At 36.4% G+C, this 66056-nt stretch overlaps 1 protein-coding gene across 1 annotated transcript; it reads right to left on the reverse strand.

Moving 5' to 3' along the window:
* Positions 1-8971: 8971 nt before the first annotated feature.
* Positions 8972-45254, reverse strand: LOC129763102 (homeotic protein proboscipedia). The gene is made up of 6 exons (XM_055761872.1): positions 44377-45254; positions 12991-13148; positions 12229-12322; positions 12065-12169; positions 11865-12001; positions 8972-11796 (listed from the first exon to the last, which is right to left on the reverse strand). Exons 1-6 carry the CDS (start codon positions 44816-44818, stop codon positions 10756-10758), a joined length of 1977 nt encoding a protein of 658 aa, XP_055617847.1. The 5' UTR covers positions 44819-45254; the 3' UTR covers positions 8972-10755.
* Between the last annotated feature and the right edge of the window lie 20802 nt (positions 45255-66056).

A 66056-nucleotide genomic window follows, 5' to 3' on the forward strand; every position in this document is an offset into this window, starting at 1 on the left:
TTTCTCATGATGATCCTAACGCAACTTAGATAGAAAGCGCTAAAAACAATTTTATAGAAGATCTTTATTCTCTAAACAAAAACTGTCATCGACAAAGTTATTGTGTATGATAAAGTGCTCATTCAAATGTTATCAAAATAGGGTGATAACATAAAAATTTTAATAGTTCGACAATGTTGTAGCCCCAGTTATTTAAATCAAATTTTTAGAAGATTCTTTTTTATCTTTTAATATAATCGATTTAACGTTTTTCTTCTAAGTTGCATTGAATTAACCATGAACGAACGGGTTTTTTTGCTCTAACTTTTATATTTCAAATACTACATCAAAATTGTTTTTGAACGACTTGTAGAGCTTATCAACTATTTTGCGATGCAGAACTTGTCAATATCTTAATCCTACTCAAAGTTATTGATGGTTTTTCATCCAATAACTCGTGATTAAAATTTTAGTTCACTCAAATCAAATCAAAAAATTAACATAAATTTTAAAATATCACATTATGTAGAGTAAAATATGCTCTTTCAAATGCCGTCAATAAACATTTAATATGTTCGCCCAAAAAGGACCACAAACAAATGAAGAGGTCGTATTTTTAGGGAGTAAATATTAAAAATTTTGAGTAGATTTCAGATATTGTCACATTATGCATCGAAAAATGTTTATCTTTGTAAGCTCTACAAGTTAAAAAGATTCTCACAAGTGTTGGAATTGCAAAACTATATTTAAAAAAAAGGTTAGTCAAGACAGTTATAGACAACATGTGACTTATAAAATTGGATTTAGTCAGATACAAATGCAAGATTTAATGTTAATATTTGCTGAAAGAGTGGCATTTATGTGCCTGGAAGGTTAAAGTATTTTGAAATTGAAATTTTTGAATTTGAATTGGAATGATGTGGTGAGAACAACATAGACACCGATTGTAGAAATTTACAAGAAACAAATATTACTCCACATGTATAGCAATGAAGAAATGAAATTGAAACTGAATGAATTATTAGATTGTTAAATTGAGTAATCCGACATTTACGTATACAATTGAATTGAACAAATTCTATGCAAAATTATAATAAATGACTGAATTTCACCTTACTCGAAAAAAATATTAGTTATGTTACAAATGTATAAAAATGTATTTATTCATTTGAAATACATACATAAAACGTATATTTGTAATAGAATTCATACGATAATGGAAACAGTCGATGCAACTAGTTTATACGTTATTTATTATATTTGTATATTTTTCTTAAAATAAATTCGAGAAAAATATAATTTTTAATATTTATCATTTCATCATTTAAATATAATTCACAGTTTGTGCGACTAATCGAAGACGGAATGAAAATAATAAATTATGTACAATAGTATGTTTAGGAAAAGAAATATAAAAAAAACAAATATTATTTAAGGCTCACTTTGTGAGTTCATTTCCATCATTGATAATTGACCATTGATTTCCGATCATTGAATTCAATCAAACCAAAAAATTTATCTCCCGGAAATCATATAAAAAATGTCGACCTTGAGGAAGCATTGCTTGCTGCTTATTGGGCATTGAATGTTTTGAAAAATTACATCGATGGTCAAAAATTTGTAAATTTTCCCACTAATCAAAGACAGTGTAAAAAAACTAAATAATGTTCAATAGTATGTTTAGAAAAAAATTAATGTAATTTTATTCATGGCTCAATTTATGAGTTCATTTCCATCACAGACCATTAAATTCAATCAAACCAAAAAATTTATCTCCAGGAAATCAAATAAAAAATGTCGTCCGTAAGGAAGAATTGCTTGCTGTGGACATTGTTGTTATGGTAAATCACATCGATATTGACTATATTTTAAAATTTTCTTTAAATAAATTCGAGAAATATAAAATTTTAATATTTATTAATTCATCATTTAAATATCATCTACAGTCTGTGCGACTAATCAAAGTTGTCAAAAAAAAAAATAATGTTCAATAGTATGTTTGGAAAAAATAAATATAATTTTATTAATGGTTCACTTCATGAGTTCATTTCCATCACTGATAGCTGACCTTTAAATTTCTACCATTAAATTCAATCAAACCAATAATTTTACCGCCCGGAAATCAAATAAAAAAAATGTCGATCCTGAGGAAGAATTGCATGCTGCTTATTGGGCATTGAATGTTATGCGTAATCACATCGATAGTCAAAAATTTGAAAATTTTTCTTTAAATAAATTTGAGAAAATAAAATTTTTAATATTTATCATTTTATCATTAAAATATCATTTACAGCCTGTGCAACTAATCGAGGACGGTGTTAAAATAATAAATAATGTTCAATAGTATGTTAAGAAAAAAAAATTTAAAAAACAGATAAAAACCCTCATTTTGTTGATGGTTCACTTTATGAGTTCATTTCCATCACCGATAATTGTCCATTAAATTCATTAATACATTAAAATTAAAAATTACATCGATAGTCAAAAATTTGTGAATTTTCTTCAAACATAAAAAATATTAAATATTTTTGCATTTAAATATAATAAAAAAATAAAATAAATAATGTTCAATAGTATGTTCTGGAAAAATAAATATAATTTTATTTATGGTTCACTTTATGAGTTCATTTCCATCACTGGTAATTAAATTTCCACCTTTAAATTCAATCAAACCAATAATTTTACCGCCCGAAAATCGGATAAAAAAATGTCGACCCTGATAATTGCTCATTGCTCATTGCACATGCTCATCATTTAAATATACAACAATAGGGCTTATGTTCTTCTGTTTTCTGCTTTATTCTGCGAAGAGTGTTCAACAATAGGACATTCTTTTCTGTATTGTCTTGAGCTGGGCATATGGAAATAATAGATTAAGGGAGGACCCCTGTGTGGAAGTTAGAAAAATAAAGAATTTTCGTGATTTTTTTTGGACGTAAGGAATAAAGTGAAGTGTTCGGGTATTTTGGTTATTGTTTAAGGTATATTTGAAGATGTATTTTCCATTTTTTGAGTGCACGAATAATGATTATTTCTCTGTTGACTGGTGGATGCGTAAATGCTGCCTGAAAATAGATACCCTGCTGGTGGTATCGGTTCTGAAGCAACGGGGTGTCGCAGAATGCATTCCAATGAATATTTTGAAACTTTAGGACAATGCCTTACAGCGTTACATAGGGGTTTTTGAAATTTCGAAAAATCCTGAGTTATCGATACCACCAGTTGAAGAAATGTAGTTCCGAGAAAAACGCGTTTCAGAATTCGTACAGCAATACTATATAGGTGACTTCATACTTTTAGCTGTAACTTTCGAACAAAATCAAGTATCGAAAAATACTTTTAGGCAACATTTCTGAGGGCATAAGCTTCCCAAAAATGCAAAAAACAAAAATTCGATTTTTTCGATCTTCCAGACCGGGGTCCCCCCTTAATGTATGCGTTTTATTTTCCTATTCAGAGGGGTATATAGTAGGACTTTTGTTCTTCTATTTTCTGCATAATTCTGCAACGAGTGTACAACAATAGAATACCCTTTTCTCATCTTTTCTGTATTGTCTTGAGCTGCGCTTATGCAATGAATAGATTAATGCATGCGCTTTATTTTCCTATTGGCATCCAATTTAATATTTTTACGTGGTATTCAGAGAGACAATGCCACGTAAAGCTTTGAATGAATTTTCTTCTTTTTTCTCTGCTGTGCGCATGGAGCGCTGCGCATCATATTTTTAAACGGTTTTATTTAGCTTGCCCTGTAATCTGTTTGTATGTTTGTAACTTTGTAACATGTTTGTCTGTAGCGCTGACCCACATTAATAGAAATTTGACCCCCTCCTGTTGACCGATTGATCTGAAATTTGGAACACACCTTTATCTCGGTAGTCATTATAAAACTGCGTATTTCATGATCTTGAAAATCTAAGATGGCGGCCGCTACAAAATGGCGGATCACATATTTTCTCAAAACCTCATCAATATGGGTTTTCCAAAACCCCATCAATATGGGTATCAAATGAAAGGGCTTGACTAGTAGAACACTGTTATTCATAAAAAATGCAAATCCAAGATGGCTGTCACTACAAAATGGCGGACTACATATTATGTCAAAACCTCATAAATATGGGTATCAAATGAAAGGGCTTGACTAGAAGAAAATAGTTATTTATGAAAAATGCAAATCAATGATGGCTGTCACTATCAAATGGCGGGCTGCATATTTTCTCAAAACCCGATTAATATGGGTATCATATAAAAGGGCTTGAATAGTAGATCACAGTAGCTAATGAAAAATCCAAATCCAAGATGGCCGCAATCACAAAATAGCATATTACTTTATTAAACGGTTTTACTTAGCTTGAACTGTTCGTATGTATGTTTGTATATCTGTATGGTTGTCCCACATTAATACAAATTTGACCAATAGGAACTGACCGAATTTATAAAATACCTTTATCTCTGCTGTCATTTTAAAACTGCTTATCTTGAAAAATTCAATTTGGCCGCCGCTACAAAATAGCTGATTCCCTATCATCTCAAAAAAAAAGTTGGTTGAGATATGTGTATCAAACGAACGAACTTGACTTGGAGAACACACTATGTGTTTTCTGCAATCCACTCAATATCGGTATCAAATGAAATTTTTTGACTGATAGAATACAGTACAATGGTTTTATTGTAGAGAAATATTCTAATGAAACAGATAATGTACTAAAAACTAGAAAATAAAATAAGTAAAAAAACTTTTTAAGTTGAACTTTTTAATTGTGATTAAACATAATAATATACTAAAAGCTAGAAAATAATTAGGCAAGTAGCAGTTAGCAGTTATCACACCTGTCCTTCATTAGTCTAAGGCATTGATAAGACTAAAATAAAATCGTGGGGCACGTTGGATTTCCATTATCCACAATTAGTGACTCATCATATGTCCCACGATTTTATTTTAGTCTTATCAATGCCTTAGACTAATGAAGGAGAGGTGTGATAACTGCTAACTGCTACTTGCCTAATTATTTTCTACCTTTTAGTATATTATTATGTTTAATCACAATAATATAAGTAAAAAGTTTTTTTTACTTATATTATTTCCAATTTTTGTTAATTCTGCAAATATTTTACACAGCATTTGAAGAGATGGAAGGACAATAATATGTGAAATACGCGCAAGGTATGAAGATATGCTCAGGCACAGATCACCAATTGCAGGATATGCGATAGACAAATGGCTATCCTAAATAGTTTAAAAGTAACATGCATTTTATCGAAACAAAACGAAAATCAGAAAAACAATCCCAGGGACAATAACAGGGGCCACCGTAGCAGGAATTCAATCCAAGTAATCCGAGCTGTGATCATAGGAACCGAAAATTGAATATAGTAGTATAGTAGCTGTTCGCCAACTGGGTATACTTTAACTGGAATGCTATTTAACTGGGTTTGCGTTACCCCAGCTGCAACCTAGTTAAGAAGCAGTTATAACAATAGCTGCTTTTACAACATCAACTTTGTACGTCATATGGTAGAAGGCTTTCAGTGAGCAAGCCAGCAAAAAAGCCATTAAAGCTACCGTTCTAAACATAGATTTTAAAGGAAAAGATATACTGTTGCCACGCATTTGAATTTAGATAACTGTATATGGTCTGCTCACGCGTAGGAAATCATTTAATTATTTACGCTACGTGTCGTGTCGCATAATATTAAACCGCCTCTAAGCTAGATAATGGTGCATAAGCAGAAGATGAGATTTTTAGCGTTACGTGATATGTGCACGAATGCGAAGCTTTCGATGTAAGTTGTGCTTTCAAGCTTGTTTTCTGAAATATTTTTTCTTAAGCGTATGTCACAATCTATGCTTCCTTTAGTGCTTGTTTGCAATGAGATATTGTGTACAATTAATTCTTGCATTCAACGATCTGCGTGTTTCAGCAACCTCATCGCTCATTTTCACCAACCCAGATTTTTTTGTGGGTGTCAATATAGTTGCCACGGCATCAGAATGGGTTGAATATAACGCCCCTTGTCTCAAAACCATGTAAACTATAAAAAAACAAATACAATCAATAATTACGAGTACAAAATTCAATTCACATTTTTGTGTGTAAATTCTCACGTTTGCCATGTTTCTAAATAGAAAAAAGTTTGCAGAACATGTAAATCGCGATAATCTATCTATCTATATATATAAAAATGGAGTGATGTCTGTCTGTCTGTCTGATTCTTATAGACTCGGAAACTACTGAACCGATCGACATGAAAATTGGTATGTAGGGGTTTTTGGGGCCGGGGAAGGTTTTCGTGATATTTTGAGACCCCTCCCCCCTCTCTAAGGGGGGGCTGCCATACAAATGAAACTCAAATTTCTGCATTACTCGGAAATTAACCAAGCAAACGAAACCAAAGTTGGCATGTGAAAGTTTTAGGGTGCAATAAATGTTTCTATGATGGTTAGACAGTCCTTCCCCCACTCAAAGGGGGGGCTGCCATACAAATGAAACACAAATTTCTGCATTACTCGAGAATTAATCAAGCAAATGAAACCAAATTTGGCATGTGGAGGTTTTAGGATGCAATAAATGTTTCTATGGTGATAAGATACTCCTTCCCCCACTCTTAGAGGGGGCTGCCATACAAATGAAACACAATTTTTTGCATTACTCGGAAATTAATCAATCAAACGAAACCAAAGTTGGCATGTGAAAGTTTTAGGGTGCAATAAATGTTTCTATGATGGTTAGACAGTCCTTCCCCCACTCAAAGGGGGGGCTGCTATACAAATGAAACACAAATTTCTGCATTACTCGAGAATTAATCAAGCAAATGAAACCAAATTTGGCATGTGGAGGTTTTAGGATGCAATAAATGTTTCTATGGTGTTAAGATACTCCTTCCCCCTCTCTTAGAGGGGGCTACCGTACAAATGAAACACAAATTTTTGCATTACCCGAGAATTAATCAAGCAAATTAAACCAAATTAGGCATATGGAAACTTTATGGTGCAATGAATGTTTCTATGGTGGTTAGATACCCCTCCCCCCTCTCTTAGGGGTGGCTGCCATACAAATAAAACACAAATTTCTGCATTACTCGAGAATTAATCAAGTAAATGGGCGGGACGAAGTTTGCCGGGTTAGCTAGTTTATACATAAAAATGTTACGAGTGAAACATCAACAGTAATTTCTCAAAGATAACATGAAAAACTGGTTAATGGAAAAACTTTTTCCTGTAAAAGTGTCTATCTTCCGATGTATGGGCGACTTGTTGGAGAATGTAAGGACTTTTCATTTCCTCCGACTTGCACTGTGATCACGCGTATTCTAGAGCTTGCCACTCAGAATGCATTCAAGGCGTGTTATTTGGCATAGAAATCTCAACTAAGTACTAATAAAAATGACGCAAGTAATACTACGTTGAGACGGCGAAGTTCCTCTAGGAACGTTAGTGCCATTGAAGAAGAAGAAGAAGGACTTTTCATATTTATTTTTTTCAGAATTTATTTTATAACATATTTAATAAGATATTTAAAAAAAAAGCATCACTTACTTGGTAGGGGACTAAATTATTTTTTTTTTTTTTTTATCTGTATTATAGTGATTTTCAACTCATTTGGCTGGTTCGTCACTTTTTACTTCCATTTTTGGAAGAATGTCGGGAGTGAGAATTGAACTCGTGACCTTTAGCGTGAGAGGCATGGATGTTACCACTACGCCAGATCGCCTCCCTGGGACTAAATTACTCGGTCCGTAAGTAAGTAAGAAAAAGCACAGACTATCGTCTTCGCTATGTAAGCTGCTAGTTTTGAAAAATAATGGTTCTTAGTAGCAATTCTCGCTTCAAATTTGAATTCTATTGAAGATCTTTGAACCTTTATTTTTAAGTTTTTGATAACAATACACCCATACCTCGCTTTAGGGCCTAGTTACGTTCCACTAAATTAGGCCGCAGAGCGAAAAGCCGAATAAGGAAATAATTATTCTAATACAAATTCATACAAATGTGATCATATCGGTTCCAAATTTGTTAAATATGTATCATGGTTTATCATTCAAAATCCATTTTATGCTTTTATTTTTATTTCATTCCAATCAAAAATACATACATAACATAAACATAAAACATACAATACATGCAACATACATACATAAAAACCAACAATAATCTATAAACAAAAATGACAACAACTTCATGTTACACCTACTTAATTTGAATGTTTTCCTTTTTCCTATAAAAGTGTCTATCTTCCGATGTATGGGCGACTTGTTGGAGAATGTAAGGACTTTTCATATTTATTTTTTTCAGAATTTATTTTATAACATATTTAATAAGATAATTCAAAAAAAAGTTGAAAAGAGATTCAAAATTAAAAAAATCACTTTAAAACTATAAGACCTACAAAATGTTAGTTAGAGAATGAAATGTAGGAAATTATTTAAGTTTTCATTAAAAAATACCAAACAAATTAAGAAAAAAAATCATTGAAAAAAAAATATTTGAAAGTTACAATTCATTTATATTCAATATTTCTTTTTAAATTCTGAAAAAATAGATATGAATAACTCTTACAATTTCCAGCAAGTAACCCATACATCGGGAGATGGGCACTAAAGTTTTTTCCAACAACAACTTTTTCATGTTTTCTTTTGAAAAATTGCTATTAATGTTTAACTCGAAACATTTTGTGCATAAATTATAGCGATTTACATGTTCTGCAAACTATTTTCTATTCAGAAACATGTCAAACGCGAGAATTCACACACAAAAAAAGGTAGGAGTAAAACATTATTTTTTCGGAATATCTATACAAAAATTCCATGTATTCCAGAAACTATAAAGGATAGAAAGTTAATGAAAGTTAATTTTAATAAGATCTAAAACTTAATTGAATACGCTATATCGCTATTTTGACTTTGAACAAAATTAGAATTAGCTGTAATTTTTTCAAAGAAAACATGAAAAAGTTGTTGTTAGAAAAACCTTTTCTCTGTAAGAGTGCCCATCTTTCGATGTATGAGTTACTTGTCCGACATTGTACACATTTTTTTGAGAAAACATACGTTTTTAAGAAAAATGAATTTCAGTTTTTAGAATAATTTATTCAGGGTAATTTTTCTCTTAAATTTTTTTTGTATTTTTATGAAAATTCAACAATTTCCTACATTTCATCCTTTGACCAGATATTAGTGGATACAGTAGAATCCGTTTATTATGAATATAATGACTTCTTTACATGCATAAGTACATATTAGGCTGTCAAAAAAGTCCTGCGGTATTTCCGCGAGGTGTCGTTGTAAGCGCGTAGTTCTAGTTGTATTCGTTGTATCGAGTCATACTATAGCTTGTTGGAAAGGTATTTTTGCGCGCTATAATATAGTCCTTGACAGTGTTTTGTTTGGTTAAGTCGTTCGTGAGTTATAGTGTCGCAAATATAAAGCAAAATAAAGAGGAAATCCGACATATTTTACAGTATTACTATGACAAAGGCAAAAATGCATCTCAAGCTGCCAATAAAATTTGTGCAGTTTATGGACCCGATACAGTTTCCCTTTTCCACCGCACAACGATGGTTTCAACGTTTTCGTTCTGGTGTAGAGGTCGTCGAAGATGCGCCACGCTCCGGAAGGCCTGTCGTCGAAAATTGCGACAAAATCGCTGAATTAGCCGAGAAAGACCAGCATAGTAGCAGCCGTAGCATCGGCCAAGAGCTGGGGATAAGTCATCAAACCGTTATTAACCATTTGAAGAAGCTTGGATTCACAAAGAAGCTCGATGTATGGGTGCCACACACGTTGACGCAAAAAAACATCTTTGACCGTATCGACGCATGTAAATCGCTGCTGAATCGCAACAAAATCGACCCGTTTCTGAAGCGGGTGGTGACTGGCGATGAAAAGTGGGTCACTTTCGACAACGTGAAGCGCAAACGGTCTTGGTCGAAGCCCGCTGAAGCGGCTCAGACGGTGGCCAAGCCCTCATTAACGGCCAGGAAGGTTCTGCTGTGTGTTTGGTGGGATTGTCAAGGAATAATCTATTATGAGCTGCTTCCCTATGGCCAAACGCTCAATTCGGACCTGTACTGCCAACAACTGGACCGCTTGAAGGTAGCACTCATGAAGAAGAGGCCATCTTTGATAAACAGAGGCCGCATTGTCTCCCATCAGGACAACGCCAGGCCACACACTTCTTTGGTGACGCACCAGAAGCTCCGGGAGCTCGGATGGGAGGTTCTTTTGCATCCGCCGTATAGTCCGGACCTTGCACCAAGTGACTACCACCTGTTTTTGTCCATGGCGAACGAGCTAGGTAGTCAGAAGTTAGCTACAAAAGAGGCCTGTGAATATTGGCTATCCGAGTTTTTTTTTATCCTAAATAATTCTTTTCCACTTGTCTACTCCTTTTCATATTAAATATATTCTTTCCAAACTGCCAAAAGTCATTGCGTGAGAAACTTTTGGAGACGACATAACTTACCGCTGGTATTATAACTTGATTTTGCTGTCGCAATATTTCGATTCACTGTGACGTAAAAATACTCAGATGAATGAGTTTGCTTTAGTTTATTTGCAGTGAATAATAGAAACAATATTTGGTATAAAATAAATGGATAACCTTACAGATATAATAACTAATACTTATTTGATATTGTACAGTAAGATATAACATTTATGTAAATCAATAAATTATTCAAGCTTGACCTTACTTTGATTTCAGCATAATGATTGATGAATACACTCTACAATGATTGAATAAATTTATTTTCATCTAATGTCCGATGCTTTCATGCATTAACTGAGCTGATAATATTCAGGCGCGAAGTCATTAGCCAGATTGCTTAAAAAATTGAAATCTGACGACGAATTTGAATTTTCCATATTGGCTATGCTCGAATTAGTATTATTACTACCTATATTTGCATTATTTGGTCCGTAACTAATAGGTATATTACTATTATGTGTTATATAAGCATCGTGAGCAGACTGTCCATGATTTGGCTCGATAATGTTTGAAGCACTATTATTATTATTACTGTTGCTATGATGATAAGGATTATTTATCTGATGCGGATCATAATAAGGCTGATGAAAATTGAAATTTTCAGAGCCGTCAGAGTTCAAAAAATTGTTATTGGTTTGATATTCCATGGGACCTTGTATGTTTGCTGTTCCAATAGTATTGTGGTGATGGTGATGATGATGATGATAAGCTGTACCATCGTGAAAATATGATTGTGACTTAGGTTCATAATATGCACTGTTGAATTCTGGTTGTGTATCATACTCATTGTGATAACACTGTGTACTACTATATGAAACACCAGTTGGAGTGTTGTCATTAGCGTAGTAATGTGGGGTGTGATGCGGAAATCCTTCGTGATGTGATTGAACCCTTGGAGATTCAGGATGCAATCGGGTGCACAGATTTTTTACATTTAACGTTGGAGGGAATTCTGGCTTCTGGCTCGAAGCGTGTTGGTTTGTATATTGATGTGATGGCATCGGTTTGGTGTATTGATGATATACTGAATCTGACTTGTTGAAATATTCTTGTCTATTCAGTCCTCCATAGTAACCACTTATATTGGGTGTTGGTACATTCTCGAAGTTCGCATGATGTTGAATTTTGTTTCTCATTACTGAGAATGGGCCAACCTGGTTGTAATGAACAGGCGGGTTTGTGTTTGAAATCAGTTCAGAAGATGAAATCACATTCGTTGTTGCTGGCACTTGAGTTGAACTAGTATTCAAGTCTTTCTTGTAAGATTCATTATTTTTTGCATGGGTGATATTTTTTATTGGAATAGAACCATCTTTTTTCAATGATGTGGACTGCAAAGAAAAAAAGGCATCGTTATGCGTTTGTAACGTTATATAATATATATATATATATATATTACACTATCGAGTTTCTTCTTCACTTTGATATGCATTTCCTCTTCTTCGTCAATGCTTCCAGAAGAAGCTACGCTTGAATCTGCGTTTACAGTATTTCCAGCAGGAGTTGAAATTTCCACAGTAGAATTCGGGGTAGCGGCTATTTTGGAAGTAATTATATATACGATTAAATGTAAACCAGAGTAAATGTAGAAAAACTTACAATTATTAGGAGTACTATTATTAAGTCCTCTTGAGTTGGAGGTCGAATCGGGTATGTCATCAGATGGTAGTTCACAACCTTGACAAGATTTTTTGGAACTTGAATCTGTAAAAGATTTTTTTAAATGCAAGATGATGATTCAATAAAATTGTTTCTTTATCTACCTTTCAAGTCATCCTTGCTCGAATCTTCATCGTCAGTTTTGGATAAAGTCTGCCGTTTATGCTTCATTCGTCTATTTTGAAACCAAACTTTGACCTGGAAATGTAAATTATGCAATGTATATGTAATAAGATGCCAAGCGAAATAAAAATGGAATTGTTTATGGTGTGTTCTGCGGCAACATCCTGTCGTAATCCAGTGAATGACGTTAAACTAAACTATTTGGTTATGCTCAGTCACTAGTTCAAAAAAGAATATGTTTGTTGTACAAATCTATGCACTATAGAAATTGATCATGAATTTTGATTCAGTTTTATTTTGTTATTTTTATATAATATTTTTATATAATTTTTAAATATATCAAAGTGTTGGTTAATAATTTGCTTCATATTATTCTTTAAAATTACACCTAATGGACTATGAAAATTCTTCATTCAAGCTCTATTTCCTATGCGGAACAACAACATGAAACACGAAATGGTTCAGAAGATTTCGATAAATCTAGGTTACCAAATTCGCTGTTATTTTGAAATGAACTAAAAGAAATTTGCAACACAATTTCACAGCTCGACGGTTACAGTTATAACATAAAGTTTATTATAATAGAGCAAGGGAAATGTAGACACATATTCTTCTGATATGCAGTGCTTGGGTATAATTTCATAATTATTACGTAGTATGAAATCCAAACAAATAAATGATCGAATGAGATTACCGTCATGCATGTTGGAAAACGACAAGTAACATATTGAGTAGCCAAATACCTGTCGTTCTGTTAAATCTAAACTCGCAGCAATTTCAATTCTTCGTGGTCGACATAAATATTTGTTGAAATGAAACTCTTTTTCGAGCTCTAGAAGTTGCGTATTGGTATAAGCTGTTCTCAACCTCCTAGGTAATCCGTTTTCTGCAACAAATTCCGCTGTAAATTGAAGATATAAAGGAAACATTATTTAAAATAGTCGTGAAACTGATAGTGATATGATATATCTGAAATAGTCATTCCCCCTTATTCCACGTGGCGAGTGACGTGAGATAGCAAAGTTTCTCGCTTCATTGTGGAAGCTACATTACTTTTCAATTTATTTTCGATACCCGAATCGATCCAGAACATATGAAGACACGACTTCAAATCTCACTTAGTGACAAACTATAGTCACGCCATTCGCCTACGGGAATGCAGTGACTTGAGCCATCTCACCTCACTCGCCGCGCGGAATAAAGGGTATTGTTTGGTATTCTTTATAAACGATTTTCTTCAAAAATGATTCCAATCTAAACTTCACAGTTAATGTTGACCGCTACATGCCTTGATCGCCATGATCACAAAACGATATTGTACCACAATTTAGTGCCCTTAATATGGAGGAGCCGTGGTTTGAGCGAGACGATACAACATATCACGTCACGCGTACTGCAAATAATTTATTAAAAGACCCTTCAGTTGGCCTTCGTGATCATTTGACTAAATACAGTTGGATTATTATTTGTGAGACTATGTGATGTGTTTGGTTTACGCCGATAAGTTCTAGACAATTGATTCCTTGGGTGTGACAAATTGGTATTTTAGTTTGAAAGATTCCATTAATCGCTGTTTCTAAAACCATTAAATAATAACGAGATGAATCATTGTAGTAGGCTGTAGTAATCCTGTTAATAAAAGTAGAAGAATGGAGGAATCGGTTTGTCCCTTGCTTAATTACAGGATTGTGAATAAACCGGAATCTTGCAAAGTAAATGATACGATGTCAAATAGAAGCAAATACGTCTGGGTCGCTGAACAGCAGCGATTCAGAGGATCTAGGAGGTTACACTAGCGAATTGTCGTCAAAGTGATCAACGTAGAATAGGACAAACCTTACGGGAAAGTAGTTTGTCCTACGAACGAGGCCCTTGAAAATTATCCCGAAAATGGGGAATCAAATCCAGACTTGACCTGTCGCTTTGTCGATCCAAGAGCGACCGGTGAATTTTAACCGACGCAGTATGAAAAAAACGATTACGTTGGAAAGGTGGAGATGGAAAATACGTTGAATCAATTGGTTCAAGAGCTCAGTACATACAAACCACGTACCACAGTCCACATTGAGCATTACCATAATGGCCGAAGTTGGAATGTAGGAAATGAAAACCTTAGGCTATCAACATGCGCTTATATTATACGCTGGGAAAAAATACAACCGTTTCCGAGCGATGTTCCAGCAAACAGAATATCTGGATTGATCGTTTCGAAATTGCTACCAAATAAAGCGAAGGCAAATATCATTCCTCTCTATGGGAGAGAAGCTCAACGCATAACATGAAACATTTTCGAACTTGCACTAAGGTCTAGATGATCCTACGATTACCTTTTTTTTTATCCCATTTATTTATTAGGCTCATTAGCATTTAGCTGTAACAGAGCCGGGTTTAATCGTGTACATGTACATATGTTTAAGTTTCTATAAATTGTGAATTACACAGTAGTTAGTAGTAGCCATTTAGGCGTTAAGTTTTCTGTTCCATTACATTATGGTAAATTACACAGTAGTAGCCATTTAGGCGTAAGGGTATTCTTTTTGTTCTTCCATTGTTCAGCAGACCGGACAGCGGAGACAGTTGATATTGATCATTGTTGAGTTATTTATAGAACAGCAGCCCGATATTTCTTGCAGAGCAGAGCAGTTGTATGGATGAATCGATCTTTGTTCCACCGTGGATCGATTTCCATCGCTGATGATGGTTGCGTGGACGTAGTTATTCTATAACAACACAAAGATGGTCAATTGAGGGCCCTGAGTTTGAACTCACGATCGATCGCTTGGTAAGCGAACGCGTAACCAAGTGGCTACGAAGACCCCCTTACGATTACCTTCCACGCAAGAATAATGAAAAATGCACAGGAATGCGCAACAAGGAGTTAGCCAAAACAGTACGAACATTATAGTATGAAACGGGTTTTATTGTCTAGTCAGCTACACGCGGAGAGGCATTTGAAACGGAAGCAATACTTTCTGGGTCTTCTCGAGCATTCGCGGTGGCACGCTTGTGGACCCACGGGCCATTTTGCCGTAGCGAGTCAGTTGCCATAAGACCGTCAACAACTTCTATACAGAAAGTCCACATGTCAGGATGGACAAAAGAAGAGAACGAGGAAATAAACGCACTGTCAATTACAGACGTACTTATTGATTGTCGAATAGAATCTACAAGACCAATCAATTTTCTAATAGACTCGGGGCGAATGAGAATATTATTGTTGACGACGACTGGAACCGTTTAAAACGTCAATTCGATGACGTTTAACTGGAACTTATGAAATTATCGACAAGGTACGGATTACGATCCTATGCGTCAAGTAAACCTTTACCAGTAAAATACAAATTTAGAGCGAAAAATGATGAAGTTGAATACGTCAAGCCATTGAAATATTTCGAAATTTCGTTATGTCGTTGTCGACTATCGACCTAAACACATTGTCAAACCTATCAATAGGTGCTTTATAGAACCTGGGGATACCGTTGAACCAAAGTCGAATCTTGAGTTGATCCTCAAAGACACATTGTGATAGAAAAAAGGAACGGTATACTAATTCTGATTGACGAAAGTGGTCAAGTCATCAAAAGGCATGTTTAACAAACTAAAAGGGTGCATGATTGGAGTAAACCGGATGAGTCAGGAAGTGCAGGAACTCTAAGAAATAACTATTTAACTACTAATGATTATCATGAAAAAGGAGGGCAGACATGAAGAAAGTCGGCTTATCAAGAGAAGACGAGCCCCAGCACATCCTAACAACTCTTTTCATGCTGGAGGAAAAAGGTCCTTATCCATAAATTGTAACGAGATAACTGAAACAAAAACGATTCAAATTAAAAAGAAAAATATATATATCACAGCAAACCTCAATCTTCCCGAGTATGGTTGTATTTCATATAAATTTCGTGTACGTTTTATGGTTTCGTTCCTTCTGTTTACATGATCCTTCGCCAATACTCGTCATATTTTCGCTGAACTTCAATGGGATAGATAATTTTTTTTCGCTATTAGGTAGCAACAAGAAATGTCAACTTGGTTAGTTTGTTGATTCTTTTTCCTTTTCTGCTATGTTTTGGATCTGACAACTATGCAAAGTACATCAACGACGAGATGGGAAATGATTCTATTCTTCATCTCGCGTCTTATGGCGGGTTTACATTAGGGAGATCTATAGCTATTCTCGTTGTCGGCGGAATGGTGCCGACACCTGGATACGACATTAGTTTGTGTGAGGCCAAATATTCTCTATCAGATTAGTCGGCCTTAAGGCGGTTCTAAATTGTTAAAATTTGAATGAAATTTTTTTCTTGGCGTTATTTACCTTCTATAAGTACGTTGTTCTGACCCTAATTTAAACTATTTTCTATTGTTTATCAGATATTCTCACCAAAGTTCACCCATATAATATAAAATTATCTTTGGACACAATTTTTGTGTGATATTTTTTCACTACCTGCAATAAAAAGTGATTTTAATTTACATGAAGTGCTAACCGCCAAAAGTCACTGTTTGGTGCGCATTATGGTCTGGTGGAGTCATCGGGCCGTATTTCTTTGAAAATGAGGACGGCGAGACGGTAACTGTGAATGGTGAGCGCTATGGATTTGAGGGACGCATAATTTCGCGTTTTGGTGATGCCAATTGGCCGTACAGATCATGCGATTTGAACCCGCTAGACTTTTTATGTGGGGTTATGCGAAAGACCGTGTCTATGCCAACTCTCCGCAAACTCTTGAATATTTGAAAGACAACATTCGTGAAGTTATGACCGAGATACCACCCCATATGTGCCGAAAAGTCATCAAAAATTACCTGTTCCGGATCGAGGTGTGCGAGGAAGCCCTAGGTGGACATTTGAATGATGTTGTATTTCACACATAATGGCATAAACCAAACTTTAATTTGAAATAAAGGTTTTATCGAAATTCTAATTCTAAGTGTGTTTTATTTCAATTTACTTTCGGAATTTAAAGTTGGAAAACCCTGTATAACTTGATTAAATTCAGCATATGTAAACGCTTGTGAATTTCTCATTGGTGAGAAACCGCTAAAACTGGATGCAGTTCTACTTCAGGTGAATAAATTCACCGAAAATATGAATTTATTCATTATAGAAGTTCACGCTAGTGTAAACGGTTGATGCGATTTCTATAAATCTCATCATATTTCTTCACATGAATATATCGCTAGTCTAAACCCACCCTTAGCATCTCGCATTATCGAGGTACGCTAAAAAATGGAACCCTTCAGAATCGTCTTTTTCTGTCTATACCTAGAAAAATGCTTACTAAAAGAAGCTACCAACATAAGTCGAATGAACATATTTTCTGTGTATATTGCCAACCGTATGTAAAATGAATGTCAGATGAAATACACATCCCTACCAATGAATGCTACATTTCACTACACTGTATTGGTAACTTTGACGATTGCCATTCTGGCAACCACGGAGAAAATAAAGTGTCATTTCGCTTTCGCTTCAACACACTTCTAAGGTCTAAGCATAACTGACAGGTTATTTTTCAGCAACGATGACATCTTTTCAGTTTCTTCTACTCGACGCTCGATGCTCGCCAGTGGTTAAAGCTAATTCGATAACCACCAAACGAAAAGAGTTACGCGCGTGTATGTGTGTGTGACGGCTGCTCCGATGCCTCAAGCGGAAACAACGTTCGTTGCTGGTATTTTCTTGGTCGCCCTTTCAGTGGTATAACTTTTCTCCCAATGAATTCCCTTTTGGCCTAAGAGGGAATTTTTAACGATTCCGATGTAACAATGCCGTTTTCATCGGCCATTCTGCGCTCCCTCACAGTTCGAAACATACCGAATGCGTTTCGCCATTAGAACATCTCTTAAATATTCTTTTTGCCCGTTAATGAATTGAGATTTATTAGATTAATGAATTTATGCGATGCGAAACATTTTCCGTTTTCCATTGGATATTGGATATTGGATACGAAATATTCTACTGATGGGGAAGAATAATCTTCAAAAGCTTTCCTGTTAATTGCACTTGATTGAAAAATCACAAAACAAAATGTATTTGGTCGCAGTATTATATGAATAGGAAACAAATAAACGCTGGTAAATTATATGATTTTCCCGATGCGAAACATTTTTCGTTTTTCATTTTATGCATCTAATATTGAATACGAAAATATTCTACTGATGGGGATGAATAATCTTTAGAAACTTTCCTGTTGATTGTACTTGATTGAAAAATCACAAGACGAAATATATTTGGTTGCAGCATTATAGGAATAGAAAACATTAAAATATACTCTTTCACTTGAACGTAATTGAAAGTCCCAAGGACAACTGGCAGATTATTTTTCAGCAACGATGATACACTCCTCTCGATGGATTCCCTTTTGGACTAAGGGGGATTATTTAACGATCCCAACGTTAAAATGATGAACGAAGGTAGCTTCGCCACAGCAGCAACAATCTGCTCCAAACGCTGTACAATTATAACTGAGTGGAATTTGGAGTCTTCTATGATGGTTTCTTCAGATGCCTTTATTTAGCGCCCTTGTTCGGGAACACACTCCTATCACCACAAAAGCAATCATCATCAATGAGCTAGATTGTTAGGATTTCAATAGCCTGTTTTGAAACCTATTTTTAAGCTATTGAAACTATTTTTTGGACCAATAAGTGACAATCATATAACTCTTTGATTTTTTATTTTTCGAATCAACTGATTGTTATACCACTACATTTAGTCGGTAAAGAGGTATTAACGTTCAAAATTTTGCACTCCAGCAGCACTCTCTCGCTTTCGAAACTTTGAACTTACATCCGGTACAAAAATGAAAGACGTAGTCCTACGTCAAAACGGACATTCCAAAGGAACACTGTATATTGATGATGGAACAAGCTATGAGTATCGCCATAGAAAGTATCTATTCATCGAATTGATGTTTAAGAACTACGTACTCAGCATCAAATAAGTTCTAGCTATAACAGCGCATAATACATGATAAAATAGTATGATTTCGTTTATTTTAGAAAAAATGGCGAAACGGGATCCTCCAAAGATCGTTAAGTTAAATAGAAGCAATTCAACACCAACAACTAGCAGTAGCATTAGCTGCAATGGAGCAAACAACGAAACCAACAAATTTATAATCATCAAATTCACCGAACATTGTACCTCAATACAACTGGAAACCGAAACCAACAATAGTCAGCAGAATTAGCGAACAGCAACAGCGAGCAGCGGTGACAATAGATGCGAAAATATGGCCGTACGAATCGTATACAATCGTGAAAGTAAGCAACTTTATAGAATTGTATTGGTGTGGTTACATTACTTTCCCTTGTTTCGTTTGAAATCGTCTACTATGAGCAAACAGTTTGTTTCTTTTTGTCAGTTATCGTACGATCCAATTTTCGTAAGAACTCCGATCTAATGTCACTGTACCCTTAGCTAGGGACCATAATTCTTCATAAAGGTCTCTGTAATTGGACAGGAAATAAATCTATTTAAGCCACTCTTAAGGGCATTTAAGTCACCACTAACACACAGCGTGTGACAGCGTCAAACATGTCCGGGTCGCAAATTGCATTTGCATTGCAATTGCACTGTTACTCGCGAGAACTGCCAAAATCTCAAGTTGTGTGAGCCTTCTTCTTCTTCTTCAATGGCACTAACGTTCCTACAGGAACTTCGCCGTCTCAACGTAGTATTACTTGCGTCATTTTTATTAGTACTTAGTTGAGATTTCTATGCCAAATAATACGCCTTGAATGCATTCTGAGTGGCAAGCTCTAGAATACGCGTGATCACAGTGCAAGTCGGAAGAAATTTCTCTGACGAAAAATTCCCCCGACCAGAACGGGAATCGAACCCGTACATCCGGCATGTTAGTTATGACGCTAACCACTCGGCCAAGGGAGCACAAGTTGTGTGAGCCAAGACTCTTAAAAATATATTACAAGGTGAGCCAAGAAATCAAAACTATTGCACTATTGCACTATCATTGCACACGGTTTTGTGAATTCTATTCAATACGATATTTTACGTTGTAAATGTTTTGTCTCTCCTATACGCAAAACGTTTATCTTTGGATAAAGCTTCCTTCTGTACTGCTTCCATATATCGCTTCCCTATCGCACATATTAACCAAACGGTGACACCATAAACCACACAGTCATCTCAACTTCACCGATTAGTTTGGCGATGATAACTGAACTGACGGCACAATCTTGAATCGCAGATTATATTTTCTTAGCCACGGCTTGATTTAAGCATCATTTGGCTCTTCAAACTAACCATAAGTATTTTTAAAAAACCACCCTGAAGTCCCCGAACTGTAACTTATGTCAAATCAACTTTGAACTGATGGCTTATACTGGGTTATACTGGTTGGTTTGACATTTGTTTATCATTTTTGTCGCGTAATATGTACGAATAACTCGTATAGCGAAAATTGATTAATTATTGGTATTTATCAAAAAATGCGTCATACATACCATTTCTTTCGGAGAGTGTAGAACGAAGCACAAGGTAAATGACACACATAAAGTGTTACATTTGTAAAACTTGGACATGAATTTTAGAAATTAGTAACGATTGTTTCAATGTACAACACAACATCTAGAATAAAATCAGAATAGATTATGTGCTAAAGAAATCATACCCAGTAAACATTAAATCGTGTTACTAACGCATATGCATCATCATATTGGGTTGGGGAAAATGAAATGTCGTATATTGTCAATATATGGCAACACTTAAACATATCTTGTGTTGTACTTATCGCATCGGGTCATACTATACGGCTATTTAAAGACGACAATCAGTGCTACAAGTGTCGTTTTGACAGTGTTGTGATTGTCCTTTTCAGTCTCAAGTTATAGCGCGTCAAAGATGGAGTCCACCAAGCAAGAAATCCACCATATTTTACGTTTTTACTACCTGCGAGGTAAAACTGCAACGAAGGCGGCCGAAAAAATTCGTGTAGTTTATGGACTCTTAAAAATATATTACAAGGTGAGCCAAGAAATCAAAACTATTGCACTATTGCACTATCATTGCACACGGTTTTGTGAATTCTATTCAATACGATATTTTACGTTGTAAATGTTTTGTCTCTCCTATACGCAAAACGTTTATCTTTGGATAAAGCTTCCTTCTGTACTGCTTCCATATATCGCTTCCCTATCGCACATATTAACCAAACGGTGACACCATAAACCACACAGTCATCTCAACTTCACCGATTAGTTTGGCGATGATAACTGAACTGACGGCACAATCTTGAATCGCAGATTATATTTTCTTAGCCACGGCTTGATTTAAGCATCATTTGGCTCTTCAAACTAACCATAAGTATTTTTAAAAAACCACCCTGAAGTCCCCGAACTGTAACTTATGTCAAATCAACTTTGAACTGATGGCTTATACTGGGTTATACTGGTTGGTTTGACATTTGTTTATAATTTTTGTCGCGTAATATGTACGAATAACTCGTATAGCGAAAATTGATTAATTATTGGTATTTATCAAAAAATGCGTCATACATACCATTTCTTTCGGAGAGTGTAGAACGAAGCACAAGGTAAATGACACACATAAAGTGTTACATTTGGAAAACTTGGACATGAATTTTAGAAATTAGTAACGATTGTTTCAATGTACAACACAACATCTAGAATAAAATCAGAATAGATTATGTGCTAAAGAAATCATACCCAGTAAACATTAAATCGTGTTACTAACGCATATGCATCATCATATTGGGTTGGGGAAAATGAAATGTCGTATATTGTCAATATATGGCAACACTTAAACATATCTTGTGTTGTACTTATCGCATCGGGTCATACTATACGGCTATTTAAAGACGACAATCTGTGCTACAAGTGTCGTTTTGACAGTGTTGTGATTGTCCTTTTCAGTCTCAAGTTATAGCGCGTCAAAGATGGAGTCCACCAAGCAAGAAATCCACCATATTTTACGTTTTTACTACCTGCGAGGTAAAACTGCAACGAAGGCGGCCGAAAAAATTCGTGTAGTTTATGGACCCGATACTGTAACGATTCGCACAGCACAGCGTTGGTTTGATCGATTTCGTTCTGGTGTAGTGGTAGTCGAAGATACACCCCGTACTGGTAGGCCAATCGTCGTGGAAACCGATAAAATCGTTGAAATCATCCAAGTAGACCGGCATGTGAGCACTCGCTCGATTGGCCAGGAACTGGGTATAGACCATAAAACTGTTTGGAACCATTTGCAGAAAATTGGATTCTAAAAAGGCTGGATGTATGGGTGTCACACGAGTTGACGCAAAAAAATCTTTTAGACCGAATCAACGCCTGCGATGCACTGCTGTAACGGAACGAACTCGACCCATTTTTGAAGAAGATGGTGACTGGTGATGAAAAGTGGATCACGTACGACAACCTAAAGCGAAAAAACTCGTGGTCCAAGCGCGGTGAGCCGGCCCAAACCATCGCCAAGCCCGGATTGACGGCCAGGAAGGTTTTGCTGTGTGTTTGGTGGGATTGGAAGGGAATCATCCACTATGAGCTGCTCAACTATGGCCAGGTCCTCAACTCGGTTCTCTACTGTGAGCAGCTTGACCGTTTGAAGCAGGAGATTGACTAGAAGCGGCCAGAAATGATCAATAGGAATGGTGTTGTTTTCCACCAGGACAACGCTCGGCCTCACACATCTTTCATGACCCGCCAGAAGCTACGGGAGCTCGGATGGGTTGCCTTATTGCACTCACCGTATAGTCCGGACCTGGCTCCAAGTGATTATCATCTCTTCCGGTCCATGCAAAACGCTCTTGGTGATACTAAGTTGGCCTCAAAAGAGGCTTGCGAAAACTGGCTGTCTGAGTTTTTTGCCTTCTAAATGGCAACAAGTTTGCCAACAAAACGGCGCATATTTGACTTAAATTGGATAATTTTAAGTATGTTAAATAAAGCGTCAAATTTCGATCAGAAAAATGCGACATTTCTTTTTCCCCAACCCTATATATCGTATATTTTGTGTGATATATGATACACACATGTAAAAGAGGAGGCGATATACAATTGGTTTGAATAAATATACCATTTATATTTGCATAGAAAACGACTATTGTCGTACGAATATACGATTTATTGAAGAAATAGAAAAAAAAACAAATGTCGGGAAATATTCGTGAGGCCATAATTACATTCGTAACCTCGCGAATCACCATTTCTATAACAATATTTATAGTTGTAAAAATATATACTATTTAATTGGCATTTGAGTGATGGTTAAGAAAACTGCTCCGACGGAATTCGAACTGCGGTTGTTGGATTACCAAGCAGCAGCTATCTCGCACGGCTATCTGAAACATAATGCTAATTTACATCTAATTCGACATCTAGCTGATTGGACAGACCTGTAATGCGACACGTTTAATTGGACATTTTAAATTCTAATTGGAGATTTTTGTAAACATCAAGTTCGGGGCCCAAGTTATGGCTCCACATTGAAAGTGTTCTCTTAATTAATTCAGAATTGAATACTATTTGTAAACCAATTAGGCAACCTTGAAAAGTCAAATAAACCAAGGCGCTTTGAAGTGTACTACCAGGTTGGTCAATAAGACAAAACCACTGTGGAACCATATTGAATAAACAAATGTTCAGCTATTGGTTCAGCGACAAGCAAATGTTCAGCTATAAGATGCCAATTTGAAAAATAGATGTCTAAAGTATTATTTCGTCTGTTCGTCAAACCTGTCGGCACATAGTTAGGTTACCTTAAATGTTTCAGTCGATTTTTTTAAATTTTTTTTCAGCATGTAGAAATGAATTATCTTAAGTGTTACATAGCCGTTTTTTTATATCTTCTTTTTTCGATTTTTTATGAGCTTCTAAACAAAGATTTAATATGTTAATATGTCGTAAAGGCAAACCCCCTCCTCTTCAAGTTACGTAACACTAATCTGTACACAAAGTCAATGTTATTTGAAAAAATTGTAACTTTTTTTAAATAATGATAATACCAACGTAACAAAATCAAATATCTTCTAGGTCGAAATCATACGGAAGTTTCTCATCTGCAAGTTGTGAATTCGGAGAAACTTCTGACAAGTTCATAGAGTTTTGAACAAACAGAGACGGAAAATTAATGCTTACATCTGTTGGAATCGGTGCTGTCAAAACATCTAGTGTTGAGCAAGGGATTGCTAAGATGGCCGCCTTTTTGTAGCCAGCATAGAAAATCATGAGCATAGAAATCATAACCTAAAATTAGAAATGAAGTGCTCCGCGCGATTCTCCAGCAGTAATTTTAATTGCACATCACCAAGAAAGCTTCAGAATGAGTATCCAAACATCGCTTGCCAAAGGAAACTATCCAACGTAATCAAATATTATCATATATGATTCCAAATATTAACCCTCCTGTACCTAAAATTGAACTTCTCTGTAATGTTTACATTGTGTATTTTTCAGGCTTTATTGACATTTATTTAAAGAATAAGGTATGATTGAATGAAAAAACTCAAAAAAATATGTTTTCTTGGTCTTTATTATGTTTTAATAGTCTTTCAATTCAGCCTCCTCAATACAGAGTAATTTTCGATACTCCAACACAAATAACGAAATTCAAAATTTTCACTGTTGTTAATCAAAAGTAAGCAACTGAATATAATTAATGGAAGTATAAAGAGTTATAAAATAACATAAAAACGTATTAATAGATTGTGGTTTCATTGGAGTAAGAATCAGAACATAGCATAACTGCATACTCGAAACAAACATATTTTTTACATTTTATGCAGTTGTTGCGTATTTTTCGGGTTTTTTATCGAAGAGAAGAATGTATAAAGACCTTCCAGATAATTACCAGATGATAAAGGTTCTAGAATATGAAGTTTGCATAATCTTCTTCTCTGTATCCTTGGTAAACTAAGAATTAATGTCTTTTTATAGATGGGCATAAAAAGATGATATGAAATGATTTCTAGGAACTTCCTTTTCTTTTTCTTGTTTTCTTGTTGATATTGTCCATTATAAAAAAATATCCCCGAAACTGTAACTTTTCAAAATTACCATAAGTCACCGTTTAGTTTATAGTTTACTGTTTACAATTCTTCCGCAAGTGAAATTCTTTCACAAGTGTTTCAATGTATGACCATTATATTTAGCAAATAACTATACGAAAGTCAAACATTTATATTTTGCTTTTGAACGTATGAATCTAACGACGAATAGTTAATATATGGATCCGTTCAACCCAGTTACAAAAGGGACTGAAATCAAATAAGAATAGTCGGGTAATGATCTTATGCATTATATTCAATAAATATTCCACGCCACTAACATTAATTTATACATTTCATTCAACAATATTCTAGAATATGAAAAAAGGCACTTGTCCAAAAAAGTTACTCCTATACTCGCGTCGGTGTGTCAGACCGAAAGTGGTAAAAAAGTGGCACACGTCCCCTTTGTTCCAACACATGCGATACGCTAAACGATGACGAACGACGAATAACGAAGCTAGAGAGAATCGCAAAGTCTACGACTTTGTTGATATTTTCTGAGCGAATTATTGATTTCTCGGTCTGACAGAGCAATGCGCGAGTGTAGGAGTGCGGAAAAATAAAGTTAGGACAAAAAACAAGGTGATTTTCGTAATCTACGTTTTATTTTCTATTTTTTAACATAATCGCCGTAATGTTGGAGGCATTTTTCATAGCGTGGCAAGAGTTTTTCTATTCCGAGCGCGAAGTGCGTAGCGTCCAACTTTTTAAAGTACGATGTAACTGCGTCACGAATTTCTTCAGTGTTCGAATCGTTGACCGCGGAACGCCTGTTTCATTATTTTTGGTATATTGGCGGTATATCAGCACCAATGAAGTTGTCCGTCATATCTTTGGTTTCACAGTTCATGAATGGGACCCAACAGTCATGAGTTTGGCTGTTCATCCAGTAAACCTATTTTTCACTAACGAGACCGTAATTGAACAAAATAAATATTGATTTTCATTACTTCATTTTCTAATTTAAGACAAAAATATATTCCTTTCTTTCACTTCACATTTTAATTATTAATATTATTTATTTTTTAACCTTTTTACATATTAACACAAACACAATAAGATGGTTTCAATTACACCCAGGTTTTTTTACGCGGTTTTTTACGAGGTGTTTTACGCGGATTTTTCAATTAACGCGGTTTTATTTTTATGCGGATTTTCCAATTAACGCGGTTTCTTTTACGCGAATTTTCCAACTAACGCGGATTTTCAAATTAACGCGGTAACCGCGTGAAAAAAGACCAGTGCAATATCACATCTCCCCCTCAGTTCACATGTTTCTCTCATGTTCCCTCAGAGCATATTACAGTAATTAATGCTTGTGACGGAGCTTAGCGTTCAGTGCCGCACCTTATCACGATGCTTACGTGGAACTTAGGTGTTGGGTAACTGGGAGCAGCTCGCCGGGAGGTACAACGGGACGGGGTTTTTTACGGGCAGCGATTCGTGAATGTCTTTTCCTGTCTACTGGACGGTCCAACAGTGGTACTGCACGTGCATCGGTAGAAGAGTGCACAAATTACTAAGGAATCTTCTAGCAATAGCAGATGACCTCATTCGTGAGGAAACCCAAACTATAGCTACCAGTAGGAGACGAATGAACTCTAAGAGTTTAAAGTCTCTTTAATTCAATGCCTGCCTGCTTACCAGTAACCAACGAAATTCCAGGAAAAAACTACGGGTTTTCGGAAGCGTGCAACAATTAACTTTTTACTTCCGTTATACATAAGGATAGTCCCATGGTTTTTTACGCGGATTTTACAATTAACGCGGTTTTTCGAATTAACGCGGTTTTTTTACGCGGATTTTCCAATTAATGCGGTTTTTTTTACGAGGTACGTATCCCCCGCGTAAAAAAACCTGGGTGTATTTGATTTTTTTATTGTTGTCGGTGGTCATCGTATAAAGCGCTCAATTCCTCTGTATGTTACAGCTCTCATCGCCACATATTCGTTTGATCTTCATCAACGAATGGATCAAAAACGTAAAACCATTCAAACATACTCTCAATATATTAGTTATTGCCAAAATATTCACCTGAAATAATTTATTTGGCAGAACAACGTTTGCCGGGTCAGCTAGTAATAGTAAATAAATAGAGGAAAAGGGTGTTGATATTATTGTTATTGATTCTACCATGTTAACTTTTACAACCTGTTTGAAGAATACCTGTTCATATGACAAACGGTTTTTCTGAGCCACCATTCAAAATATGAAAGTAGTAAAATTCCCTTCCGTGCCCTTAGGCTCAGATCCATCTATTTTTGCATGAAACCCTGAAGATGATTTGATTGCGTTTTTACATGAAAAATCATGACAATAAGTTACGAAGCTGACACTTGTTTGTTATTTGTCGATCTAGCGCTGAGAACTAAAAATGAAATGGATAGTAGTTAGGATGGTTACCGCATACTGAAGCCGGATATTCGGGCTATTGTCGCATCACACTTTGTGATGAGTTTGATTTGAGTTACGCCGACGCATGGAAAGATTAGGCGTGTTTGGCGCGTTGAAACTTTTGCGTGAAGTTAAAAAATTACCAATTGCAGTCTGAATTCTGGAAACTGAAGGAACATGAGATCTCTATAGAGTATATAGAACTATTCTGAATTGTGTATTCCGACAGTAACAAAATTTGAACTGCATCAAACGTTACAAGCTAACGACACCTTTCCGAACTGTTGCAATAGCAAATTTGCAAATTTCTTTTAATATTCGGTATGCGACCGGTAAAATATGGGCGAATAAGAGGAAAGTTTTCAGTTACTGGATATACTCTAATATACTCTTGTATCTCCGTACAAGTTTTCATAATTCACGTGACGGTTGAAATGGAATTGTTATAAACAAATGACAAAAACGCCATACTGTGTTGTAAACTCACAATAATACGTAGAAAATAAAGGGTGTGTCACATCAAACTGCATCACGGAAAAAACGCTGTAGAGATTCGCCCAGTAGACCGATCCTTTTGAAAATTTTAGACAGTAAAATAAAAACTATTAAACAACTTTTGGCATTTTCTTTTTATTCATACTTCGAGCCCAAGCCCGTATGCTCGCACCTTCCTCTTTACCCCGTCCATAAGGTTCTGTACAACGTCAGGTTGTAGTTTTTTTTGAACAGAAATCCATTTTCTCTTGAAGTCCGCCTCCGATTTGACAACTTTTGGGTTCTTCCGGAGGGCCTGCTTCATAATCGCCCAATATTTCTCTATTGGGCGAAGCACCGGCGCGTTGGGCGGGTTCATTTCCTTTGGCACGAAGGTGACCCCGTTGGCTTCGTACCACTCCAACACGTCCTTTGAATAGTGGCACGAAGCGAGATCCGGGCCCTCGTGCTGCTTCAATAGTGGTAGTAAGCGCTTCTGTAGGCACTCCTTAAGGTAAACCTGCCCGTTTACCGTGCCGGTCATCACGAAGGGGGCGCTCCGCTTTCCGCAAGAGCAGATCGCTTGCCACACCATGTACTTTTTGGCAAACTCGGATAGTTTCTGCTTGCGAATCTCCTCCGGAACGCTGAATTTGTCCTCTGTGGAGAAGAACAACAGGCCCGGCAGCTGACGTAGGTTTCGTCGTCCATTACCAGGCAATGCGGCTTCGTCAGCATTTCGGTGTACAGCTTCCGGGCTCGCGTGTTCCCCACCATGTTTTGCCTTTCGTCGCGGTTAGGAGCCTTCTGAACCTTGTATGTACGCAGGCCCTCCCGCTGCTTGGTCCGCTGAACGAATGAACTTGACAAATTCAGCTTATTGGCGACATCCCGGACCGAATTTCTCGGATCACGTCTAAACTGCTTAACTACGCGCTTGTGATCTTTTTCACTGACGGAGCATCCATTTTTGCCGTTCTTCACCTTCCGGTCGATGGTTAGGTTCTCGAAGTATCGTTTTAGTACTCTGCTGACCGTGGATTGGACGATTCCCAGCATCTTACCGATGTCCCGATGTGACAACTCCGGATTCTCGAAATGAGTGCGCAGGATTAATTCACGACGCTCTTTTTCGTTCGACGACATTTTTCCAAATTTACGAAATTGACAGTGAAGCATGGCCAACATGATCTATACACTCTTATCTGATTATAAGCGAAAGCTGAAGATATAATTCCTAAAAATTAAATTTCTACATCGTTTTTTCCGTGATGCAATTTGATGTGACACACCCTTTATAACACGTAAACGGTTTCCAAATAAGAGTTATAATATAGGATTTAAAATAAAATACAGTCTTCAATGTTTGGTGTCTCAGGTCAAAATTCTCACTGGAAAGGCAGCATATGTTGCTCTCAAGTTCACCATAATTTTCTTGCCAAAAAACATAAACCTTAAACTTAACATAGCCCTAAAAGTGATTCAATTGTGGTAGGCCACACGATCTCGATGGTCAATTGTGAGGACCATTTCGCGATATAATCGAAGCACTGAGCTCCGGGAATAAGAACTCCATTATTTCTCCGATAATTTTTGTAAAACCAATAACTTACGAATTGGTTGATTACAGAAACACAACATAAGACATCGAAAGCCAGAACCGGACCATCCTTATCAAAAGAAGCTACTTTTACGGTATCAAATTTAAACGACTTAATCACCGTCGCCAGATAAATGCTGTAAGTGCAGACACGCTACTTATCCAGCTTTAATTCAAATCCACTGAACTCTAATCGCGATGGCGAAAAAGATCTGATGATATACGTAGAAGGAAAAAAAACTATTTAGGTTCAGCTATCTAACAGCCCGTATTTAACATCAAAAACATAATTGTTTTTAATAATTGTCAAATGCGTGAGCATCTTATGTATATCAGAAAATGTAAATTAAAGTCAAATTTTATAAATGTTCATATCTAATTTTATTGAAAAGACGGTGATTTAATATCACTATTGGCTATATATGTATGTCAAGCTTATGGAGGCAACGAAACTATACATGTAGTGTGCAACATATACGGTGCTGTTTTCGATTAGGCTACCAGCAGAAGCTTGATTAACATCTACGCTTCAGAAACGACAAACCCGATTGCGCCTGAAATTTATCACACATTGAATACACTACAATGTGACAAATTATGATGTTCAAGGTACAATCGTTGCTACATATTTACATGGAAAATGTTAAATCGTCCTTTGTAAAATTGTAGGAGGCTTTTGATTTGAACGAAACTGGATAAAGGTGATTGCCAGAGCAAGAATATTTTTTTTTTAATTATTGCCCAATTTCCGTCGGTTCGGTCACACCACGCACTGAGGATCAATACTTCAACGCCATGACGATGACTTCACATTGACGCTACTGTACTACGAAGGCGTTACCAAAAACTTTCAAACCTCCGTCGCCGTCTCGATAAAATATTTCATATTTAGATGAAATTACCATTCAGAACTTATGTCCAACCTGAATTAAATTAAATTGAAATCACTAGAATTGAATTTTTATAAAAGGGGTGTTATAACCGATAAACGTTTAAGTGTTTTTCAAATAGTTTTACTGATAGTGTCGATTTTATAGCAATTGAGACCATTCTGCTAAACATATTACAATTGGTCCCTCGTGGGTGAATTACTTACATTGCAGAGATGGCAATGTCGTGACTGGGAGAAGAAACAAAATATTTTTTGAACAGATTAGCACGTCATGTCTCTTTTTTTCCTATCTCTTTCTCGCTCAATAGCAATCTTTGCTTTGTGAATTATACGGAATAAAATGTTTAGGGGAGAGATAAGCGTTATTTAAGCATTTCGATCGTTCAGTTTTAATTCGCATCATTCGAATATACTGGTTTATAATAATTTTTCATAATCGCAAGTTTAATTTCGCTATATCGGTGATACTGTACTAATGATAATGGTATAGTTTTACATTAAAAGTTAGTTTTGCATTCGATTTACACAGAATATAATTCTGATGGACAGCAAAACAGCAAAGGCAATACAGGTCGTACTCGATTATAGACAGACTCGGTTATATGTGATTCGATTATATACAACTCGGACTCAGTTATATACAGTTTGAAAAAAAATATTTTTTTCAATAGTTCAAATATTTATTTAAAAAAAAATGTAACCTTTCAATGTTAATGTGAAATTTTCTGTTTAAGCCCCCTTTTGTACAACTTCTATGTAAGCGACATCGACAATTGCCTTACACAAAATTGCAGCCCAAGACAACTTGCAGATGATGGAGTGGTGTCTGTCGTAGGATCAAACGAATCCGACCTGCAAGGACCCTTACAAGATACTTTGAACAATTTTTCAACCTGGGCCATTGGGCTAGGGATCGAATTCTCCACGGAGAAAACAGAGATGGTGGTTTTTTCTAGGAAGCATAGACCAGCAAAACCAAAGCTTCAACTTTTGGGTAAACCGATCACTCATGCTATGTCATTCAAGTATCTAGGGGTCTGGTTCGACTCCAAATGTACTTGGGGGGCCCATATTAGGTATCTGAGTAAAAAATGCCAACAAAGAATAAACTTTCTCCGTACAATTACCGGCACCTGGTGGGGAGCCCATCCCGAAGATCTTATAATGTTGTATCGAACAACTATTCTCTCAGTGATGGAGTATGGCAGTTTCTGTTTTCAATCAGCTGCCAAAACACACCTCATTAAACTCGAGCGAATTCAGTATCTTTGTCTCCATATCGCGTTGGGATGTATGCCCTCAACGCATACCATGAGTCTCGAGGTTTTGGCAGGCCTACTCCCACTAAAAGATCGCTTCAATTTATTATCTCTTCGGTTCTTCATCCGGTGTAAGGTCATGAACCCATTGGTGATCGGAAATTTTGAGCAGCTGATCGAGCTAAATTTTCACTCCGGATTCATGAGTTCATATCATGAATTCATCTCCATGCAGGTTGATCCTTCTTCGTATATTCCCAACCGTGTTTGTTTCCCTGACTACATCAATTCCTCTGTGCATTTTGATCTGTCCATGAAGCAAGATATCCATGGATATTCAGATTACCAACGATCGAGGATCGCTCCAACGATCTTCGATGAAAAATATAGGGGTATCAATTGTGATAATATGTACTTCACTGATGGGTCCACTATAAATGAGTCCACAGGATTTGGAGTGTTCAACGAAATTTTTAGCACCTCACACAGTCTTCAGAATCCTTGCTCAGTGTATATTGCTGAATTGGCAGCAATTCATTGGGCGCTGGACAGCGTCGCCTCTCGACCTGTTGAACACTATTACATTGTAACGGATAGTCTTAGTTCTGTCGAAGCTATCCGTTCAGTGAGGCCGGAAAAGCACTCGCCGTACTTCCTTGAGAGAATACGAAAAATTTTGAGTGCTTTATCCAGACGCTGTTATGTCATTACCTTTGTCTGGGTCCCTTCTCATTGCTCAATTCCGGGTAATGAGAGGGCTGACTCATTAGCAAAGGTAGGTGCAATTGAAGGCGGTATTTATCAGCGTCAAATCGCCTTCAATGAATTTTATTCTTTAGTCCGCAAAAATACCATCGCTAACTGGCAACGCAAGTGGAATGAAGATGAATTGGGCCGTTGGTTTCACTCGATTATCCCTAAGGTTAGCCTCAATCCGTGGTTCAAAAGTCTGGAATTGAGTCGGGACTTTATTCGCACCTTCTCCCGACTCATGTCCAATCACTGTTCTTTAGATGCACTACTCTTTCGTTTCAATCTTGCCAGCAGCAATCTCTGTGTTTGTGGCCAAGGTTATCGCGACATCGAGCACGTTGTTTGGTCGTGCGAGGTGTATCTGGTCGCCAGATCGAATTTAGAAAACTCCCTTCGGGCCCGAGGAAGGCAGCCCAACGTGCCGGTGAGAGATGTGTTGGCTCGGTTAGACCTTGATTACATGTCCCATATATATGTTTTCCTTAAAGCTATCGATCTTCGTGTGTGATTGTCCCTATGTCCTTATACCCTCCTTTCCTTCCTTTGCGGGTAATTCGTCCCCTTGCTATAAATAGTAGAATAAGTTGAAATGTAAAAACACTATAGATATACGAACAGATTTAAGAATTGAGTGTTCATCAACATTGTTACAGTTTCCTTATACCCCATCCTTCTCCTAAAAATATGTCACCCTTCTAAACTCGAGTACACTGTGAGTAATCGGTTTTCCACCTTACTAACCATAGATGTAAGAAAATTGTTTATATATATAGTTTTAAAATTATATTTAAGAATTCGGCTCCTTTAAACTTAAGTTACTGAGCCTGCAAAAATAAACAAATTAATAAAAAAAAAGTGAAATTTAAGTGGCTATCATAAGTACAGTACCGTAAAAACCGCAATTCTTGAAGATTAGTTTGAATTTTCAACAGGAATTGCTTATATCGATATTGCAGCGAAATTAAGAAAGATAGAAGTTGGGTGTCAAAGAACATATTGTAGAGTGGCTTGAGAGCTTTAATTTGATTGATACAAACAATAAAGTTTAATATGATTTTTTTGGATAAAATTTATAATTACACTTTTTTTTTCTATTATAGTGACTTTCAACATATTTCTGCTGAATCGTCACTTTTACTTCCACTTTTGGAAGAATGTCGGGAGTGAGAATTGAACTTGTGATCTCAGCGGATTTTAATAACATTTTGGAAGTAAAAAGTTTAAAATTTTAAAAGTAATTTTTAATATGTAATTTTACCTCCCACGCAAATTTAGATGTTCCGCTACTAAATCCTGTACTAAATTTTCTCGTCTTTCAAATGAAAGCAACAGAATTTACTAATGTAGCGTAGTTTTTAGTGTAGAGTCAGTTTGAGACAACAGAGTCCGAAACAAAATATTTTTTTTTTGACTCGATTATATACAGGATTTGATTGTATACAGTGAAAAGAAAGTGGAGACTGTATATAATCGAGTCCGCTCTGTATTAGGATGGTCCCACGCAGAAATATATTTTTTTTCTTAAATTTTGCTCAAACCATACAAATAAATCCAAATTTTAACCTCGATCCCATGTTTTTAATTGTTATTTGATTATGTTTGTATAAACAATATTCAAAAATTTAACCGTCGTTCGTTGTTGAAACAGAACGAAATTATTTACATTACATTACATTTACAATGGCACTAACGTTTTCCGAGTCAGCTAGTATAACTAATAAAATGCGATAAATGTTCCAGATCAACTATGTTTGTGGTAACAATATCGAACAGTACATATATTCCGTCATTAGCAGAAGCAACATTGAATTATTAAAATTTGAATGGAAATTAATACTCGATGATGTTTAAATACTTAGAAGACATAGTCCTAACCCTAACTTGACTATTTTTTATAAATCTCCTTGCATTTCTGTCAAAACTTTATCCATAAAATAAAATCATTATCATTATCATCATTACTAATTCTCGTTGCAGAGAATGTGTTATTCTTTTACACAGGACTCATATTAGAGCCTATTTTCTTATTTTTCGGTAGGGCTCATTTCTGTTTATAATTTTTATTTTAAAGAGTGTTTATTTCACTCGGAATTGCGTTTCGAGGTTGCCACATTTGCACAACCCGATTGGACTTGAGTCGAAATGATTATAGAATATAATATTGCGGTCGGTTCGGGTATTTCTGACTCGATCGGATTTCGGAATACGGATGAATATTTGATCAATGCACGGATTTTTTTGACTAATCAAAGCGTATTTTGTTGACTAACCAAACTGAAAATGTGTATATGAGATAATCCACACTTTTGCTATTCATCCGAATACATCCAGCAACGTGAGGGACCGAATACGTGTAATGTTGTAGAGAAAATCTTAAAAGACTTCATTTTTTGTTTGAACACACGTGGTGTCAATAGCAGAGGCTGTGTCGACGTTACTCATGATAGCGTCTCGCAAGTGAATGAATTCTTTCCTCACGACGCTTCTGCTGATTGTGTCGCAATCTCTACCGTTCACAAGTAGATTCAGACGACGAACGTTAGGAACGTTAGTATTATTGAAGAAGGAGATGGAAAGTGTCGTATGAACGAGGTGTGTGTCAACGATGAACTCCACATGATTGTTTCTTTTTCGAATCACAATTTCTCGAGTCGTTGTGCAGTCGCCTACCATGATTCCAGCAATGTTTTCTACAACATGCGCATTGGATCTACAAACGTGTCCTCCAGCCAATGTTTTATAAGAATTGATGATTGATTGTCACCTTGCAATTCGAGCATGTGTGATATGAAGAATTTCAATAATATATGTACTCTTTCAAAAAGGCTTCCAGCTCGCCGGCGTTGCACCTAGCCGAATTGACGTTACTGGTGTATGTGTGGATGAAAGTTCGATGAAGTGGACGTAGCGCCATCTGTCATTTATTAACGTAAATAAATTTGTGCTGTTTAAAAAACAACCGACGGTTAAAGTATTCGGATTACGTTTATGCAAAAAAATCGCTATTAAAAATAGGTAATGGGAGTGAAAACTGAGAGTTACATGCCAAATTTAAGAAAAAGAAAATATAAAAACCTTTAATCAGAAGAATATTTAGTTTTCTTCATAAATTTCTTTTCAAAATACTCATACTATAAATTTATGTATTACTAGGAGTGTCGAACTATCACCGAAACGATTATTGATCCCTAAAACCTGTATATGCTAAGTTAGATTCCATTTGTTTGATTAGTTCTCGATTTGCTCAGCAACCCCCCCCCCACTCTTTAGAGAGGGTAAAGGAGTGTCAAACCACCATAAAAACTTTAATTGCTCCCTAAAACTTTCTACTTCTTCTTGAATGGCGTTAACGATCCCTGTGGAACTTTTGTCGTCTCAACGTATGGATTAACTAGCGTCATTTATTAATACTTAGTTGAGATTTCTTAAGCCAAATACCACGCCTTGAATGTATTCCAAGGGGCAAGCTCTACAATACGCGTGACCACTATGCAAGTCGAAGGAAATTTCTCTGACGAAAAATCCCCCGGCCAGAACGGGAATCGAACCCGAACACCCGGCATGATAATGTGAGACGCTAACCACTTGGCCACGGATGCACCTCTCTAAAACCTTCGCATGCCAAATTTGGTTTCATTGGCTTGATTAATTCTCGAGTTATGCAGAAATTTGAGTTTTATTTGTATGGAAACCCTTAGAGAGGGGGGGAATGTTTTATCACCATAGGAACATTTATTGCACCCTAAACCTCCACATGCCTAATTTGGTTTCATTTGCTTGATTAATTCTCGAGAAATGCAGAAATTTGTGTTTCATTTGTATGGCAGCCCCGTATAGAGAGCGGGGTGGAATGTCTCAACACCATAGAATCATTTATTGCACCCTAAAACCTCCATATGACTAATTTGGTTTCATTTGCTTGATTTATTCTCGAGTAATGCAGGAATTTGTGTTTTATTTGTGTGGCAGCACCCCCCTTAGACAGGGAGATGGAGTGTCTATCCACAATAGAAACATTTATTGCACCTTAAAACCTCCATATACCTAATTTGGTTTCATTTGCTTGATCAATTCTTGACTAATGCAAAAATTTGTGTTTCATTTGTATGGCAGAATATATGATTTTTTTATTGTAATAGAATAGAATATTTCTTATCGATTTATGCAAATTTCTCTATGGCCGAGTTATAAGTGTCCAAAATCATAGTCCTATATTGAAAACATGTATAGCTCATTTCAACAATAGTGTGCCGATCAAGTTTGTTCAATTTTTCATGATGAAACATCATCCTGGACCATTTTGTTTCATTGGTTCTCCGAATAGAACATTTGTAGCCGTACGCTCCACGCTATTCAACTCAACGAAAATCGTCAAGAATCAGCTGTGTTCAGAGAATATAGATACTTTGCATGATATTATGCTGAAAGATTGTAAACTGACTTATCGTGAGATTGAGTCATTTATATGCATTAGTTCCACTTTAATATGTATGATATTGCAAAAACTCGTTTTCTTTCGTAGAAGTATATGTGCTTCAAAAAGTTTAAAAAGTTGATTTGAACGAATGCTAAATATATAGATTTTTTTGGAGAATATTTTCAAATACAGCAAAAGTTGTTCTATGGATGTAATTTTCACGCTTTATACATACATCGGAGACCACTCAAGCCGTGTTATATCGACCTTAACAAGTTTTAGCCAGAAGGTGTTGCATCTGGTTTGTTTGTGGGTGAGGAAGAGTTTTCCATTCCAATTGCGTTAATGTTTCCTGGGTGGATTTGTCCAGTCTGTGGTCGTGAGCCGAGCTGAGTATTATTTTTAAAATACTGCGCAGTGCAAGTATTCTGTGCGATGAAATATGCGTTTGTTGCTTTGTGCCGCTGATGTTGGGCCGGTTCTTTACATGTCACGTTGCATCGCACGATAGGTAAAAATCATTTTACTCTGTGATTTCTTTCGACGTCTAACCCTTCAACATGGGGGCTCATTCCAATGTTTCGGGTAGGAAATGGATAGATTCTGATTTACAATACACAAATTAATAGGAATATCCTGAAATGAGCCTAAAATTAACAGAACAAGTACTACTCCCAAGTACTTGTATAGCATTTGTATAATATACCCGGCAAACTTCGTCCCGCCCAAAATTTGTGTTTTGTTATCAATACTTTCAAACATCCACGTTTTCTTACTATGAGCAAGATTATGAGTTCAATCGCAGAACTGTTCATTGATTGATCTTCTAATTACTCCGTTGAATTTACCTTTTACTATAAAATTCCTAGTATTTCTAACAAAACTCACCATTATAATATCAAATTATTTTCAGACACAATTCTCGTTCAATATTTTTCAACCACTTGTAAATAACGTGTTTCTCCGTTACATGGAATAAATGTTTTATACAGAAAATATGATAGAATTAAGACACCTTAAATCGTTAAATTCCTTCCTCGAGTTCTGCTTTTATCAAACACATCCGGCGATCCTGTTTTTGGTATAGATAGAAGAAGATATAGGAGTGCGTTTCATCACATTAAAACCAGTTTCGAACCAAGATAAATTTCGCTAGCGTAAACATCGAATGGACTAACAGCCATTGTCACCATGTAATTGTAGAACATATGGGAATTTTCCGAATTTTCCTCTTTTTCCTTCAGAGTTTTCCGAAAATCTTCAATTGTCATGTTTGTTTGGAATAGGGAGGGGTGTCTTACCATTATAGAAACATTTCTCATACCCAAAAACCCTCACATCCCTCACATCAGAAAGGTAGGAGGAGTGTTGAACCACCTTAGAAATGTTTCTTGCTCCCTTCATTTCATTTGTATGGCAGACCACCAAACCCCCCCCCCCCCCCCCTTAGAGAGGGGGGAGGGGTCTCAAACTGTCACGAAAACCTTCTCCGGCCCCAAAAACCCCTACATACCAATTTTCATCTCGATCGGTTCAGTAGCTTCGGAGTCTATAAGAATCAGACAGATAGACATCACTCCATTTTATATATATATATATATATATATATATATATATATATATATATATATATATATATATATATATATATATATAGATATATAGATATATATAGATATGGTATGGCAGTTTAAGATAATATGAACGAGCGAAACAAGGTACACATTACAAATAAGCTCGCAGTAAAACTTTTCGCGTACTATGCCACATACATGGCCTAGACCGAGAAAGATATATATTTTCAGTTTATGTTCTCCTTTTCACTCTTAGAAAACACTTTCCAACTTCATTTTATAATGATGTGTAATATTATCACGCATTAATACCTAAGACAAGACCAGACAATAGGAGGGCGATTTCGGACCAGCTGCTGATTGTTTAATTTTAAAGGATGTCCAATAATATTTGAAAATATACTTCGACAAAATGTACTCATGGTATGTACTCTCACACCAGTTTTTATGATAGAGCATAACAGATAAATACATTAATACACAAAAATTTGGCTTTACATCGTCCAAATGTAACTATTCATAGAATATATGATACGAAAACATATGTTAGGGACGTAAAAAAATAGTCTTCAGAAACTTTATCTCATTTGCAAACTTGACATCTCGAGTGGTTCGGCATTCCTGTTGCTCGCACTGGGTCGAAGAGTAAGAATAAGAAGCCAGTTGTGTGGTCTTGTATTAGATTTGTACAACAGCACTAGTAGCTATATGAAGAGCGTGTTTGTGTGAAATAGCTTTGCATTCCAGCCGGTCTTGGTTCGATCTCCATTGACAACGTACAATTTTTTTTTACAATCCCAAAAGAAATGAAAAAAGAAATAGATGTCTGCTCCCATACATTGAAAAACTTTTTTTAAACTTTTAAAACAGCTTATTATTTGCGCATTTGACCATCCAGCACACGAAAAATCATTTCTGCCAAAGATGAAACGTTTTCTGCCAACGCTAGTTTTTACCTCTTATCTCATGCTAATCCATATCTTTCTAAAGTATCGAAATATTCGTTGCTGCTCGGGTTGCCTAAACATTGTATTCATTTCCAGCTGCTTCGATCTAGGTAAAACGATCAATTGGTCCACTAGAACGCTCAATTCTAAAGTAATTTTTGCTAACATACGACCTAACCGTATTTTCTAGTTCTCTGACTGCTCTACAATTTGTTCTTTAACACCGAACTTCTATATTTCTTAATTTGGCCGAATATCGATATAAACAATTCCTGGTGAAAATTCAAGCAAAATCTTCAAAAATCACGATCTCTACCCCACTGTACATATAATAGCCACTTAAATTTAACTTTAACGTTGAAAGGTTACATTTTATCTTGAAATAAGTCATATTTGAAATGTAAAAAAAAATTCTTTCAAACTGTATATAATCGAGTCCAAAATTGTATTTAATCGAATCACGTATAGTCTGTATATAATGGAGTCTGTATATAATCGAGTCCGACCTGTACTTCGGTGAAATGTAATACAGTGAAATAACAATAAATGGTATTCAAGTTTAATCACTGTTCACTTGGCTATCTATAGGCGCTTCACCTTTTCGAACGACACTCTCGAAGTTCTCGTGACGTCATCTGTTGTGAACAACAGAAAGAACTTTTTCTAGGTTCCAATATTTTGTCTCATATGTATGTAAATTGTTTAACGTTCTTTAAAGTTAATTAGGGTACCGTCATGATATTCTTTATCAATTAAAAAAATCTAAATCAATCATTATCAAATTTGTGTATCACGGAAGCAACAAAAGATAACATATTCTGCTTAGTGTGTGTTGTTCGAGAACAGTAAACGGGACAAATGGTTATCCATATTTGGTGAACATTGCTTCATATCATCGAGATCATCTGAACTTTAGCTTGTAGGGTTTCAGTTATTATAACATGTGGTCGGTGTTAAGTCAGACCGAACCATGTGACATTTTTATGATTTCGAGAAAAACGAACATAAGAACATATAGCTTATATAATACTTAACCAAATGTAATCAATAGCTCAAAATTTTCAATTTTGCGACTTGGTCCCCTCTGACTTAACACCGACCAACTGTTAATTGTTTGAGAAATATTCCGAAATTGTTCAGTCATAGTGAACCAACTCTTAAAAAATGCTTCATTTGGTTCAGTTAGAGTGAACCATGTACCTATAGGCAGCCAAATAACTGCCTTTTTGGTATGATACTTGAGGTTTTTTTTTTTACAACTATCATACGTCAAAGTATTGCCAGAGAGTAGCTAACATTTCTAAGAACAATATTGGACAAAAAAATTAAATGCTTTGAAAATTGCAGAGCATTAAACTTTATGTTCGTTTTTCTCGAAATCATAAAAATGTCACAGGGTCCGGTCTGACTTAACACCGACCAGTTGTGAGTCAAAGTGTGCCATTCTGCTATGAAAATTAGAGCGAGAAGGATTGTGAGTTTAGAATTGCATAAACATTTGTTTGCGTTCAGCATAATAGTCTCTGCCATCTGAATATGGTCGGCGTTAAGTCAGACAGGACAATGTGACATTTTTATGATTTCGAGAAAAACGAACATAAAGTTTGATGCTCTGCAATTTTCAAAGCATTTAATTTTTTTTTATCCAATATTGTTCTCAGAAATGTTAGCTACTCTCTGGCAATACTTTGACGTATGATAGTTGTAAAAAAACCTCAAGTATCATGCCCTCACACCGACCATGTTATCACTATAAAAACGCATCACCATTTCCAGATTCCAGAAAAATTCGAATAGTCCAACATATCACTGTGCCACCGAATGTGGTATTCCACACCCGAGATAATTTTGTATTTATGTTTGAATGTTTTGAGATAACGATAATAATATACAGAAGAGTATTGAATTGCATGATAGAATACTTCAACGTATGTAGTCTTTCAAAGTATTTCATATATAATGCATAATTTTGATGTATAATTTACGCACAACTAAAGTATTGTTTATCATTTTCTTATAGTTCTCAAAGTCCTTTATAGGAGTTTTGAAATATGTATTACGAAGCAATACATGAAAAGTTCAATTAGCACTGTTATGTGTTTCAAGAAATCGGCGCTGTGAAGGATCACCCTCATTTATGTTGCCCTTTTTTAAACCACAGTAAGGGTAGTTGCCGTTTCGACATCATCCCTAACTGTAGAGAAAGGTGATGTGAAATGGGGCTCAGGTTCTGCAGCAAAAGAGGGCAAACGTTCATGACGACAATATTATTTATGGTGTCCATAAAATTACAATGTCAACCACAAGTAGTTCTTTCTTAAAGACATTATATTTAGCATAAACACTTTTGTTTATGCTCTGAGGATTTTACGTTATTCAATTATTTACAAATTCGTGAAGTGATTTTGAAGCTTTCCTATGAGTATTGTATTTTGGTCAATACCAGTGGACGAGTAACAAATGATAAGAAGATAAATACGGAAAAGCATTTTGAAAGTAAAGAAAATAATTAAGTTAATGAGGAAATAAGATAACTCTAAATGCTATAAGATGTTTGTATTAACTATTTCTGTTAATCGGAGATTCTGAGAAAAAAAATTGACAGGAGTTGTATATGTTCTACTACTCGACGTCCTTTTTTTCACTGTGTGTTTCACTGTTTAATTTTCTATACGGTGTTGTGATCCTCATGACCGAGTGGTTAATGACGTTAGTTGTAGAAGCATAAATGGCCATGATTGCTTTTAGTTTAAATTCCGTTTGGTCGAGAGAAAACCAGATAGAACAACAGATAATAATTCTTTCTAACAGAGTAAGCAGAAATGGATAACGAAAAATATTAGGTTAGGTGTCCAACTATATGCGATAATACTTTCGCATAAGGACTAAGGACTGTGAATTTTTAAAAAATATTTGGAAGTAACAATAATCAAATACAACGGATTCTTCAAATTGTAATAAAGCCTGAAGTATTTTTTCTCGATACTATATTATATTAAATAAGATTCTGTGGTATTCGATTACTAATCCACAAACGGTATGAACAAAGGATTATTACGGTGGAAAGATAACTCGATCACTTTCAAGGGAAATTAATTCCGACCGCAAAGAGTTAATATGTTCCAAACATGTATGTTTAGTTTTTAAATATCATCTGCAATGTCAAACATTTCCATATTGCACAACCTCATTTATGGCGTATTAATACTAAGTGTGTATAGGCCGCTTTATTCTCTTGAGCCTAATAAAGTGAAGAGTGGAAAATTATTTTGGAATAAAACCTTCCGTAAATAAAAATACGATTTCTTTTTCGATACTATGAATCCTAATATAATTATAAATTTATCCCGTTAAACTGAAAAATAATTCAGGATCTTTGATTTTTTAAAATTTTGATGGATATCAACATATGTAATATGTTTTTATGCTTTGCCATACTATATATGAAACTATATCGGTGCATTTTGAAACGGTGCAAAAAATCGATAAAATGTTTACAAAAGCAAAAGGTGATATTTTTTTCGAAGCAGAATAACTCGAGTCAACATATCGTGATAAAAACCAACGCTGCATTCAAGAAAATGATATTAAACAATATGCAAATCGCGCTGTATACCATTATTCTTGTCAAATATATACGTTACTACGATTGTTCCTAGAAGCTATAAAATTTATTTTCAACTAGTACTATCCGCTAACACATACAAAATCAACAAAACATTCATATTTATATCTGATTGCTAGTACATATTATATTGCTAGGTATAGCGCACTCCATCCGCTTATGATGAAATAATGTGTTTTTTTCTAGGACTAAAAGTGAGCAATACAAGCTTACATGTATGACGTTTTTAATTCATCATTCTTTGTGCAACCTGTTATTTGAGTTCATTTTTCATGAGTATATCCCAGCCAACCCTGCGCGTTTTGCTTCTTTCTGATTCTACCTTTCCGTTAGTACTTAATAGTTTTTTTTCTGTGCTGCCCAAGGCCAGTACCAGTCAATCTTCGTGTTTCAGCGGTGAAATTAATGTAGGTAAAAAATGATGTTTGTAAGTGCGGCAGCTTTTAATATCCGCCTTCTCTGAGATGTTGAACTTTTCCAAACACATGCCTTTTTGCCATATTCTGCTTCGGCTGCTCCGTCTGCGGGGATACTCCATGGATATTTTACTTCATGTTCTTGCGTAAAATCACAAAATTCTCTTTTGTGATTTCAAATGAAGGATGGCAAAGAATAACCATGTATTACATTTTACCAAATTGTATTGCAAACCTTCAAAATTATGTATCAAGAATCAACTATTAGATTTTATGAAATCACCGTAGATACTTTTTATTGTTTTTATTACCTATTAACTATTGCGAAGAGAGTTTAATATTGTTCGCAATATATTCATAATGTTCTATTACGACAACTGGAAAAAAGGTTTTGTATTTTTGAAATCAATCAAAACGACATCATCTATTTTTAATGAAATATATAACTGCACTAACCAGAATGACATTCAATGAAAATGCTATTTTTTTATATAAATCTAATATTCTCAAATATGAGTTATATTCAATTGTCATGTGTGCACATTTCAATAAATTGTATCATATCTTGAACTATGATGGAGTGTTTATTCTCGATTAAAATGTCTTAATAATCGTTCAGTAGTCGTACGTAACCACTTTTCTAAATGAAACATATACAAGTAATAAAAATTATGTCACACAAATTTTATCATTCTAACATATCCATTGTTTTTTTTAAGAACTAATGCCATAACTAATTACCTTGTGTTTGACTTTTTCTGGCTGTTTTCTTTTCTTTCATCCATGGGTACTCTGGTACAGAGTCAACGTTTTCGGTTGATGTCATTTGATATCCTTGTGAAATTAATTTCGGACTCTCCGAATCTATATGCGTCAAAAATTCTGCCATTGATGGTTGAGAATTAATAAATCCACTTTCGGTTTGCATCCAGTAAGACGAGTCAGGATGAACTTGTGGTGTTAACTCTGCACTTGTCGATAGTTGAGTAGCACCTCTTGTTGATTTATCACATGTTAATGGTTTTCGATTAATATGAGTGACAGTTTGACTTAACGGGGAGCGCGATTGTGACGAAGTTGCTTCTGCTTCTACTAACACACTTCCTTGCAATGCCCCCAAATTGGGAGTTTCCGATTTCACTTGTGCTCCCATATGATCCACCGAACTACACACTTCCTGCATTTTAATTTTAATAATCGATTTGGAAGTGACAATACGTCTTATTATTCAGGCTTAATTTCTGGGCTTTCTCATGTACACATTATTATTTTCTTCTTCAGGAAATTAACTTTTTCACATTCATTGAGAAGCATCGTCGCAATTTTTGTATGACTTGTATTTGGATGAATGGTTTAAAAACACCTGGTATACATATAATTGTACACCACATTAATATTTCACTGCACGTATCTATTTTTCATCTACACATAGTATTTCTCACAATTCCATATTGTACGCTGAACTGTTTGCGATTGTTGCTGTTTTGTAAATCCATTATAAGCACAAATGTTTTCACTTAATATATCCATACATGCAAATACATCATTGAAGTGTATTATATATTGAATATCTCTTAGAATCAAACTTGCTGATTATCCAGTGACGCGACTGAACTGACCAACGTTACGGATGCTACTAACATGATGATAACATGTGTAAACTTACGAAACGATCGGCTAGTATGGACACCGTGTACGTTGTTTTTTAAATTCTTTCTCTCATAAAGAGGGCGGCAACGAATATTGTAAGCGATGCTTCAGAGCACTGTTGCTGTTGGTAGCACAACAAAAACACAAAACATTAAACAAACATTTCATTCATGCTTCGTAGATAAAGAACTGGTTTCAAGTCCTTGCGCACTGTTGTGGGAGGAGCTAGCAGCTAACAGAAAAGAGAACTCTGCAGGGGCAAGAGAGACAAAAAACTAAGAGTGTGAAAGAATGATGAAGCACGAAGACTAGGAATACCACTAGAGTCTCCCGAAGATACAAGACTGGGCTCGATCGGATCATATCATATTTCGCAAGATTAAGATTGCCGAAGAAGCGTTAAATTTTCATAAAGGACGTATTGATTTTAGCGAAACTATATGAAATAAGAATCGTATAAAATATTCCTTCGATAAAAATCTATTCCTATTTCGTTAATCGGAATTTAACGAATAAAAAATTGTGGCTGTATTGTTGCAATGTATGAGGGTCGAATGAAGATTTGCCGTTTGTTTCGTTTATTTGAAATATTTTTCGAACGGGTTGTAGGAGTTGACGTGGTAGAAAGATCCCGGAAACATTATGCAAAGAAAAAATACTAAGTGGATTTGAGGAAGTGAAGTTAACCCATTGTGATGCTGGATAAATTTCTTTTCTAATAGTATATTGTGTTCCATACATCATAAAACAATGCTGGGTAATAAGTATTAAAAATCTCTTAAACTGCTAGTATTTTTGCATGTATTTTTTACTTATTTCCACTCGAAAATTTATAGCTGAATAAAATATAAATAATATAAATAAAAATGAATCGTCGAATGTGTCGTTAAGTGCAAAACTCGAGAAAGGATCGTCGTTGAGCGGCCTTTTTTTATTATGTTTATACGGCGAAAACAAATGGTAAATATGGAAGGAAAATGGAAAAAGAAAAAATCAATGATTAATCAATTACCTACGTTCTATTATTGTGTATTCTTCTGTTATCGACTGACATATTAAACATAAAATTAAATAGATTTTGTTATCTTACGTCACTCACAGCGCAGAATAAGGGATATTTTGCCACCCATGAGAGGATAAAATATTGATAACGCAGTCACAATGTACGAAGACGAGCGATTTGTCATGCAAAACAAACGTAAAAAAATCAGTGTAATTCAATTTTTCGTTACATTCCTCTTGTTCAATGTCGTAGAGTGACCCCCTATATAGAAATCAAAGATGTAGTCCTACGTCAAAAGAACGATGTGAAAATTCTACAAAATACACCAATGCGAAAAGTTGTCTTTAAACAGCATACATATTAATGTTAATTATTGTGGTCTTCTCAGCCAAATGATTGCGTGTCTGCTTACTAAGTGAACGATCGTAAGTGATCAGGGCCCTTCGTTGATTCATCATTTAAATGGTCTTCTTATAGGCCAGAGGCAAAATACTTTAGTAGTTTAGAGCTTCTATAATTTGATAATTTAACATTGAGTGTATTTGATAAAGAATTAGTTGTTGAATTCGATTCAGAAGGGAAAAACAAAACATGTTGAATATTTCAAAGCTTTCCCTAATACCAATGACAATTCAAGAAATATTGAATATTAGGCACATGTATATGTATAAATATATTTATATGATAGCGTGGAAAATGAAAATAACATTGACCTGCTGAATAGCGTTTCTTGACACAAAAAATTTTTCTCGCATATCTATTGGTATGGCATCAGAATAAATCGAAAATTGATTTCTGTTTTCCAACAATACCGGCAAGTGTTTTAATGAGTGAAGTGCATGGAAGCGGCAGGTAGTACTTTAACATTACTTTTGTTAAAGAGGAACTTTATATTGGGCAATTCAAGTACCTAGCGTGATGTTTATCGCTTAGGTTTACTAGAATTAATCATATAATAATTGAATTTTTTTGTTAAATAAAATAGTTGAATGATGATTTAATAATTGTAAAATATTAGCAATACAGGTATCTCATGTTTCGATCTTCCTTTTTTATGAACGTCAATTTTTTTATTTTACTGGTTAGATATTTTTAGTTATATATATTTATAAATTTACTGTTGACCATGTGAGTAGTTATTTTGGTTATAATTTGGTTATTCTAGCCTATTGATATCCAGCAAAAATGGAAATTTCTGAAGAAATACGTTATGTTATGCATTTATTACTACAGAATAGGCGATTGCGCAGCTGAAACATGCAACAAAATTTATGAAGTCTTCGGCGTGGATCTTATAAGTGAGCACAGGATGCAGTAGTAGGTTATACGATTTCGTTCGGAAAACTTTGATTTTAAAGATCGATTTTGCTCTGATTGACTAGCCACTTAAAAAATCGCCCCCATTATATTGATGTTTTGCAACTAGTTGAGCTAGACCGACATGTAAGCTTTTAGGAGATATCCAAAGCACTGGGTATATACCATGTGACAGTTTAGAATCATTTGATAAAGGTGGGTACGCAAACAAATTCGATGTCTGGGTGCCAAAATAATTGAAACAAACGGACTTTATTAATCTAATTTCGATGACCAAAGGACTACTAAGACGAAACGAATCCTACCCATTTTTGTTGCAAATCATCACGACTATAGTAAATGAATAGAATACACGAATATCATTCGCAAAAAAATCCTGATTCGGTAGATTCAGACATGATAAAAGCAAAAAGAAACATTGAAGTCGCTTTTTGCTTTTTCCCGAACCGACTCGCATTCATTCCTACCGATTTCAGATGCACCAGTAGCTGACATTGCGTAGCGAAGGTTATTTATTACTATGAATTAGGGACACCTACTATATCGGAAATACTTCAATATGATGCAATTTCTGTACATGCATTTATTTCAAAGAAAGCACAATACAGTTTAAGAATACGATATTTATTTCTGGTGGAACTGCATCGCAATATAAAAGTACAGAAGAGTGATTTCCAAGACACGACCGAATTGTTGACGCAGAATTAGAAAACAAAAATAATTCTATTCGCTTGTTTATCTGGTTGGATGTCTTTCAGTAAGAGTGCCGAATCAGCAATCATGTCAAGTTTCAGACTGAGGTGTAAGTATAAAGTATCAAAAACGAGAGCGTTACGTTGGGGTCGCAAGGTTTTGAGCGTTAAAACCTCTTTGCTGGCTGAACGAATCATTTCATTCGGAAGATAAAATGTCTACGAACAATATGCTTATTGGCCCAAAAATCTATAAATATTGGCACCTATTTGAAAATCATGAAAAAACATCAATGTTCTGCGACTGATGCATGTAGTCAGCTGGGGGCAAAAGTGTTGTAAATATTATGATCTCCCTATTCAATCCCGTTTCTACTAATTTCTACTTCGATACTGCGTTGAACGGACGTACAAAGTTTTGACGTAGGATTACGTCTTTCGTGATCACATTGAGAATGCAAATTTAAAAACGGAAAATCGGTCAGATCATAATAATTGTCCAATTTAAATTGCTTATGTTAAACCATTTAGTGATGAATTTGCGAGATATTTACATTGATTAATTTTGGTACTCTAACTATGTACCGTGGCCTGCGATTTCAATGTTTTAGTGCTATGCTAGACAGCGAACAATTTATGTTAACGGTGAGAGTTGATTTGTTTGCCAACATGTGCTAGGTTGTCTCTGGAACGTATATTACTCATGGCGACAATGTAAGTTGCTACGATACTTTCGGGCGTGAACAATATCACATCAGTCGTGAGCTGTTTTTTTTCATATATCACTACCATTGCGAAGCCTGCTGTGCCAATTAGTCGCCTGTGAATCGCTCACTTGAAATGCAGCATATATGCGAGTGTACATAATATTTTTTGACATATTGGTTCGAAATTCTATTATTTACAACTTCATTACAATAACCGATCATGCATTATAAGTGTCAGTGTAAGTGTGCCACTATTTGGTAGCAATTCCGCTGGAGAGAGTTTCAAAGCTGAAATGAATTATTTAAATCTTCAAATGTTAAAATCAGTTACCACAAATGTGGGTTCGCGCTTCTTTCGAGAACGGATAGTCCGATTCGAGCTGTTCATTTTGTTGTATTATGAGCTATTAATAGTACTATCAGCTTCGTTTTCGTTTGTTTTGAAGCGGAAATTGCGAATTATTCATTTATTCTCCATATATATTTTTTATTATTTTTTCTTCACGGAACACTTGAGCCATCTCATCCAAGACCGCAGAAGGCAGGCAGCAGCACATCTTATTCCATCTGTTATCGTGATATTTCATCCAACGACTAATCACCATCCTTCTATCATCGCTCGATTGTACCAAGTGGAGTGAACAAACATTACCCAACAATCAAACTACCTTTTTCAGGGCCACGAAATTATTTTCATAATGTTTGCTAATGGAATTTTTAAAAACACATCCTAAATCAATATACAATGAATAGCCTAACGTAATCCTACGTCAACCTTGCGGTTCTAACTCCGATAGAACCCTCTCCTAGTTTTTATTATGAAATAGTTTCAACGTGAAAGGCTTTTCTTTGCGGCGATCGAATTTTAATGATCTGCATACCAATCGAATCGGAAATTCTCGTAGATTTGTTCGAGATGCTACATTTTTCCAGGCGTTTGTTCTCTGCGATTTCTGAATACTTACCTACCCCTGTCTATACCGAGCAAAATATTGTAGTGGCCAGGAACAATGAGATGCTCCGTAGCCATTACGGTTGCGCGTCAACTTATTACGCGAACGTTCGTGGGTACAATGTCAGGTCTCTCCATTTATAGATTTTCTTATAGGTATTTTTTAGGCTAGAAGCTTTTTTTCTTTTTAGGCTAGAAGCGAATGAATTTTTAGTTGAAACATCCGTAATAGAAAAAGTCAATCAAAAGGTCAAATTCTTGAATGGCGTTAACGTTCCTGTGGAACTTTTGCCGTCTCAACGTATGCATTAACTAGCGTCATTTTTTAATACGTAGTTGAGATTTCTTAAGCCAAATAACACGCAAGCTCTAGAATACGCGTGACCACAGTGCAAGTCGAAGTAAATTTTTTTGACGAAAAAATCCCCCGGCCAGAACGGGAATCGAACCCGAACACCCGGCATGATAATGTGAGACACTAACCACTCGGCCACGGGTGCACAAATTATCGCAGCTGTATATCAATATACATCTAGGCGCGCGTGAATCACTCGCCGGGAATGTGAATGCAGCGTTCGTTCTACAGACACTGTGGAGAGGAGAAATATAAGTTACCAGTTACCACAAATGTGGGTTATCATTGACATTTTGCGTGACACTTCTTAGATACTCTCCGTGATTGACCTGAACCTGCGAAATTGCACAAAGAGCAAACTGAATGACGCTTGGAGTAGCAAATAAATCTCATTGTGTAAGTTTCGATGATTCGAGCATTAAATAGTCAATAACGCAAGCCACGTCCTTACAGTCACCTGGGGAAGGGAAAGAATGTTAGTATGAGCGGTCGGAAGGAAACAAGCACTGTATTATTCGACGAAATGAAATTACGAAAATAATATTCATTAAAATCGAAAATACTGACTATAAAACAACACAAACTTAATGAATATTAAACCCAATTCAATTGTTATATTGATTTAAAAAAAGAAGAAAGTCCACTCTAACGTGAGGGGGAGGGGTGTAATGTTCAGGCTTGTTCATGGAGGAGTAGGGGGAGTCTGAATCGTGTTTTTTTGTCCACGTGGTATGTGAACAGCCCCTTGGGGATATTAGAGTAGACCCACCAGCTCAGTTTGTTCTCGTTCCCTTTTGCGCCGCTAATTAATCATGGTATTATGGTATCAGGCTGAACAAAATTTTACTGAAGAAAAATGCGTTTAGTTTGGTGATATTTTTTTATTTGAAAAATCACGGATGAGAAACCGGAAAGATAACGAAGAGAGGCGATCTTTTAGAGGGAGTACGACTCCCAAAACCTCGAGCGCCTGGTGTTTCTTGATGGCATACATCCCAATGTAATACGGAGACATAGGTTCTGAAAACAGCAGCTACACCCAAACTAGCGTTGGCTGAAAACATTTCATCTTTGGCAGAAATAATCCTTTTTCGTTTGCTCGAGCGTCAAATACGCAAAAAATGAGCTGTTTTAAAAGCTTAAAAAAAGGTTTGTATGTATGGGAGCAGACATCTCTTTCTGTTTTTTTTTTCATTTCATTTGGGATTGTGTCAAAAAAAGTCCATACGACGTCAATGGGGATCGAACCAAGGCCGGCTGGAATGCAAAGCTGTTCCACACGACCACGCTATCCGTATAGCTACTAGTGCTGTTGTATAAAGGCGTGATAATATTAAACCTTATTATAAAATGAAGTTGGAAGGTAAAAAGGAGAACATAAACTAAATGTATATATCTTTCTCGTTCTAGGCCGTGTATGTGGCAAAGTACGCGAAAAGTTTTATTGCGAGCTTACTTGCAATGTGTATATTGTTTCGCTTGCTCATATTATCGTATATTGTCATACCATATATATTATGCAAATGCTCTACAAGTATTTGGGAGTAGTACTTTTTCTACTATTTTTGGCTCATTTAATGTAATGAATCGAGATGCTAAAACATTTGCTAAAAATCAATTTTGGGTGTAATGATGGCAGCGTATTGAAAACAGAAACTGTCATACGACATAGGCTGATTGTTCGATACAACTTTATTAGATTTTCTGGCGTAGAACAAACGGGAAAAGAATTTGCAGAGATAGTTAATTGTATGTTGATTTTTTTATTTAGGTACCTAATATAGGCATTCGGAGTCATACCAGACCGGAGATCGGATTCATATCACCCCAAGATACATAAATGAAAAAGTGATCGTTTTACCCAAAAGCTGAAGCATTGCTTCCTAAAAAAGACGATCATCTCAGTTTTCTTTACAGAGAACTACATACTCAGCTCAGTGGTATGAGTATAAACAGATTCTTGTTTCCACTCATCCGAAACAATATTATGCTCCAGAAACTGATTAAATAAATTTAACAAGTGATGTTTTGCTACATTAGGGAGGAGTTTCAGCAAGTCGAATTTAACTTTATCCGATCCTGGATCGGAATTGCTATATACAAGGTGCGCAAGAGAGACATATACCATCGAAAACGCGAAATCAAGATCGCACCTATTTTGATGTTTATATCAAATCAATTTCACACAATGATTTTTACAGGTCAGAAAGAAAATCTATTTATTATGAAAATCTGTATAAATAAAAATGGAAGGACAAATGTGTTGGTAAGCAAAAAGCTCGAGAAAGACATCTATTTGAGCTGCCTTTATTTTGTTGTATTCGTCTCTGCCCGTAGGTGAATGTTATGTTATGGTTAACATGTTGAAATCTTTGAAAAGCTTCTAAAAATCGCTCTAAAATTTCGCTTTGAAAAGCGAAAGATCTAAAAAAAAATAATTCCCATATGATCTACAAGGACATCGTTGTTAGACCAGTTGAATTTCGCGTTTCGCTTAATTCCGCAAGCTTCGTGTTCCGTTGGTGTGAAACGAAAATAGCAGTAAATTCCCAGGAGGAACAACGCACTTTGAAGATGAACATTATGAGTGATATTTACTTTTCTGTATCAAACATGTATAATTTTGGGCGGGACGAATTTCACCGGGTCAGCTAGTGTTTAAATATAGACGAAGTTAACGAGTGGAAAATAATTATTCATAATCAATAACCTTGGATCAGGATAAACCTCCCTCGCTCTCATTCATTGGAAAGCGAATTAGGTGGTCTTCGACGAATATTGGAACCTAGGATGGGTTTCGTGTAAACCGTGCTGATGTTGTTCAAACGAGAAAGAAATGTATTATACCATCTGTCCTGATTTAGCATGACATGTCCTGATTTTGAAATTCCTTTGGGGCGTCCTGAATTATTTTTTCATATTCTAGCATTTGTTCTGATTTTAATAAGAGATTCAATTGCTACATATGTGATTCATAACGTTGGTAGCCAATAGCGCTATATGCATTTTGTCATTTTATTGAAATAGTTTGGATTCAACAAAGGACCATTACAGCTAAATCTGATCCGGAAAAGCATATCCAAAAATCGGTACATTGTAAGAATTTTCAATTGGAATCCACTTCCAAATTTATGCTGAATTATGTGGTGTAAAAATCACTCAGTAGATGGAGTTCTTGCGTTTCATACATCATAAAAGCTTCAAATCCATGGACTGTCTCGGCATACTCTTGTGCATGAAGTTTGTTGACTCGGAAACGACACGAGAGCCTCATGTACTCGTACAGAACAGAAGTCATCATCTTCAGAGTGTTTACTGCATGGATCATCCGACAAATATAGGGTTGGGGGAAAAAAGTGTCGTATGTCTGACCGAAATTTGACGCTTTATTTAACATACTTAAAATTATCCAATTTAAGTCAAATATGCGCCGTTTTGTTCGCAAACTTGTTGTCATTTAGAAGGCAACTTCATTATCCCCCTTGTAGTGTCCCTAGTTTCACTACTGGCTTGTAAGCCGCAATTGTATACATTATTTTCTTGCATACCAAAATGTTATAGCAAATATTATAAAATACCATGTACCACACCAATCCGCTCTCTTTCATCATCCCACCATCTTAGGGAATAGAAGCAATGTATCTTATAACTACCACATTTTAGTTATTCGAAATAAAATATTTACCAGTATGTGAAAAAGTGTGTAATTATTGAGTACCGTCACAACAGTTGAACTCGGCGACGAGGATCAGAAAGTGAGAATTTGGACTTTGTCACACCGTGGTGTAAAAGTAGTGCACATGGTCGGTGCACATAACCGCAATCAGACATAATGTCACAATTAGGAGAAAGTAGTGGCACGGTAGAAAAAGAAGATGGTGTTTGGTCAAATAGAGCCATTTGTGTTGAGAGAGAACATTGAAGAATATCTCAATCGTTTAGAGATGTTCTTTTTGGTGAACGATACTCCGGAAAAAAAGGTCCCGGTATTAATTACCGTCGCTGGGCCTAGTCTGTACACGGTCGCAGTCAGACTATGTGCCCCTGAGGACCCTCGTGCGAAATCGTATCAGCGATGGCTCAATCATGCAATTACAATGTATTTCTCGCGGACGCCGTACGTGACCAGTTTGTCGCTGGTATTAACGACCAAGGTTTGCGGAAAAAGCTACCCACCGAAGCTGACCTTACTTTCGAGAAGGCATGCTCGATCGCTAGGAGTTGGGAAGCAGCATTATGTCAAAACAAAGAAATGTCAAGTCAGTCGTCTTCGAAACTAGCAGCGATTCAAATAGAAGGGAAGGAGGAGCAAAGTAAGTCGTCTAGTCGTACATCTCTGAAGTCTGGCAGGCCATGTTATCGTTGCAGTCGCCAACATGACCCAGCAACGTGTCGAGCACGAAATTGGACGTGCTATTCCTGTGGAAAGCGAGGTCATGTCTCAAGCAACACATCGTTTCTCAGAGAAAAACAATCGTATAGCCGAAATGTCCGAAGCAGTGGAAGTTCTCCGTCAAAATCCCCTAAGTGTGGATAATGGGTCATATAGAAACAACGATTCAGTAGTAGTCAGCGAAAGGAAAGCAGTCTCATCAAGTAACGATAATTTGAAATCATTGAATAACTAAAGTTTGGAGATTTGAGTACCGTCACAACACCCCTTCATAAAATACCCCCTTCTTATTTGCAAAAAACTCATACAGCCAGTTTTCGCAAGCCTCTTTTGAAGCCAACTTAGTATCACCAAAAGCGTTTTTCGTGGACCGAAAGAGATGATAATCACTTGGAGGCAGATCCGGATTATACGGTGGGTGCAATAGGACATCCCATCCGAGCTCCCGTAGCTTCTGGCGGGTCATCAAAGATGTGTGAGGCCGAGCGTTGTCCTGGTGCTATTGATCATTTCTGGCCGCTTCTGGTCAAACGGTCAAGCTGCTCACAGTAGAGAACCGAGTTGAGGGTCTGGCCATAGTTGAGCAGCTCATAGTAGATGATTCCCTTCCAATCCCACCAAACACACAGCAAAACCCCTCCTGGCCGTCAATCCGGGCTTGGCGATGGTTTGGGCCAGCTCACCGCGCTTGGACCACGAGTTTTTTGGTTAAGGTTGTCGTACGTGATCCACTTTTCATCACCAGTCACCATCTTCTTCAAAAATGGGTCGAGTTCGTTCCGGTCAACGGTCAAGCTGCTAACAGTAGAGAACCGAGTTGAGGGTCTGGCCATAGTTGAGCAGCTCATAGTAGATGATTCCCTTCCAATCCCACCAAACACACAGCAAAACCCTCCTGGCCGTCAATCCGGGCTTGGCGATGGTTTGGGCCGGCTCACCGCGCTTGGACCACGAGTTTTTTGGTTAAGGTTGTCGTACGTGATCCACTTTTCATCACCAGTCACCATCTTCTTCAAAAATGGGTCGAGTTCGTTCCGTTTCAGCAGTGCATCGCAGGCGTTGATTCGGTCTAAAACGATTTTTTTGTGTCAACTCGTGTGGCACCCATATATCCAGCTTTTGACGTAGGATTACGTCTTTCGGGAACATATTGGGGTACAAATTGAAAATCGAAAATCGAGCACATCGTGAAAATTGTCCAATTTCAAACGCTTAATGCTCAGTCATTTCATGATGGATTGATGAAATTTTTGCGTCAGTCGATTTCGATACTCCACAACAATTTTTTATATTGAAGAAAATAATATATGTCATGAAACTAACTATCAAACAATTCAAAAATCTCAACCCCTATCCTAACGGAAATACCCACTTCTGATTGGTCGAAATTGACGATACATGAGGCGGGTCCCTAACAGAGACATCAAAACCAAGCTGCCTGGGGGAAACCGACATTGCCAATACATAAAAGTAGGGGGAGCTTTTGTTCCCACCGAAATGTGTTCCCTAACAGAGACATCAAAACCAAGGTGCCCAGAGGAAATCGGCATTGCTAAAAAATAAAAACCAAGGTGTGTTCCCGCTCGAGAACGGTTCGTTTGGTTTAAGCTGTCTGTTTTGTTGTGTTCATTTTCACCCAAGGAAAGTTTATACGGCGAGAAAAATTGGAATAGCGAAGAAATATTAGAAAACGTGTTTTCTCATATGCTCTACATATAGTATAATGTGTTGCTACAACTGATTTATGAAACACTAAATTGAAGAAATCACATATAAAAATTAGTGAAAGGTATTGGTACACGTAAGATGTGGAGGAGTAGTTTAATACACGAAATATGGGCTAGGAATTAACATACGACAATATCATCAGGAGTGCTATTTTAGACACTTCCATGTCAGAGTAGAGCCTCTGAAAACGACCACTAATATGGTTTATGAGATCATTCAAATATTTAAATATTACGTAACGCACTCAGAAAGGGAGAAGGGGATGCCTTGTAGAAACTTGTTTAGAAGTAAATCCAACTAAATCTAAACATTTCTATGCAAATGACCATTTGTTACATGTTATGTAGGGAAGATGGAGTCTAAAATAGTAAACAAATTGCGAAACGTTATATTTTAACGACCCCTAATTGCATAATTAACAAATTTGACATGTATCATGTCTGTGTGAAATTTCTGAGGAACGAATAATTCTTATTTTGTTAATTCAGCATCATAATTTCATATAGCAGTCACTGACATATAACATCCGGCATCTGCATCAATACTTAAAAAATAGCCGATTTTCACTGGTTGAAATTTGCCTCAGGATTGAAAAAACTATGGGGTGAGTTAAAATGCTCAAAGCTATACGGAAAAAGATTTTTCAGTTTAGTTTTCAGAACGACTACACTTGATTTTCCCTATTTGATTACCTGACGTGCGATTCTTGCGATATTTTTGGAAAAACAGTGTTTTCGGACCGATTGAGTCAACGCGCAAAAATATTGGTTTTTATTTCACGGAAAAACGAATAGTAAACGTAGGCGCGAATTGCGTTAAAGCATTCCAATATTCTGGTAGTGGATATCATAAGATGGGTTGGATGTTAATGTTTAATATATATATTTTTATCACGTCAATCAATCATTCCTAGTAAATGTTACGATTTCCGTTTTAACTTGCCCCGAATTTCAACTTGCCCCGGTGTACCTTATATTACTGATGAGAAAAATTGATAATTGTGTTCGGTATTGGTAATTATCCTATATTACATTAGTGAGTTTTTTTTCTTTAGTTCATCCATACATAACACAGGAAGCATCTCTTCTAGAAGGGCGGTTTTCATCATATCTCGTTCCACTTCGGTATCTTTTATCTGATACGCACCATCCAACGACTGTTTACCATTCTTCTGTCATCATCACTTGGTAAACACTGGTCGAGTGAACAAACAATACCTAACAACCAAACAAAACGGCTATTTTAAGATCCACCAAATCATTATCAAAGAGTTTAACAATGTAATTCTTCAAACATATCCAAAATCAACAGATAGCCTAACGTAATCCTACGTCAATTATGCGGTCGTGTCATGGACACAACCCTCCTGTAACTTTTTTTGGAATCCAATCTTCTGCAAATGGTTCCAAACGGTGTGTTTCTGCCATACAAAAGAAATACAAATTTCTAAATTTCTCGAAATTTAAAATTTTTTGCATTACTGGAGAATTAATCAAGCAAATTAAAACAAATTGACATATGGAAACTTTAGGGTGCAATACATGTTTCTATGGTGGTTAGATACTCCTCCCCACTCTCTGAGGGGGGGCTGCCATACAAATTAAGCACATATTTCTGCATTACTCGAGAATAAATCAAGCAAATAATACCAAATTTGGCATGTGGAGGTAATAGGATGCAGTGCACCCGTGGCCGAGTGGTTAGCGTCTCACATTATCATGCCGGGTGTTCGGGTTCGATTCTCGTTCTGGCCGGGGGATTTTTCGTCAGATAAATTTCCTTCGACTTGCACTGTGGAAACGCGTATTCTAGAGCTTGCCCCTCGGAATACGTTCAAGGTGTGTTATTTGGCTTAAGAAATCTCAACTAAGTATTAATAAATGACGCTAGTTAATGCATACGTTGGGACGGCAAAAGTTCCACACGGAATGTTAACGCCATTCAAGAAGAAGCAGGATAGGATGCAGTGAATGATTCTATGGTGGTTAGACACCCCCCCCCCCTCAAAGAGGGGGCAGCCATACAAATGAAACACAAATTTCTGCATTACTCGAGAATTAATCAAGCAAAGAAAACCAAATTTGGCATGTAACGTAACGGAGAAACATGGTATTTGCAAGTAGTTGAAACATCTTGAACGAGAATTATGTCTGAAAATAATCTGATATTACAATGTCGAGTTTTGGTTGAAGTACTAGGAGTTTTATAGTAAAAGGTAATTTTAAAGGATAGATTAGAAGGTCAATCAATGAATAATTCTGCGATTGGAATATAATATTTTTGGCAGACACACAGAAATGTAATGCTCGTAATGAATTAAGAAGTAGTATAAGAAGGTAACGATTCAAAAACTGAGAGTAACTGTCAACGAATGAAAAAAGAACATAAAAATGACGCAAGTAATACTACGTTGAGACGGCGAAGTTCCTCTAGGAACGTTAGTGCCATTGAAGAAGAAGAAGAAGAAGAGAAATAATTTTAGATTTTTATTTTTTAAAATTAGATTTTGAGAATGTAGATTGAATAAACTAAATTTCACGAGAAATTCCTTAAATACAATACACACAGAACTACGGCCGAATGGCTATTGAGAGAGCGATTTCTGTTTTTGTACATATTTTGACATGCGACAGCTCTACTGAAGTACTGGGTGACTCAGAAGACATGAAATTCTTCAAACATATGGTGACTGTCAACACGGCATCAATATTAAATAGTTATACTACCAAACAAGCAGGTGACCACTTTGCCTCCAGTGACCAATTTGCCTCCAGTACTCCTACTCCAGTACTCCTGTCCAATACGGCACCACTATACGTCAAAATTTGTTTAATTAGAATGGTTTCCCAATACGTATATACAATAAAGATATTTGAAGGGGGTGTTTTGAGATATAAAAGTTTTCAATATTAAATTCAAGTTTTGAATTTGATATTGATTTTGATTTTTTAATAGTACATTCAAAATGTTATTTTTCCCTAAATACTTCGTTGATGTTCCAACAACTTTGTCAAACATCATTTTTTAATCAGGATTTTTTTTGAAATAATCGTATTTTAGGCAAAACTGTATTCATTCCTCAACATAGTTTCCTCCAAGGGCAATACACCTGGTATAGAGAGTTTCCAACATTACCATTCCCTTTCTGTAGTACGAAACATTTAAATCTTCGAAATATGCCTCGGTGCCATTCTGCAGATTGCCAATTGGACTCAGGAATGTGGTATTGGATCCACGTTTCATCCATTGTCATAAAACGTCGAAAGAATCAACGCGCCGCTGTTTTTGGTTGACGGTCAGCAAACGCGGCACTCATCGCGCGAATAGGTTTTTCATGTCCAAAATGTTGTGCAAAATGTATCCCACTCGTTCTTTTGAAATGCCTACGGCCTCAGCTAACTCGCGTAACTGTACTTTAGGATAAACTGACCAGACGTCAGTTACGCGGGACAGTCCCGTATTTCAACAAAATGTCCCCCGTAAGATTACGTCCCGTGAAACGCCCCAAAAAATTTTTTTTCTGTCGCAGCCGGGAAATGTTGGGAAGGTTGGCGGTCTTCGCGACAATATTTATCTCCAGGTGATCCATCCTCCAGTGATCTTTTGACATAATGGGCTGCTTCCAGGTTCGCCATAAAGACCACATCACCTTCGCAACTTCCGGTAAGTACTTCGTACTATTTATCTCCCCGTTCACCATATGACTCGAAAGAAGAGCGGCTTGGACATTCCCTTCACGTCTGTCAGAGAAGGACCTTCTTCGAGAACTTGATGTGGATGATATATTCGACGTCATCGTTTTCCTGGGGAACGTAAAGTACCCGTTGAATTCTAGCATCAAGTACGTCTCGTCTTTCATTATGAGCACGAAAAGAATTTTACACCAATGAAAAAGAAGTTTTCCACTTCTTTCGCCAGAAAGAAGTTTTTCACCAGCATCTCAAGCTACTCCTTCCGTGTGCTCCTGCCGCTCAGATATGGCCGGTCTCGTCTGACGCTTCCACATAAAAATGTCCATTTTGGCCTGATTCTCCTTCACCGTTTGGCCGGTTGCTTCGATCTCCCGGCTTAAGGTGTGGCAGGGAGATGATGTTGTAAACACCGGATCGGCTATATCTGGCGGACACAAAGTGTCTCAGGGTGTCCAAATCCTTCGCTGTGGGGTGGAGCTTGCAGTATGAAAAAACCATTAAGTTGCTAGACAGTGCTGCTGCAGCGAATCAACAGCCTTGAATCATTTTTGTTGCAGACTTAATAAACGTAAGATTTGAAGAAAATTTGTTCCTATAAATTATCTTTCATCCCCATCCGAAATTAGTTAATTTTTTTGAATGCATATGTTAACACTAAAATTTATGAAAAATGAATTGGAACGTTCGAGCATTCCATTCGGTAAAATTGTAGAATTTGAATCGTGCTTGCCAGACGTAAATACTCTGATTGAGCGAGTGATTTTCAGGCGTAAACAAAATCTAAACCCACGAAAAATCACAATCGAATGCCGATACTTAGAAAGAAATAATACAGATCAGATCAGACTCGCCAAACTATGGTTTATGTTCACATAACATATATACATAACGTTTTGTTTTTTGTGTCCCGCGTTAGACCTCTGACCATCTGGTCACTTTACTTTAGGATCGTTCAAAACGAGTCGATGTACTTGTTTCATGATTTATGGATTCATAACATTTTTTGGCCTTCCAGAGCGAGATGCATCTGCGGTGCTTGTACGGCCTATTCAAATTCACTAGACCACCGATGAACTGTTGTTAACATTTCGTTAACAGAAGTGAAATAACACGATTACGTTATTCCTTTTTTTATATTTTCTATGCGAATCCTGAGCCAGTGACACTTATAAAGCTGTGTTCTGTGAACAAATAAACGAAATGTCATGGAACTTCACACATAAGCTATTGACAGTGAACCTATCGAAATGAATCTTGTTCATTTTTTAGTTGCGCCATCTGTTGGAAAATCCCGGGACTTTTCAGCTTATGTAGTACTGTACGTTGAGACGGCCAGGATCCTCAAGAAACGTTGGTGACAATAAAGCGAGCTGTGTTGTGCAACTAAAATACACACATTCTTAGGAATTGCATAGAAAAATTCATATCATTGTTGGCAAATATAACATAGCACAAAAGGTTCCATATCACGTTGAGTGGATGAATATATATGTGTGCTCCCATGGCCGAGTGGTTAGTGTCACACCTATCATGCCAGGGGTTCTGGTTCGATTTCCGTTCCGTCAAACAGCGGTAACGCGTTCTTCTAGAAAATGCCACTCAGAATACATGTAAGGCGTTTGGCAAAGAAATTTCATCTAAGTACTAATCTACCGTTCATATGATTCAGAACGGTCGGACAACATCATATTTCGGACACTTTGTTCTAATATCTTAAAATGCTTCATGCACTGATGATATGAATATAAATCTAATATCACAATTGCTTCTTTAGAGTGATCTCTTGGTTTCACTATCACTTCATTGGAGAATAACATTTGAATTATCACATAGTAGGAAAAAATTCAACAGCACCACCCATCATCGTTTGTGTTTGACGTTTGTTTTGCGTAAGCACGTAGAATTTACCCCTTCATAAATATTTAGGTTCGGGGGTTTCCGGGGGTCTCCACATTGGTTGCGCGTTCGCTTAGTAAGGGATCGATCGTGAGTTCAAAACTCAGAGCCTCATTGACCATCTTTGTGTTGTTACAGAATAACTACGTCCACGCAACAATCATCAGCGATGGAGATCGATCCACGGTCGAAATAAGATCGATTCATCCATACAACTGCTCTGCTCTGCAAGAAACATCGGGCTGCTGTTCTATAAATAACTCAACAATGATCAACAACTATCTCCGCTATCCGGTCTAACTGGATAATGAAAGAACAGATAGAAAACTCTTACGCCTAAATGGCTACTGTGTAAATGTGTACCATATGCAATGGTATAGAAGGGAATACTCTAACGCCGAAAATGGCAACTGTGTAATGTGCTAATTATAGATATGATAAACATGTGACATGTACACGATTAAAATTCGGCTCTGTTACAGCTAAAATGCTAATGAGCCTAACATAAACAAAAGGAATAAAAAAAAAATTAATATTCAAATTTCTCCCGTGTTTCATCAGTTCTCATCATGAGGGAGGCGATCTGGCGTAGTGGTAACATCCATGCCTCTCACGCTAAAGGTCACGAGTTCAATTCTCACTCCCGACATTCTTCCAAAAATGGAAGTAAAAGTGACGAACCAGCCAAATGAGTTGAAAGATAAAAGTTTAAAGTTTAAAGATAAAAAAAAAGTTCTCATCATCGTTAACAGTTTACTGTGATTGCTTGGTAAGTGTGTTTCACAGTTGACTATAAAATATAATCAAGTGTAATGTAATTTTCGTCCATAAAATTACAAAATAAAGTGTCCGAAATTTGAATTCAATCTTTCCGAAATTTGATTTAGTGTCCGAAGTTTGATTCTTATTTGCATTTTATTCGATGATTTTATTATGTATTCAATCAAATAGGTACCAAAGTAGAAAGCTTGAAAGTATATTGAACTAATTTATTAAAAATATCTACCAAATAATACTTGTGCATAAAGTTTAGATCTGTTTTCTGCATCATATGCCTTAAGCGTCCGAAATATGATTCGGAACGGTAAATGAATCAAATAATATTGCATAGAGCCAGTTAGCTTCCCTTAGAACTGTTAGTTCCACCGAAGAAGAGGAAGAAGGATCAATATATGTATTTGTTAACTTTGTTGTTATGAATTTAATTACATCAAGTAAGAACTCCATAATATAAAATTTCAGTTTTCAGTTTTAAATCTAAAAAATAAGAATTTCATCCTTCTCAAAAGTTTTTTTTTGTTGTTGGAATCTAGCATAAAAGCTGTAATCATTGGTTTCGATTTTACGGCCAATGTCTAAGAATGCTGCCGCCGGCAACTAAAAAGCTTACAATCATCCATCCGCTTGAAAGTACAGACGGAGATTTAAGCGTATTATGAAAATGGTGAAGGGAGAACGATTCTTTCAATTGTTGGTATCAGCACGGCAGTATTAAATTCTGTGATAACTCACCCTTCGGCGTTGCGTTTGATTGTATTATATATAGAAATATCTCCTAACTCACTCATTTTCCAGACCAGAATATACACACCCAACATCGACGACGGTACGTTTAAATGAACAAAAAATTCATGGCGGTCATCAATCTTCTTCTATGTTTGACTGACAGCTATGGGACGAAGTTCGAGGAGGGTGAATTTTTAAACAGAACACAACATGGGTTGAGCTCAGTTGAAGTATATTTTGTTTCAGCTCGAATCAGCTATATATTTGATATTAAAGGTACTCGACTACGGCCCTGTGCCTACGTTTACGTACCATCTAGAAGCGGCAGAAGTTTCAATGTTGAAACGTGAAGCTTGAAAATATAAATGCAGGAAGGAATACACGTTCATCGTTTCTCTGCCAACGTATCTTTCGCCCACTTTTCCTTCCTTTTTCTCCTACCATTCACTTTTTTTTTTACACGGCTCTACTCATTCATTTTCCGCTTGTATTGTTCTGCGATCAAGAAAATTCGTCTCTGAATACTCTCAACGAAGAACACCTAGAGTGTCGTCAAACAGCGGAAAAACGACGAACATAGGCACGAAAAATCTAAATAAAATGTGTTGCATGATAAGCGTAGGATAGACAATTTCATGTACGTCATCAGCAACACTCGTGCCGCACACTTCGTCTTGAAAAAGAAGTGGTGGGAAGGAACGCAAAATAGCGAGGGAGAAAAATCAATGACTGGATCCCTAGTGTCGATATTAAAATATACAGTTGGATGATTTGTGAAATAGCGACACATGTATTTGAACAAATTTTGAAGAAAATACTCATTATTAACAAAAATCGATTATTTCATGACATTAAATGTTTCATCTTATGTTTATCAATCCAAGTTTTTGACGAGGATCATTTGCATATGTTCAGCATATCACATTATGTTTCTTTTGTGATTTTTGTGTTTTTATTAGTTTTAGTTACTGATTTTACTATAAAATGAACTTTTTGAATTTTCTGATCCTCCTTTTGTTGTCTTTTCTACAGTGAACAGTTGATATGTTATAGTTGTACTGAAGGTTGAGTTCTATTCCTAGCGTTTGTTGTTGTCAACGAATTCGGCTCTTTAAAACATCGTAATTTCCCTATGTACAGGGTGTTAGATATACTTACAGAAAATAGTTTAAGGTGTGATAGAGTATGATATTTGATGAATTATCATTCTTCGCATATCAACCATTATATATTTATCGGGCTTTTGCACTTTTCGGCAATGCCTGCCTTCATTTCGTTGTAACTTGAAAACTACAACGCGTTTGTGGGGGTACTTCTACCCCAAGAAATAAGGGAACGCGCTAGCGGAATATCAATATTTTCCGGATTGTAGGAAATATAGACCGTTCGGTTTGGATGTTTTATCAGAACTAAAATTTATATTTACATTAGGGTTCACAACAGGTATAGCATTCGATATGCATGATTGTTGTATGTGTGTAAAGGGTGTGTCACATCAAAATGCATCAGGGAAAAAACGATGTAGAAATTTAATTTTTAGGAATTATATCTTCAGCTTTCGCTTATAATCAGATAAGAGTGTATAGATCACGTTGGCCATGCTTCACTGTCAATTTTTCGTAAATTTGGAAAAATGTCGTCGAACGAAAAAGAGCGTCGTGAATTAATCCTGTGCACTCATTTCGAGAATCCGGAATTGTCACATCGGGACATCGGTAAGATGCTGGGAATCGTCCAATCCACGGTCAGCAGAGTACTAAAACGATACTTCGAGAACCTAACCATCGACCGGAAGGTGAAGAACGGCAAAAATGGATGCTCCGTCAGTGAAAAAGATCACAAGCGCGTAGTTAAGCAGTTTAGACGTGATCCGAGAAATTCGGTCCGGGATGTCGCCAATAAGCTGAATTTGTCAAGTTCATTTGTCCAGCGGACCAAGCAGCGGGAGGGCCTGCGTACATACAAGGTTCAGAAGGCACCTAACCGCGACGAAAGGCAAAACATGGTGGGGAAGACGCGAGCCCGGAAGCTGTACACCGAAATGCGGACGAAGCCGCATTGCCTGGTAATGGACGACGAAACCTACGTCAAAGCGGACTTTCGTCAGCTGCCGGGCCTGTTGTTCTTCTCCGCAGAGGACAAATTCAGCGTTCCGGAGGAGATTCGCAAGCAGAAACTATCCAAGTTTGCCAAAAAGTACATGGTGTGGCAAGCGATCTGCTATTGCGGAAAGCGGAGCGCCCTCATCGTGATGACCGGCACGGTAAACGGGCAGGTTTACCTTAAGGAGTGCCTACAGAAGCGCTTACTACCACTATTGAAGCAGAACGAGGGCCCGACCATCTTCTGGCCGGATCTCGCTTCGTGCCACTATTCAAAGGACGTGTTGGAGTGGTACGAAGCCAACGGGGTCACCTTTGTGCCAAAGGAAATAACTCGCCCAACGCGCCGGAGCTTTGCCCAATAGAGAAATATTGGGCGATTATGAAGCAGGCCCTCCGGAAGAACCCAAAAGTTGTCAAATCGGAGG

This window comes from Toxorhynchites rutilus, chromosome 1, assembly GCF_029784135.1.
Source record: "Toxorhynchites rutilus septentrionalis strain SRP chromosome 1, ASM2978413v1, whole genome shotgun sequence".
Taxonomy (NCBI): domain Eukaryota; kingdom Metazoa; phylum Arthropoda; class Insecta; order Diptera; family Culicidae; genus Toxorhynchites; species Toxorhynchites rutilus.

Coding starts and splice junctions, on each gene's coding strand:
- LOC129763102 (XM_055761872.1), bottom strand. CDS start 44,818: ATGCAGGAAGTGTGTAGTTCGGTGGATCATATGGGAGCACAAGTGAAA. Junction 12,170..12,228: donor GAGCAAGGATGACTTGAAAG/GTAGATAAAGAA, acceptor AATCTTTTACAG/ATTCAAGTTCCAAAAAATCT. Junction 11,797..11,864: donor TGAAGAAGAAACTCGATAGT/GTAATATATATA, acceptor TTTTCTTTGCAG/TCCACATCATTGAAAAAAGA.